This window comes from Sturnira hondurensis, unplaced genomic scaffold, assembly GCF_014824575.4.
Source record: "Sturnira hondurensis isolate 20B ecotype Veracruz unplaced genomic scaffold, ASM1482457v3 Scaffold0001872, whole genome shotgun sequence".
In the NCBI taxonomy this organism is placed as follows: Eukaryota; Metazoa; Chordata; class Mammalia; order Chiroptera; family Phyllostomidae; genus Sturnira; species Sturnira hondurensis.
The window spans coordinates 17,469,333-17,541,421 of NW_028074503.1; the positions used below are offsets into that span (position 1 = coordinate 17,469,333).

General features: G+C 38.3%; 2 pseudogenes; both read left to right on the forward strand.

Moving 5' to 3' along the window:
* Positions 1-32,359: 32,359 nt before the first annotated feature.
* On the forward strand, positions 32,360-33,008 carry LOC118980373 (glutathione S-transferase Mu 1-like; annotated as a pseudogene).
* Positions 33,009-45,120: 12,112 nt separating this feature from the next.
* LOC118980140 (peptidyl-prolyl cis-trans isomerase A-like) lies at positions 45,121-46,179 on the forward strand (annotated as a pseudogene).
* Positions 46,180-72,089: the final 25,910 nt, after the last annotated feature.

The window sequence follows — 72,089 nt, forward strand, 5'->3', positions numbered from 1 at the left end:
GAGGCTGAAATACATGTGCAGGGGATACTTAGGAGATTTTTCTAAAGTGCTGTGACTAAGGTACACGTTGTCAAAGCTCAGTAAAGCCTGCATTTTGAATGGTGTCTTGAAATGAGGAAAGAACTTCAGGATTGATAGGGTCCCCAATTGCCAGGAAGTTGAAACTTTTCCTAACTAAGTTCTCATGTGTTGTGTCCACGCCTAGTACACAGGCAGATTATAAATTTCATGAGTGCAGAAACTCTATCTTATCTGTCAGCATCAGACACATGAAATGTGATAAGTACTTGAATTTTCCTTGACAAATGAAATATTAAGTAAGCCAGTGGTACCCAGAATGATTTAGGTAGTTTTTTTTTTCAATTAACTGTAGCTATTTCTAACATGGTGTATGAGGAGAACTCAGCTCTACTCCACACATACAAAGTTCAAAGGGTTGGTTGGTATTCATGGGAGGCAGGCTAAAAATTTTCTTTTAGAATTTTGAGTGGCCCCAGCTTTTTTTGTCTGCCTACAATTCTGCGATTGCCGTAACTGAGAAAATTTTTTAAAACTTTGAAAAAATATGCATATTTGGAATTTCTGTCTTTATTTCTGTATTTTAAGAAGTTTAAAAATTGTATAGATTTCCATATGTCGAGATAAAGCTTCTACTACACCTAAAATTTTTTCTATTGTAATTAATAATTAAGTTGTCTGGCTGTAGGAGGATTGTACTTCTTTTTGCTGTTGTACTGAGTTAAGTGGGATTATCTCCCAGATGAATCTCTATTGACAGACTCTATGATCAGAATTTTAGAGCTAGAAACAAATTACAGAAAGTGTATTTAAACTACCCGATTTTAGAGATGAGCAAAATGAAGAACATAGATGTTATGTAGTTGACTGAAGTTCACAAAGGTACTTCTAGCTAAGCCACTGCTGGAACTCAGTGCCCCACAATGTCCAGGACGCTGTGGGAAGTTCAGTGAGTCTTAACCAGATGCACTTGGGTCAAAGTCTCCAGTGTGGTCCCCAAGCCCTGAGTCCTCAGGCCTCCACCTCTTCTCACCCTCCTCCTCTCTCTTGTTCCATTTTGTATGCCTGTCATGCTGGTTTTCCACTGTCATTGGAGAAATCTTAATCATTTGTCACCCAGACCAGCAAACATGCGCTGCTTAGAACTTACACTCAATGCATTTCCTGAGCTACTCAATGCTTGGTCACCAATTAGATTTTAATATAAGAATCAGTTTCTCAGTAAGGTTATTCCCTTAACTCTGTTGTTTCCAAACACATTCATATTGTGGTACATCTGGAAAATGATAAGAAGAAACAAACAAAACACTAAAGTAAAATGAGGAGCTACTTAGGGTAGGGACAATTGTTTCTGGATCTCCATCCAACCTGAGTCCTACCCAGTCACACTGAGGGCGAAGGGATCAAACTCCAGGCACAGCTGTAACTAGTGTGTTCCCACCCTGCAGAGGCAGGAGAAGTGCTGTACTCATGCGTGGCTAACCACCCATCCCATTCTAGTAGGTGAAAACCAAATCGCCCTGTTTTAGGACACCTTGTACCTCTTAGTGTGTCATAGAGTCGGAACTTTTCCTTTAGGCCGTTAGTCTCATAGAGGCAGGACCACTGTTCTGTGTACTGTTTTAGATCCAGAAACCTTGGGCTCCGAACACCCAGGCCCCCCCAGTGAGTACATGGAAGAGATGGGCTATAAACCCAGGGATGTCTAGATTTAGAAACAATGTACTTAAAATTGTCCCAGGTTTCCTCTCCAAAAACATTTATCAACATTATTAGGGAAACAATAAAATACAGTTTCAATACAAATTTTTTTAAAGATGGCTATCCTTCAGATACTTTGGATTTTGGCGTAACAAGGAAACCCCATCTGTGAATATCTATGGCCCTCAATTTACACCTGTAGCAGTTAGTTTTGCTTTCTCCTGCCCCAGGTCATGTGCTCTGCCGTGCGTCTTCAAAATGTGTGTCGGGAATAACTCACTGGGCATGTACTTCTGTCCACCGGTAATTGGACTTTATTTAATTACCTATTTTTTAAAGATTTCATTTATTTATTTTTGGAGAGAGGGGAAATGAGGAAGAAAGAGAGGGAGAGAAACATCAATGTGTGGGTGCCTCTCACAGGCCCGCTGCTAGGGACCAGGCCCACAACCTGAGCATGTGTCCTGACTGGGAACCGAACAGGCTACCCTTTGGTGTGCAGGCTGTCACTTAATCCACTGAGCCACACCAGCTAGGGCAGTCACTGGACTTTGTTAATACAAGTGACCACCAGCAGACACTCGCTTTATTGGAGCTTACTCCCTGAGCTATTTCTTAGCCTTATTATAAACTATGGAAAGTTTACTCTTTTTGCACCCCCTCCCTCCCTGCTTTTTTGCACCATTTCTGTTGAGGACAGGTCTTCTCTGGAGCCTAAACCACATTGCTCCCATCCATTCCACCTGTACTCTCTTGCTCTCTAAACCCTGCTGTGAGTACACAAAGAAACCTCTTTGTCAGAGTATAGATGGCTGATTGACATAAAACATACAATATTTTCAAAGGACACATAGAAAAGGTGGTGGTTAATACAAAGATGTAAAATAGACTGAGATCTAGTCTGAGTTGGACTCAGAACGGGCACCAGTTTGGGGATTCATTTTGAGGCTCAGGGTTGCCTCCCTAATGCCTCCCAAATCAAATGGCCCCGGTGGTTGGCCGTCTTGGGCCACATCGGTGCTGTGCATGTCCTGGAGATAATAAAATACCTCACGTGCATTCCCTAGGCTCTCTGACAGTGCTCAGGCTCATTGTTTTCCCTTCTTTGCCTATTGCTTACTTTCGAATTCCCTTTTACAGTTTAATTAAGCTCCGTTTGGACTCTGAGGAGTTAAAGGTCTTTTCTACAGAATAATGACAGAAATGAGAAGAGAAAAAATTCCTTTTGAAGAAAACTTCTTCTGCCTTCTTTTATTCCATAGAATCCCAGCTGTATCCATGCTCTCTGTCTATATATACACATGTAGGAAAAGGGTTGAAGGTGGATATTAGCATGGGCCAAAAAAATGCTCCCTGGGGAAATAAGGTAACTTTAATAAAGGCTGTTATGTTTGGGGATGAGCATACGTGTGAGTGACAGCAAAAGAAAAAAACAAACAAAAACAAAAACAAACAAACAAACAAAAAACCAGAAACAGGAGGGATAAAAAAGATTAAGACAAAGAAAGAAGAAGAGAAGAAAGGGAGATGAAGGAGGAACGAAGGGAGGGAGGGAAGAACAGGGTAGCGGAGACAGAGGGAGAGGTTAGCACCAGCTCCCTGGAGACTCCCCTAATGGTAAATTTATAATAAGAAGATGAGTCTGCTGAATGATTTACTGCTAATCCCATAGAAAGAGCAGGAGGAGGTGAAGGAACAAAGGTTTACAGTCCCTTTGGAGATTTGTTTCATCTGCACATCAGCCCGCAATTAATGGCCATTTAGCTGTTGTTCTCCTGCTGGACACTGGTGGATTGATTCAGTAAATAAAAGTGACAGAGTGGTGTCCCGTGGAGGCAGGCAGCAGAGTCCCTGCACCTGTTATTTGTGAATCGCCGCTTGCCAGGTCATTGACCTTTAGAAGCTGGCGAAAATTAATAAGTGAAAGCGCAAAGCTGCTTGCTTTTAAAAAATGTGGCCGAAGGACCCAGGCGGGGGCAGTTAGGCTGCCCTAAAAAGGGCAGTAGGACCTGGCCAGTAGCCTCTGAAAAGATGTCACCTCTCCGTTTTCAGCCAACAGCATCATGGGAGGCGAGTCTGCTTGCTAGTCAAGCACCTCCCAGGCACTCTCGCCATGTGGTCCAAGAAGGCCCAGCGAAGTGAAAATTGTGGAGATCCTTTGAAGTGGAAAGCCACAGTGCATCCTGCCAGTTGGGCGTTGGCCTGCCCTGTTCTTCCTGAGGCTGTCGGGGGGCAACTGGGGAGGGTGGTGAGTGGTCCATCCAAACTGGGCTGGCGCATCTGAGCAGCTGTGCTTGGCATGGCTATCTGGTGAGCAACAGCTGCAGTGGGTAACTGATCATTTGTAAATAGTTAACGACACATTTGTCCTTTGTGTTCACTGCCATAGAGGGGAGGGAAAAGTGGCTTCTGCTACTGTGATTGCTGCTGTTCTTGAGGTTGTACTGAAAGTGATTGGAAGGTCAAGCCAAGTTAACAGGGTTTGCGCTTCCTTTGGGCAAGCTGCCTTCAGACCATAGGCTGTGGGCAGACCATGGTGGTCGAGGACCATGAGACCTGTGAGGCCTAAATCTGGATGCATCAACCTGGTATATTTGTACTTTCTTCTTTATTTCTCTCTACACCCATTTTTTGTGACTTGGCTTTTTGTTACGTATCTCTCAGTAAATTGCAGTCATTTAGCGAGTACAATTAGCCTTTGTTTGCCATGCAGATATGGAAAAGCCTGGATTTGGTTGAGTTACTGAGCATTAAATAGTGCACTCAATTCACCTATGGATGTTATTTGTGAGATTATAAAAGACACCTGCCCTAACGTGCCCCCAAATAGAATTGCATGATTATCAATGCACTCATTTGAGTTAAGGCATTTCAGGTTTAAAGAGTAGTCCTTTATGTATTTATTTTTATTCTATTACAGTTGTCCCAGTTCCCCCCACCCCCCGTTGCCCTCTTCTGCCCAGCCCACCCCCGCTCCTATAGTCAACCCTCACACTGTTGTCTGTGTCCATGGGTCATTCATCCATGGTCTTTGACCAGTCCTTTCCCCTTCTTTCCACCATTATCTCCCTTTAAGTATTTAATTCCACTGGGACATAACTCACTTGTTTTGTTGCAATGCATCTAATCTATCACCAGGTCCTAGAAACCCTGTCACCAAAATATGTGCTGAATCTGGCCACTCCCATTTCCACTGCTGTGAAAGGAGCTGAGCCATCCTTGAGTCTTGTCTGTGTTTTTCATTGATCCCCAATGGGTCCCACGTTTTCCTTAATTACCCCTTGTCATCTTTCTCCACCAGAAACTGGAGTCATCTTTTGCATCAAATCATGCCACCTGCTAAAAAACTGCTCTCTGGAAGTTTTTCCAAGCACTTAGAATAATATCCAAATTACTTACCTTGACCTGCAGCCAAGAACATACACCCCCTCATCTCCACCCACTCACTATTTTGTAGCTTCTCACAGGCTTTTTGGGTTTTCCTTTAACCTGCGAAGCACGGTCCTACCTCAGCAGCTTTGATTTTGCTGCTTCCTTTTCCCCTGGAACTCTCTTTCCAAGATCTCTACTTGGCTGATACCTTTACACTGTGGTCTCATCTCAAATGCCATTCCAGAGAACAGGCCTTCCCCGACTACCCTGTACAAAGTAGACTTTTTTCTCCCTGCAGTCACTTTTCCAATGCCCTGATTCTCTGAATGTCTTTCTCTGTGAAAAATACCCTCTATAAAGTGGGGTTCAATAAGTCCTATTTGAATAAAGAAACTAAGATAATTAGGAAAATGATTTATTAGTGTTTAAGAAAACTGGCACAGGAGCATGGAGGAAAGAATGAACTCTTCTGTTAGAAGGCAACCATGGGAAGGGGAAGAAGAGAGGTCAAGGGTGTGGAGTTTACGAGGAGCTGGGTGTACAGAGTTGGGTGTATGGAGGGACTGGCCGCTGACTACAGTGAGAGGAGGAAACCGTGGAAGTCCAGGAGCCTTTGGGAAAGATATGTGCGGTGTGAAAGGGGATAAGAAGTGAGAAGTCAGAGGAAACATGTGAGAGAGAAATAGGCACTAACTTTCTTTTAAGAGTTTTAAAGTTTTCTTTAAAGTTTTAAAATGTAAAGAAGTTTTAAAGGACTTCTGCCAAGATGGAGGCATAGGTGGAAACACCGTGCCTTCTCCCACAACCAAGTTTGAATACAACAAAGGTTTAGTAAACAAAAACACAGCCAAAGAACAGAAAATTGAACTATATGGAAGTCCAACAACAACGAACCGTTCAACTGGGGCTGGTAAGAGGAGCAGAGCCAGCAGCAGAGCAGGGTCGGGCAGGAAGGATCCCTCAGCCCCAGGCGACCAGGCAGCCTGGGTAGCGTCGGGTGGACACAGTGAGGACACAGGGTGGCAGGCTGGCTGTGGTCACACATTCGCGCTCAGTGGGACGGACCACACGGGCCCTGGCTGCAGGAAGCAGCAGAGGGGACCGCCATTGCTCCCCTTTGACCCCACCCCCACATACAACGTCACAACCCAGCGACTGAGTTGCCCACCCGGGTGAACACCTAGGGCTCTGCTCCTCATATGGAACAGGCACAAACTGTCCAAAATATGGCTCAAGAAGAACTCAAAGCCTCAGAGCTGATAACTCTAAGTGGCCAGGAAATAGTTAACCTCTCAGATGCGCAGTTCAAAACACTGGTGATCAGGATGCCCACAGAACTGGTTGATTATAGTCACAAATTAGAGGAACGTATGAAGGCTAAACTAATTGAAATGAAGGGAAATGCACAGGAAACCAATAGTGACAGAAAGGAAACTGGGACTCAAATCAAGGGAGTGGACCAGAAGGAAGAGCGAAACATCCAACCAGAAAAGAATGAAGAAATAAGAATTCAAAAAAATGAGGAGAGGCTTAGGAACCTCCAGGACATCTTTAAATGTTCCAACATCCGAATTATAGGGGTACCAGAAGAAGAAGAGAAACAGCCACGAGTGGAAAACTTATTTGAACAAATAATAAAGGAGAACTTCCCCAGTCTGGCAAAGGAAATAGACTTCCAGGAAATCCAGGAAGCTCAGAGAGTCCCAAAGAAGTTGGACCCAAGAAGGAACACACCAAGGCACATCATAATTACATTAGCCAAGACTAAAATGAAGGAGAGAATCCTAGAAGCAGCAAGGGATAAGGGGACAGTCACCTACAAAGGAGTACCCATCAGACTGTCAGCGGATTTCTCAAAAGAGACCTTACAGGCAAGAAGGGGCTGGAAAGAAGTATTCCAAGTCATGAAATCCAAAGACCTACAGCCAAGATTGCTTTATCCAGCAAAACTTTCATTTAGAATGGAAGGACAGATAAAGTGCTTCTCAGATAAGGTCAAGTTCAAGGAGTTCATCATCACCAAGCCCTTATTATATGAAATGTTAAAGGGACTTATATAAGAAAAAGAAGATTAAAAATATGAACAGTGAAAGGACAGCAAACACACAGTTATTAACAACCACACCTAAAACAAAAGCAAACCAAGAGGACAGCTAGATCAGGAGTGGAACTATGGAAATGAAGAACACATGGAAGGTTAGCAACAGGGGAGTGGGAGGAGGAGAAGAGGGGAGAAGGTACAGAAAATAGCATAGACAGTAGGTAGAAAATAGATAGAGGGGAGGGCAAGAATAGTAGGGGAAATGTAGAATCTAAAGAACTTGAGACAAGTGGTCATAAACTAAAGGCGGGAATGGTGGGGGAGGAGGTGTGCAGGGTGGAGGGGAATGAAGGGGGGGAATAGAACAACTGTAATGGTATAATCAAAAAATATATTAAAAAAACAAAAAAATAAAGATAAATTAATCATCTTTTTTAAAAAAAGAAGTTTTAAAGTACTACAGTTTCTTTTTCAGCTAAAGTTATTTAATATATATTGGACACAAGTGTAGAATGGTTAGTCAGTCCTTACTAAGCCAGAATAAGCACTCTCTAAGTTCTTAAAGTTGTGAAAATATCCAAGTTGTTTTCCAGACTTCTTCAATTCCCCAATTCCTGTGTTCATTAATGGCATTAGCAACCAACAGTTTAAAAAGGAACAGGCTGATAAAACTTGCCCCAAGCCCAGAAGGAAGGGACCATTTCATGGCCTGCAAGTAGCTCAACCGCATTGTCCACCCCCAAGTGCCCTTGACGGTAGCCCCTGAGATCTTGGCTTCCTAGTGCAATGATGCCAGATGGGTTATGGGACCCCAGAGAAAGTGCGAAGTATCTCTGTGAGCTGAAGAGCCTAATACCTGGTAATTATCAAGGCTAACTCAAAAATATTTACAGGTAGAAAAGTAGTATCTTAAAAACCCAAATCAGCTGAGGGCTGAACTGGTACAATAACTGAGTAGGCAGTCACCTATGCAATGTAATATCTTCTATGTAACAGATTCTTCAACTTCACCATCACCACAGACACACTGGCATGCTACACACACACCCAGCCACACACTTCCACATCAAATAGCCTTTATGATCATACCATGAGTCCTTAGGGATCCTGGGAATCTGGAGGTTTGTATTTGTTCACAGTCTGTTCACAGGCTTCATCAACCTCAGATCATCCGGAAGCTGTTTTGAAAGTAGCCGAGGTGCAGACACAGTGAACCAACACAGGGGGATGAGATCCAGTAATTTTCCAGTAGGAAATATATTCCAAAATATGTCAGGAAATAAGCAGTTCTCAAGTTTCTGCTTTAATAAATCACGAGGTGGAGGGGGTATCGCTAACAATGAGCATTTCCAACAAGTTTCTCGATGATGTGGATGCTATTGTTTTCTAGTTCTAGCCTTTAAAAATCACTTGGCCCTAGACCCTCTCCCTAATTTGACAAACGAACTAACTAAAGCCTAGACATATTTAAAGGTTCTGAAAAGATTTAAATATTTGCAGAATAAAAGTATTTTTTCTGCAAATATTTATCAACTGCCCGAGGAATGGTCCTCCTACCTGTCCCATTAGCAGCGTGTGTCAGGCACAGTGACAGTGCAGAATTTTGAGGGGATATTGTGCTTTTGCCAAGTGCCCTTATGGTCAACATTCAGAGGACTTTTGCACATCTTTCAGGTTAAGGAGGAGCAATTGGGCACCCAGTGACTGGCCCCAGGGGCGAACCTCCTTCCACCCCACCAACCCACTTGTCAGGAGACCCGGCCCTGCCTACTCTGGCTCCTTTCTTGGATGCCTTCTTCTCAGGCAGGGAATTTGGCTGGCAAAAAAGACTTTGTTTAAGTCTTTGTTTAAGACTTTGTTTTCTCTCCGAAAACACTGGCCTTCCTTTTTATTCCAGAAAATTTGCTCAGAGAACTCTGTTAAAATCTGAGGATGTGACTCAGATCCCCAGAGGCATGACCACCTCCTTCCCTGAAGGTAACTGTGGAATGACTTGCCCAGTAGCTGGACAGTTGGGGTGCTTGAATCGGCCCCTGGTAAGGAGAACACTGAGGCCAGGTTTTGGTCAGGAGAGCTTACGCCCAACTAGAGAAATTGCTTCTAAACTGGCTTCACTGTGCGGTTTCCTATTAGGATGATTCCAGGCAACAGCTCAATTATTTCTCACTTGGATGCCGATACCAGTGGAAAGGAGAGATCAAAGGGTTACAGCAAGAGGTTAATGACTGAAATAAGTTTAACAAATACAGGGGGAAAAATTGTTCTCCTTACACAGCATGGAGTCAACCCCTAAGAGTCACTCGAAGATTAGGTCACAGAGTCAAATACTGCAGAGCTGTGCTGAAGAAGGGCTTGGCAACTTCATATGAATAATGGTGTTTATATAATATGATAGGTTTGAGCTGGAAGCTAAGGGCTATGGAGATCAACAGTAAGTACTGACCCCACCACTGGTGAAAGAGTCTTATTGCTTTTTGACCCGAGTGGGAAGCTCAGTGTCCATGCAGGCTTATTTCCAGATCTGCATTAATCTTCTCTCATTATCCAGGCTTCCTTTCTGATTAGCCAGGGGTCAAAGAATCTGGACTTGTACATGCTGACTATCTGGCCTATGGCGAGGGCAGAGCAGTCTTCAGACCCGAGTTAGGAAAAGCCCCTCTCGATGTCCCCATGGGCTTTAACTCCAGTGACAAAGGCTCACGATCTGCTGACTGGAAGAAGGTGAGGTTCTTTACAAAAGTCTTCCTGGGCAAATGCCTTTGCATGACAATCTGACGTAACTGGTCGCTTCCTTGCCCACAGACATCAGGACTGGGGTGTGTGTGCGGTACTGGGAGTCAACCCCTCTCTTCACTGGAGGGTGAAGAGACAGTCTGGTGAAGGATACTTTCCCAGAGGAAAAAAAAACCACTTTTACAAGGCTCACGGGGATGGCAAAGGTGGTGCAGCTTTTGTTTTCGGAAAGCACAGGAGGCCCATGCGTTTAGAATGTTGTCCTGGGAAAATGTGGACTGCGGAGCACGTGCACTTCTGACGAGCCTACATTGTTGCACTGTAGCATTCAGAGCTGGTAATGTATTCTCTTCAAATGCCACTTATCATAAAAATGTTTCAACATTTTTTATAAAAAAGTATAATTAAATAAAAATGTTTGTTTATCCTGTCTCTGTCTCTTAGGGGGATGAACTTGGACAAGTCACTTAACTTCTGTGTGCCTCGATTTCATGACTTGTAAAATTAGAATGAAATGGTACTTTATCTCCTAGACATCATTGGGAGAAGCAAACAAATCAACAAACAGGCATACCTTGTTTTATCATGCTTTACTTTTTTGCATTTCAAGGGTGTTGTATGTTTTACAAGTTGAAGGCAAAGCTGACCAGCAGCAAAAAGATTGTGAATCGCTTAATTTTGACACATTTTAAGATTTGCTTTGTTGCAATGGTTGGGAACTGAACCCACAATATCTCTGATATGCCTGTACATTAAAGGCTTCAAATAGTGCCTGTGATAGAGTGAAAATAAGTAAATAAAACTCTTTAAAAATTAGCCAGTATTGAAACTTTGAAAATGCAGGGAATTAAATTGAGCGGTACATATTTTGGTGCGATACAGTTAATGAGACATAGGTCACAAGACAAACTTTTGGCGTTTATGTGGCAAGAATCGTTCTCTACCGCTCTCCCCACTGTTTTCATTCAGAGGCTCTTCTGTCAAATTTGTGCATTACAAGGTGAAAAACTCTCCAGGCTGGGGGAAAGTACTTTATAAATTTACACTGATACCCCCTTCAAATTCATTTAGAAAACGGCTTAATGGAGTGTTCAAAATTCATGGCATTTCCCCATACCCCATAGATAAACAATAACCTTAAAATTTGGTAGAAAACAAAAGTTCAGGTTTTTGCGGGGGGAGAGGGAGTCTTCCAGTTTGTTGTTCTTGAAAAGCCACTGCCAGTTAAGCCGATCCAATGTTTTAAAGCTTATCCACCATGGAAAGAGGACCGGAAGTCAGAGTGTCTATTCTGTGTAGGAGAGACAAAAGGATGTCCTCTATCTTTAGAAAAGTATCGCTAAACTAGAGGGCTGAATCAAATTTTTGCCTATTCAGGCTACTAAACACCCTTAGCAAATAAGAGAAATTTAAAACCAATGTAACATCTTATAAACAGTCAGGGATTTTATATACGTGTACATACATGGTGTGAAGACAGAACTAAAAATAAACAACTTAGATGAAATTTGGCTGGCATTGAGGTATACTCTGACCTAATCTCCCGCAGTAATAACTTCAAATCCAAACTAACAGAGTAGCCTGAGTAAGAGCATTTTCTTCCACATTCCCTCCACAAATCACCTCCACAAACTTCTGAGTCCACTCACTGGGAGAAACAATTGCTGAAGTCAGAAATCGATTCACAGTTTCCCTAAACCCTCCTCTTTCCTTTTTAAGGATTTTATTTATTTTTCTTTAGAGGGGAAGGCAAGGAGAGACGAAGAGAAATATCAATGTATGGTGCCTCTCGTGAGCCCCCTGCCGGGAACTGGCCTGCAACCCAGGCATGTGCCCTGACTGGGAATCGAACCCCGATCGTCTGGTTCGCAGGCCCACGCTCAATCCACTGAGCTACACCAGCCAGGGCATTCCTCTTTCCTTTTTGAAGACTAATAAATAAAAATCTGGCAAACAAACCTCTCACAATTCTTTGTCTTCAAAAATGTTTTGTAAGTGAGACTTTATTTGTTGTTTTGTGTACACAGACATTTCAGTTCGTACACAATTCTTAACCTATGTACCAACAATGTAAAGGCATATAGTTGTGATTCTTTTCTGAAGTTATTCCAGTGACCTTCCAGCTAAAAATTTGGAGACTAATTTTCTTAATCAAATACCAATACCTGCTAATGTTGATATGCTGTTACATCGAAGTCTGACTTAGTCACTATTTAGTATGACATATGCTATGCAATCCAATGTTCGATCTTTCACAACACATTAGCAAAGTTACTAGGAAAGCTGGACTACCACAACGAAGATGTGGATAGTGTATAGAAGTCTGACAAGGAGAGCCAAGATCAAGGAGCGGTTCTCCTTAGGAAACAATTCTACCAAAAACATGAGAAGAGGAGTAATTTAAAATGTTCAAGATACGGTGAATGCATGACTGACTCCAAATTGCCATTTAGTACGCTTTGTATTATGGGATATACAAACTATCCCTGCATTTACACTTTAAAAAATGGGATGAGGTGGAATTCCCTCCTTCTTAAAAAATATTTCCAGAGCCATTAAAAACTTGCATTTACAAAATAGTTGATAAAAATCTTCCTCTGGGTTGTGCAGGAAAGGAGACAGGGACCACTGATAAGACATGCTACGTGATATTAATCGGACTTGGCTTCCTTTTCTCCTCTTTCATCCGAGGCTGAACTTTTCCCATTTTTAGTTTCTCTGTTTTCTGCGGGTAGATCTGCTTTAGGTTCCTGGTTCACCAGGTAGACCTGGTTTCCCTTTGCTCCCCTTCTCACTTTTGCTTGCATGCTTTCCTCTGCATATTTACCCTTTCCTGCTGCCTTTTTTGGCTTGGTTTCCTTTTGTAGGAGCAGGTTTAGCTGACAGCCTCCTGGATCTCCTCTTTTCTCCCCCTTCCCATCCCCTTGATGAAGCTGACCTTCCTCTTGGGCTCGGGGACGGGGCAGGTGTGTGCAGATTGCCTGAGGGCCATGACACACCCAGAACCTTTGCACACCTAACCTGCCTGGCTGCTGCCACTATGGACGTTTTAAAAAAAATTATTCGGGCACTGCACTTTTCTGATAAAGATTACTAAATTTTGTGGTTTGTAGTATTCTTCACGATAAAAAAACTTAGAATCCTAGAACCAAGCAAGGAAACAAGCTATGCAAAACATAAAATAAAAAAAACACTAATGATGTTTCCCAATTTAAATAAATGTCAATGGCAAACATAAATAGAATGCAATCATATGAATAATAATAAAGAACTGTCATGGGTACTGAACTTTCCATCAAAGGTTTGTTTTAGTGTTCTGACATATTCTAACATTTAAATATTTCTAAAACTTTCAAAATATGTGTAAACAGAGATGAATTAAAGTGCTTTGGGGGGTGGGTGGGTGTTTAAAAGATGAAAGAATTATACACACATCCTGTGAAGTTTATTCATTGAATTAGTACCTAACCTGCACTAAGTGTTTGAAGGAAGATGAGAGAGAGAAAGAGAGAGAGAGAAAGAGAGAGAGGGAGGAGGGGAGGGAGGGAGGGATCCAGGATGCTATTACAAATACAATGTCTTTCCAAAATCCAACACCAAAAAAACATTTTCAGAGAGTTATCAGAGACCAAAGATGCCCCCAAAAGCTAGCATTTACATATCTAATGTTTACATTTTCTCCTCTGAACCTCTGTTTACTCTTGTTTCAGTGAGCTAGTTTCTTATAAAGCAGATTGGCACAGGGAAATGAGGAAAAGAAACGGAGCACAAAGAACAGGATACTCTCTGATGCCCTCTGTATAAATAAAGCAATGAGATTGAACGTGAAAGAAGTGAACATAAGGAGGCCTGAATCTGATCTTGACTCTGCATTAACAGGTTCTGCAATTCTCAATGAGTAATGTAACTTTTCTGGGTCTTATTTTACTTTTGTTCAATGTGAGGGTTTGGAACCTAACCTAATTTCCTTTTCACATTGTAATTATGAAATATTTTAAAAATATAGAAAAGCGCACCAAATGATATTACAATCATATGTCTACTACACATATTTAACAAATGCTAATTTTTGTTACATAATTTGTACATCATATAATTGGTCAATTGTAACTTTATAACTCAGAGATTTTTAAGTAAATTTAAATAGTTTAGAACATTTTCATTACCCTCCAAAGACCCCTTGCATGCCTTTCACAGTCAGTCCCCCTTCCTAGATTTGCTATATCTGGGCATCTCACATATGAAATCATACAGAAGTGGCTTTTTGTATTTGGCTTTTTCTCTTAACACAGAAAGCAGCAAACTGGCCAACAGGTGAATTCTTTTGAACCCCTATTTTGTAAATAAAATTCTGTTGCTTATTCATTTTCATACTATCTATGACTATTTTCCCACCACAAGGTCAGAGTTGAGTATTTGCAAGAATAATTTCATAGACTGCTAGACCCGAACAATTTATGGATTTCGTCTGGCCCTTCAGAAAGTTTTGCTTACTTAAGATTCGACTTGTCTTTAGTTTCATGACATTGTAGTATGTTTCAGTACTTCCCTTTATTGCTGTTGAATCGTTTTCCAATATACTCACATACCACATTTTATTTACTCATTCATCGCTTCCTGGGATTGTTTTCAGTTCTTGGCTGTTATGAATAATGCTGCTAAAACATTTGAATATGTGTCTTTTTGTAGACCTACGTTTTTATTTTCTGGGATTGATACCTAGGGATGGAATTGATGGTCATATGATAATGACCATTATTATGGTCATTGCAATACGACCAATTGATGGTCATATGAAATATAATTCATAATTAACTTTTTAAGAAAGTCTGAGATTATATTTCAATGTGGCTGTTCAATTTAACATTCCTTCCAGGACCATATGAGGGTTACAGTTTCTCCACATCCTCCTCAATACTTGTTGCCTGTCTTTTTATTTTAGCTATTCTAGGAGACACAAAGTGGCACAATCATTGTAATTTTAATTTGCGTTTCCCAATGACAAGTTATATGGAACATTTATTTCCTGAGCTTATGGGTCTTTTGTCTATCTTCCTCTGTGAAGTGTTTACTCAATTGCCTATTCAAATTCAAATTCTGTACACAGTCCTTTATTGGATTTACAATTTGTAAATATTTTCTCTGAGTCTAACATATGCTTTCAATTTCTTAATAATGTCTTTTGAAATGTAATTTTTATTTCTGATGGAGCTTAATTTTTAATGAATTAGGTGCTTTAGGTGTTGTAGTTAAGAAGTTTTTTCTAACACAAGGTCATGAAGATTTTTACTAAGTATTCTTTTAAAACATTCATTGTGTTAGCTCTTATATTTAATTCTATTATCCACTATAATATATTTTTTGTTCATGATGTGAATTAAGTATTTAAATTCATTTATCATGTGGATATCTAATTGACCTAACGAAACTTGGTAATAACACTATCCTTTCTCCATTGAATTGCCTTGGTATCTATGTCAAAGGTCAATAAACTGTATGACACTTACTTTACACAATCTCAGGTCCTCTACAGGTCTATGTGAATGCCAGTGGCACACGATCATGCTTACTGTACTTTTATAGGAAGTATTCATATTGAAAAATATGTTTTTGAACTTAGTTTTTCTTTAGTATTGTTTTAACCATTTTATGTCCAATTTTAAGATCAACTTGCCAATTTCTGCCAAAATACAAAGGAAACAAAACAAAGGATTGACTGTATCTATAGATTAATTTTGGGAGACGTGCCATTTTATTGACAATGAGTCTTCAAATACACGAATGTAGAGTGTTTCTCCATCCATTTAGACTTTAATTTCATCTAGCAATGTTTTATAGCTTTCCGTGTGCAAATTTTACACACCCCTCATTAAATGTATTTCTTTCTTTTATTCTGTTTGACATTATTGAAAAATGAAATAACTTACCTTAATTTTCTTATAGTAGCTGACTAGATATAGAAATACTATTGTATTACATAATATGCATCCTTGCTGAACTTATTAATTATAATAATGTGGGTCTTTGTTTTCTATTAGGGGGGTTGTGGATTACCTAGAATTTTCAACATTCTGGATAATGTCCTCTACGGCTTCCCGAATCCTTTCTGATCTTAGTATCTCATTCCTTATGTTCTGTTGACTTGGCTGGCTATAACCTCTAGTACAGTATTAAATAGAAGTGGCAAGAGCAAACATCTTTGCCTTGTTTCCTGTATCACAAGGAAAATATTCAGTCTTTCATCATTAATTATGTTAGCCTTAGGTATTTTATAAATGTCCTTTATTGTGTTGAGAAAGTTTCCTGCCATCAATATTTTGTTGAGAGGTTTTATGACTTTGTCAAATGTTTTTCCTGTATCTACTGAGTGATTTTTATTCTCTATACTGTTAATATGCTGCTTTACATTAAGTGACTTCCAGATGTTAAACAAACTTTGCATTACTGAAATAAATCTTTCTTGGCCATGGCATATAATCCTTTTATATTGCTGCACATAGTTTTATAATATCATGTTAAGAATTTTATCTGTATTGAGAAGGGATTTTTATATACAGGTTCTTATTTTAAAACTGTTTTCAACCTTGGTATAAGAATAATATTGACTTCATAGAACAGATGTGAAGTTGTTTTCTACTAATTTTTCTGAGTTTCAGAAAGATGGCTTTTATTTCATTTTTAAATATTTGACAAAATCCATCAGCGCTTGAGTTTTTATTTGTGAAAATATTTTAAATTACTATTTAATTTCATTACTTGTTTAAGTCAGTTTCGATTTCCTGGTTCTTCTTGGTTCCATATTTGTTAATTTGTTTCTTTCCAGAATTTGCTCATCTAAGTTGTCTACATTGTTAACATAAACTGGGTCATAGCATTCCTTTATGGTGCTCTTACTTCTCTAGGGTTTGTACTGGTGTCCTCTTTTTCTTTTCTAATGAGAGCAATTTAATTTTTTTCCCTTGTGCTGTCTCATTAAATGTGTCATAATTATTATCTTCTCAGAGGTATAAATACATATACTTCAGTATATATATCAGGTATATAAGTACTTCCTTATAGCCTTGTCCATACACCTTTTCTTAATCTTTTAGATTTTGGCCATTTGGGGAACATGAAGTATTATCAGTGTGATTTAACATGTTTTTTCTTATACATGAGGTTGAGTGTTTCCCATGTGAAAAATTACTATTTCTTGTCTAGTGAACTATTTTTATGTTTTTTTCCAATTTAAATTATTGAGCAAGTTTTTATTTGCTATTTAGAAGAAGCTTTGGTATACAAAGATATAAGCCCATTGTGGTACAAGTTGCAAACATCTACTTTTTGTCTTTTTTTTTTTTGAACTTGTATATGGTACTTCAGCCCTACAAAGCTTTCTACTACAAAAAGGTAGTCAAATCTCCCTCACTTTTTTATTACCTTCTTGTTTTGTGTGAGTCATAGTATTTTCCTGTGTCCCAGATCATGATAGAATTTTCTCATTTTTTCTAAACTTCCTTTATTTTTAGTTACATTTAGACTTCTGATTTATTGAAAATATATATTAGTGTATGGTGTGATATTTGGATATGATTTTATTTTATTTTAGATGATTATTCAATTGTCCAATTTTAAATTGTTGATCTGAGATGGTTACGATATCATATTCTAAATTATTAAAGGTACTTAAGTCTATTTCTATGTCTAAACTCATTTCATTTACCCGACCCACCAGCTGACAGGTGAACAAATACTGTACTTTTTATTTTACAGAGGCTCTACAATATAATTTAATCTTCATCTGAACATAGTGCTTGATTTTTAAGAGATCATCTGGCTATATATAGAGAGTGCATATATATGTACATGTACATATATATCCCTGTGTATATATATATACTCTATCTCTCTAAATATATATAAAATCTATGTATAAAATCTATAAATCTAATATAGATCTAATATAAATTCTGTAAATCTAAAAAATATATAATCTAATATGTAGATATAAAATCAACTTCTCTATAGAGATCAAGTTGACCCCCACAAAAACTAACTCAAAAATAATTAAGCCTTTTTTGGTATAGTTGAAAATATACAAAGACAAGCTTTCATTTCATTTTTTTAAATATAGTTTGGTTTGTTTCAATAGTGTTTAAGTTTTCTTTATGAGTTTTGCACATTTACTGTTAACTTTTCTCCCTCATAGTTCACTAAAATGTTTTGGAGCTCAGATCTGTAAGTGTGCTGAATTTTGTCAAGTACTTCATAAGAATGTATCATGATCATTATATTATTTTCTCCAGAAACCTATTATATTAAATTATATTATATATTTTGTAACATTGAAAAAAGTATTATGTTCCTGGAATTAATCTGTTTGTTAACATATATTTTAATGGTTATCACCTCTGCTTATATTTTCTTTAATATTTTTGCAGCAATATTGATATTTCAAATTTGATACATTTTATTTTGTGTTCATTATCAATCATGCTTTTGCATCCATAGCATGTTGGGTTGATATAATAATTTAGAATTTTTCATTTATTTTTTCTCTTCTTTGAACTATCTGGTATTTATAGAATTGATAGAATTGCCCTATGAAAGTTTCTGTAACTTATCTGTGAGCAGTGTTTATTGTAGTCTAATTCCTTAAATTGTTTTCTGAGTAGGTTTGTAGGTTCAGATAACTTGTACTATTACTTTCCCTTAACTATATTTTTCTAGAAAGTTATCCACATCATCTATATTTTCAAATGTATAGAGTTGTGCAAAAAGTTACTGATCATTTTTTATTTCTACTTTTGTATGTTACTTGATGTTTTCTTATTTTTAATTATTATATTGTCTTATTTTTTATTATTAAATTAGTTTTATATTTGACTGATTTTTAAATGTCATATTTTTATGTATTTATCAAATCTAAACTTTGTATTTTTTGCTCTCATAATTTCTCTGCATTTTTATTACTATATTCCTTGTGCTTTCTCTTGTTTTATTATTTTGTGCTGTCTTAAATATCTTAAATGATTTTAAGATGACTTCAAGCAATAGAGAAAACCATAGGAAGTGGAGAAGCTAAAGATCTCATATGTATGACTCATGGACATGAGCTAAGGTGGGGGGAATGTTGATGGGAGGGGGGTACATGGCAGAGAGGGATAAAAGGGAGAAAAAATGGGACAATTGTAATAGCATAATCAATAAAATACACTAAAAAAGGAATATAGAAAACCATATGATAAAATCCAAATGCTTTCATGTAAAACAACACGTCCCTCAATACAGCAAGAAATGAGTTCTTAATATATATAAGAATATTTGCTGTTGTCAACTATTTCAGATACAACTTGTTTAGTCACTTCCAAATGTGACATAATTCTGTATTTGCGCGTACATTTGGTAAAATAGTGTCTTGCTTAGTCTCACTACTTCACTCTCACTTTTCTCTGCTGATTATTTAGGTATAGGAATCAAAGTGAGAAGGTCACTCAGAAATTGGAAGCTTGATTCTAACACCAAGTGTTGTTACATGTAACTGCTGTCTCTTCACCTATGATCTCTATTATACATGATATGTTTTCACGATTTTTATTTTGCTTTCTGTTTTGAATTTTTAGTCTGTAATGCCACTATGATGCATGAGACAAAAACACGTGGTATCCACCAAAATCTATTCTTTTCTGCTTTTATAGCAATACTATTATGGCTGGGAACCTGAATAGGTATCCCTATTTCCCAGCTTCCCTTGCAGTTAAATGTGACCAAGGGACAAATTTCTCTACAGTAAAACAGCTTTTAAGAAAGTGTGTATGTCTTCCTCATGACCTTTCCCATTCCACTGGCTTACAGTAATGGATGGCAATAAGTCTCCCCAAAGGTAGAGCTACGAAATGGTAGGAATAGGGTTCTATAAACATAGAAGAGGGCCACTCATAAACCAAGAGCAACTGTCTTGGATGGTTTGGGGAGGGAGAAATAAGATCCAAAAGAATTTAAGCCACAACATTTTAGAATCTATTTATAGAATAATTTAATCTATTCTAACTAATAAAATTATTTAATAACTGAATTATTTTTACTTATTCTACTCAGAATTCAATGTGATCTTTATCCTGAAAAGCCATATTGTTACTCAGTTTTTTTTAATTGTAAACCACTATATTTCAAACATCTCTCCTAGTCTGTTCTATGAGATATTTTAGAACATCTTCAACTTCCTCTTTTTCTTCTCCAGATCTTTTAACTATTTGCTTTAGTTAGAGAATTCTAAAAAGCAGAGTCTGAGACAAAGAGGGAATTACGACTGGTTTCTCATAGAATGATCCCAGTAGGAGTGAGGACTTTGGACAAGGAAGTATTATGGCCCGAAATACACCACCCCCACTACCCTGCCAAATTTCTATGTTGCAGTGCTAACTCTATTGCTTCAAAATGTGACTGTTTTTGGAGATATGGTCTTTAAAGAGGTTATTAGGGCAAAATGAGGTAATATGGCTAGACCCTAACCTAGTATGACTGGTATTCCTGTAAAAAAAGAGGATTAAGACAGAGATACTACTATTATCTTCCCTCCTTCCTTCTTTCCTTCCCTCCCTTCCTCCCTTCCTTTTTCTTCTTTCTAAGACTGCCATAACAAAACGCCACAGACTGGTTGACTTAAACAATTTGGGAGGCTAAAAGTTCAAGATCAAGATGTCGGTACATTTGGCTTTTCTGGAAACCTGTCTTCTTGGCCTGCAGATGGCTTCCTTGCTCTGTCCTCACATAGCCTTTGATCTGTGCGCACAAGTTCTGGTGTTTTTTGTGTCCCAGTTTTCTCTGTTTCCATGGCCAAGGAGAAGGGCCTTTGAAGAAACCGACTCCACTGACACTTCAGCTTTAAACTTTCTGCCTCACTGTCCGTAGTCCAGAATGGCCTATAAACCTCAACTGCCAGATCTGTCACAGGGCCTCATATTTTGACGGAACCCCCATACAGATATGCATATACATTGGTTATTTTCTCTTTTTAAACTGTCTCATATCAATTTGTCTCATGTAATTTTTTCATGTCAACTACATAGAAGGGTAGGGGAAAGTTATTTTTCTTCCCCCATCCCCTTAAAGGCATTGACAAATATCTAAGAACTTCCCACACAGTACACAATTTATGAACTATGGATAGTATACCACTTCACCCATACAAACTTAATGTAGTGAGGCCTCAGTATGTCTTTTGATTTCACAACTCCTCTCCTATATTTCATGGGTTGTAATATATCAGATCAAACTAATTATTTCTAGCACCTGTATATTTAAAAGATTAAAAAAAATATTTGTTATGAGTTTCCAAGAACCCTCTGAAATATTTAAAGGACAATTTTTGATGAAATAGATATAATTTAGGATTTTACCTGGGAAAGCAAAATATGACAAGTTGCCAGGTGATTTCAATAAAACTGACATAGAGTCATGGGTTGCTGTGTAATCATATTTCACCACCCATTTATTTAAAGTGACAATTAGTTATTAGAAAATGAGATCATGTGATTTTTAAATAATTTTAGTCTTTCCTGAGTGGCAAATCTCTGTTCAATTAAATTATCAAGGATATAATATATAAACCATGGGAAGTTTTCCTCATAAAACACAGAATTTTTGTTATCTAGTCAGGTAACCTAAAGTATCCTTTACAGACTCTTTTAAAGACAGACCAAGTCCAAAATTATTCATTTTAACAGGGAAAAAATTCTAGTTTTACATTAGTGTAATATCTGAGATAAAACTATTTTGACTTTCTATGTCTATATATATATATATGTATATATATATACACACATATATATATATTCCTTATAACACAGCTTTCAAAGTGTCACAGTAAAAGTATTCATTATAAGACCTAAATAAATATATAAACATATATGCAGCCACTGTTCAACAAATAAAAATGAGGCAAAACATATAGAACTTAAAATTATGCTTTAAAATTAACGTTTTAGTATTCTATCTTCTATTATTTTAGGTGTAAACTGAAGCTCCATTAATCACCTAAATTTAGCAACAGTTCAAGTGTTTTAATTGCCTAAAAGTCTTTAACCTTATCATCAAGCTATATTTTACAAAACATAATTGCTATTGAAAAGAAATTTATTAGAATGATGATGAGTTTTGTTCCAAAATTTACATTTTTCATAATCTTAAACATTTGACAGAAGTAACGCTAGTCTATTCGATTTGCAAACCTATATAAATTTAGAGAGGTTACCCACAGTAAAAACATAAGGTTTCTTGCCCTGGCTGGGTAGCTCAGTTGGTTAGAGCATTGTCCCAGTACAGATACACCAAGTGTGTGGGTTTTGGTCCCTGGTCACAGCATGTGCAAGAATCAACCAAAGAATGCACGAGTAAGTGGAACGACAAATCTCTCTCTTCTCTCTCTCTTTTTCCTTTCCTCCCTCATTCTAAAATCAATAAATAAAACGTATTTTAAAAAGCCTTTTTGTATATTATACTTAATTTAACATTGAAAATCAGAGCAGATACAACTGCTATTAAGCCAAACATATTAAACTAGTCTGATTTGCCAAAAATGTGGCAAGCTTGTTACCTGAACCCTTAAAACTTTTGTTAATTATAAGAATAACTTTTACTTCACACATTTAAGAGTATTAGAGGTTTAATTTATTTTCTGGAATGTTTAGGAATATTTAACTAGCATTAGTGCTATTTGCTTCTACACTAATTAGAATAGGATTACTTTGAAAGAGTATATAAAATTTTGAGAATACCTTTAGAAATAGTAAAATATCATCCACTCACACCATGAGAGGTAAAGTTGCTGAGTTATAAGACATATAAACATACAGAGACCCACAGAGAGAAAAGGGCTATAAATTCCATTCTAAAATTTAGCCATGGGTCAAGCACAGATATGCCAATACTAAGTTATTAATCCAAATATACACTTTGTGGTGGGCATAACATTTTCCATGTATTTGAGCTCAAAATAAACAAACAGAAAATTGGAAAAGGCTAACAAACAAGATCCTCTTTTCCCCAATAGATATAAGATCTTTAAAACCGTCCATCTACTTTCAGAAATTGCCACATGATCAGACAATGAGGACAAAAGATGCTGGTACCATAAATCCAGTGAGTAATCACAAGAAATCAAAATCAATTCCTTATCATGAAGCAGATGAAGAAAAGTCAGGAAGATGGGATAAAGAGCTGGGTTCCCAGTGAAGTCCCCAGATCACCAGTCAGGGACAGAGAAGAGGGGCACCACCATACCTCACGACCTGGGCTCAGTAAACAGTGATCTGCAGCCCAGGACCAAGCCTACCAGAGTCATGACACCAAATCAATAAAAGGCACACTGTAACAGACAAATAAGGAGATCATTTTATTCAGCCTATTACAATAGAGAGAATATTCTTTAATGAGAAACTCTTCGAAGGAAAGAAAGGGTGTCCTTATGGGAATCAGGAAAAAAAATAGAGATAGGTCTTATCTCTGACTGTGTAAGAATGGTGCAGTCCTTTACAGTTAGCCAATTCTTGGAAGAAAAGGAAAAGTGCACATTCTCCTTGACTGCTGGTCTTCTCTGAAAATAGGAGTAAGTTGAAATTCAACACTGTCAGAGTTTTCTTTATCTCTTCATGTAATATTAAATTTTTGAGTGTGTGCCTTTCTTTGGTGAGGTTATTTTTTAAAAGCACGGACACCATGGCATATTAAAGTTGCGTGACACGGAAGTTTCCTACCTGTAATCAACTCGGGTTCAGGGGTTTCATTCACCAAAGGTATTGGCTTCTGTTTCTTCACTGAACGTTTAGTATGAATTCAAACCCAAAGTAATGCAGTGCAATGTCCTGGGGGCTTAATTTCTTGTCTTAATTTTTTTCTCCTTTTCCTTCCTCTTTCTCCTCCTTCACCTCTTCCTTTAACATCAATGCCTAAGATAAGAAATAAAATGCAAATTCGCACGTGCCTTTTTAAATCATTTTGTGTAGAGTTCTCTAATAGAAATATTCTGCAGATGGCATTCCCTGGGAAAGGTTTAATAAGGGGTGCTTTTGGAATTGGCACCAATTGAAAGGGGAAAAAAACGCAGGATTGGGAGAAGGAGGATGCAAGCTGTGCACCCCCAAGCCAACTTGACTCCTCCTGTGAGGGGTTCTGGAGGTGGCGTGGCCTGTGGGATTTGTCCAGAGTTGGGTCACAAAGCCAGGCCTTCATGCCCATATGCCCAGCCACTAGCCATGCATCAGCCTAGAAAGGGAGCTCAAATTTGGGAAAAGTCTCTCTCTTCAGCTGAGATAATCCCCAAAGCAGGAGCGTATCTGCTATAGCGGAGGAAATAAATCTTATTTGTCAGAGGGTCTTAGTAACCCCATGCAGAGTCCACAAAGTATTTTCCTAAAATGATGGGGAGAATTTGGAGCCCCAGGATTTATGCAAGGGATTCAGTTCCAAGTTAATCACTCTATTCAGCCAAAGCTCCCATCTTTTTGCCCTGGTCTCAGAGTGTTACAATCCCTGCCTGTAACTGTTAGATTCCGTAGTTTATTATAAATCTTAGGAGTGCCGGCCTCTTCGTGATGCTTTTGGCTTGATTTCTCTCTTCGATTTTAACATCTCGGAATTTCTCTTTCTTGGGAGCTTAGCTCTAAGTTTGTTCTTTCATCCTTATTTTGTAGTGTCTTTCAGATCATTTCATTACTTGGTGTTTAGAGTTCTAAAGCTCCAATGCGCTCTACAGAATCTGTATCACCGACTGTTTTGGATATGGATTGTATTTGTTGCCTATGACTCAATTGCTGTATTTGCAGCCAGAGAGGGTCCCCTTTTCATCAGTTCAGTCCACCCAAAGGATCAGTGTTTCCTTAACCTGCTAATGTTTACCGCTGATATGTTTTGACTTGAATTGTGAAATGCTCTTCACATTTCATTTTTTTTTCCAAAAGATTCCCTCAGAAGTAATACGCCTCATGATGCTTAGGAGACACCTTTTTTTAAAACCGGAATTAGACCATTGTAGTTTGACCTTGAGACATACCATTATGTTAAAATGTAAATCTCCACAACGTCAACTTTTGAAGTTTAAAAAAGGTCACTATCTCAAAACCAAGTTAGTCTCAAGCCCCAGTCAGATTTATTACCAGTTACTCTTTGCATATACTGCTATATGTGACACCTGTCTTAGCCAATGAAATCCGTAATCCTGGAGAGCAGATAATGTATTTTCGATTTTCTTTGGTCTCACCCCCCATTATTTGGGACAAAGCCGAAAATATATAGGTATTTAGTCCTTATGAAGTCACAGAAGGCTGTGGAGAGGAGAGAGGGAGGACGCCAGAGCGGGCGGTTGCCAGGTTCATTGGCAAGCACCTTGGCAACATCTCACCTGGGGACGCAGCATGACGCAGTAGCTTTTGAATCAGACGAACATGAGTTTTCATCCCAGCGCTGTTGTGCACTCACTGTGTAACCTTGGGCAAGTACTTAAAGTTCCTTAACCTTACTTTTCTTTTTTTTTTCACCTGATAAATGCAATTAATAATAACACCTAACCCACAGGGGCTTTGTGATCAGAGTTTAAGTGATCTTTTATTATCCTGACAAAACAAGGGATTGCAAAATAACATACAAAAAACACGTTTCCTTCCCTTGTAGCAGAGTTGCTCCAAATGTGTTCCTAATTGCTGAATCACATCGAATGATGCTAAAAATGCACATTCTTTGACAGCCCACTTTGCATCAAAGTATCTATGGATTGGGCCTGGGGAATCTGCCACACTCAAGCAAAATGAAACCCCAGCCGCATCAAAAACAAAGAGAGCTAGAATAAAAGATTTTCTGTCTTGGTTTTTAAAAAATGGAAGAGAACGTGGGGGGCTTGAGATGTGCAGAAAAACAGCAGCAGAGGCCAACAGGAGGCCCATGACCAGCGATCATCTCTGCAGGACCTGAGAAAAGAACCAAATGGCTGAGTCCCTACTGTTGCTTGGCTCATTTGCTAAACACCCTTGTCCAAAGATCTCCAGCAAGCCCAGCAACATTTAGGAATTAATATGATTGGTGTTCCAATAAACTTTAGACAATTGTGTTCCATTGTGTTATTTGGGCTTTTTGAAAAATTTATTTAGTGGAAAAATTCTTTATGGATGAAAGACTGGGACAAATGATAAACACTGCTGCGGACAGAAAACCAAATTCTCTCCTGGACTATGAGAGAGAAAACAAGTTTGTATTTCTCCTTTGTAAATAATGTGAAACTATCTAAATCATTCTCTCTGGGAGCGATGCTGCTTTTGTCTCACCTTTAAATATTCAAGGCGACATTTTTCATTGTGGAATGTCATCCCTGCTGAGCTTACCTCTTCCACAACTACTTTTTAACTGTAGGCTACAATATGCATAACATCACAGCTTTCCTTCAAACTAGAGTAGGCTATAACAAAGGCAATGCACATGTTAGGGTACTAGACCCAAGCTGAGCCCTAACCCCGGCCTTTAAAACAAAGAATAATGATTCCTGAACACCAGGAAGGGGAGAAACAGGTTCCCCATTTCTAATGTGTTCATAGCAGACTCACAGATTCTAATAATTCAGTAGCAAGAAATCTGATAACTTTGTCAACACAAAGTTGTATCTGATGTTATTAAAAGCTAGCTGACATTCTTACTCTGCACACAGCTCAAGACAGGTGCAAATGAAGACTCAAAAACAAAGAACCAGCCCCTGTTCCTTGGGGCTCTGTTCCTTGCCTGATTAATCAGTGGAGATCTGGCCCTCACTGACGACTGCCAAGAACCCAGTCACAGCACAAATCAGCCCATTGAAACGTAGAAAAAGCAATAATCAGATTTAGGAGGCTGGTTTCGTCTAAGCCTGTGGGCAGTGACAATAAGGATGGCTTTACCATGCTGAGAGGCAAATAACTGGTTGCCCACCCCCTACCATACTCTCCAAATGTGTTCAGATCACTAATGAAAATGAGTCCAGAGGCTTCCCATGGGTCAACATTTTGCACATCAGAGAAATACTATACAATTCAGCTTGAGCGACAAGTCTCAGACACCACAAAGGGTGCTGGAATAGGAGTAGAAGCTTGCGGGTCAAGAGAGGCATGAATTCTTAATGCCCCAAGAGTCCAAGAATGGAATAGCAGGGGCAGTCTCATATTCAATTATTTATCAAGTTCTTATGAAAATAAACCCAATATCTAGACTAGTTGGTGCATCTGAGAGAGCAGTAGCATGTATATCAATAAATAATATGGACAGTTCAGCTCCCCACAAAACTTTTCTTTTCTTATATTTGAAAGATAAAACCTGACTTATCTGGCAGCATACAATATACGGTGCCATATATTTCTGTTCTATAAATAATGCCCTGAGCCACAGATATACAGGGGATATAAAATCACCTCCTAGATAGGAAGAAACTTTATATATTCTTCTAGATTAATTTTAAAATAACAATAATAACTGCAATTTAATGAATGCATATACAGTAGTAGTGTCCCATTATCTGCACTTTTGATTTCTTCAGTGTCAGTTACCTGTGGTCAACAAAAGTCTGAAGACATCACATGGAAAATTCGCATTGTGTACTGAGTGACCCACCATCCGTAAAGTCTCTCACAAACCCACCTCCCCCACTATGGAAAAGTTATGATTGTCTCCACTCAGCAACCAAGCAGTTAGATTCAGAGCTGACAAAACTCCCAGCTATGAAGAAAAATTCTCAAAAGTAGTTACTGTTATTAATCACATTAATAATACTATTTGATTCTCCTTATATGCTCATTTTTCTCTATTTTCATAAATGAATTATTAAAATACAGTCTGATTTTCTCAAAACAACACATTATTTTGCAGAGTTAATGAAGAGTAGCACTTCCAACACATGAATGGGGCAAGTGCAACAAATGGGAATGGACAAGCTGGTTTAAACCAAAAATAGGAATTGTCCCAATCTCATTTTTATCCTGGCGAATCTTAATTAGACTTATGGTAAGCTGCATTAGTGTTAATAAGGATTAATGTCAGAGTGATAAGCAGAGCATACAAATCAATAAATGCTGCCGTATCAATATATGAACAGAAACACAAATAGCTATTCCAGTTCTTAGCAGTGAACTCATTATAGAGTTAAATATTTGCTCTGTGGATTTGAAATACCTTGATAAGCAGGAGGCGTTGTACTTGCACAGAGAGCAGTGCAGTGAAACTTGGCAGAGAGACGTAAACCTTAAGTGATTTACAGACTTGCCAGTAAGGGTCATTTCACAATTCTGCCACAGTTTGGAGACTTGCCCTTAGGTATCTGGGAGTAAAATAATGATCAATGAATCAGTTTAATGAGTTTTTACTGATTATTACTATGGAACTGGGTACTGGCTTTTGTCCCTCTGTAAAGGGGTACAACAGTCCCTTGAGGAGCTCTCAGTAATGTTAAAAGAACATATGAAACAATTATAAAGTAACATGCATCAATTAGAATTCATTTTGGATTCAAGGTAAAAACCCAATGGCTTATATAAGAGATGTTTCTCTTCAAAAGAAGGCAGTTTGGGGACGATGACTTCAGGTGGTGGAAGGATCCCAGATGTAGCTTGCGTCTGCACGGTCCAGAACCGGTCTGGTTGCAGGTAATAGATGGTGGGAGGAAACGGAAGGGTGTGTGTTCCTCCTCACCTGGAGGCGGCTCTGAAGTCATGTACACCACTTCTACTCAAACATTTCTTTTATTCCTATAAATTTCAATTTATGGTTCCTTTCTTTAATCCATCCTGCTTTTGATACTATATCTTAAAGTTCATCCACAAATCCAAGGTAACTACTTATTTTCGAATGCTTTATATTTTACTTTTAGAACTATGAACAATTTTCAGTGAATCCTGTCTAAGTGGAGACACATCTACTGACTTTTTGTTTGTTTGTTTTTCCCTATGGACATCTCATTGCATGGCTAACACTTTCATTAGAATATTTAACTGAGTTGTGACGGAAGTTCTTGTTCTGTTACTGATACTAGCAAGTTAGATGTAGAACTTTTGTTTCATTTATTTTCCCTTAATAATCTTTATTAGGTTCAGGAAGCCCCATTTTATACCCAGTTTTCTGAGAGTTTTTTCATCATAAATGTATATTGAATTAATTTATAGGGATAAATATCCTTCTGGTTATAAGGATATCAGATGTTCATTTGGTTTTCCTTATTTAGCCTATTACTATGGTGAATTTTATTAATTTTTTAGTATTTATGCAGTCTTAACTTCTGGAAAGAGCCTTGCTTAGTCATGATTTTCACGTATTGCTAGACTCAATTTTTAAATTTGTTGAGGATCTTTGGGAATGTTTCAGTGAAGGGCACTGTTCCTTGTTTTCTTTTCTGCATTTTGTATCAGGAATGCTGGGCTCAAATAATGAGTACTGAGAGGTTCTCTCTTTAATTTTCTGGAAGAGATCACTTAGAATCAGCACTGTTTCTTAAATAGTTGCAAGAACTCATCAGTTAAACCATCTGGGTTTTATAGTTTAGTTTGGAATATTTTTATTATTATAAATTTAGTTTCTCTAATAGAGATAATAATCAGGCTAATTTCCTTCTTTCTGATTCATTTGTTTATTTTACTTTGCTTACTCTAGTCTCTTAAAGTGAAAGCACAGGCTCCTGATTTTAGATCTTCTTTTCCAATATGAGCATTTAATTTTAACACCAGTTTAAATTTTTATTACTGTATCTTTAATGTTAACATACGCGTGACTGATTTTAATATTCTATCCTTCTGTTTTCTTTCTTTCATTGTTTCTTTCAATAAGTTAGCTTTAAATCTTACTGCTGTAACTTTGATTGCCCTGTCTTTCATTCTGTTTGTTTTATTTTGTTGTTATTTTGTTTTGTTTTAGGATTTTGTCAGTTTTATTATATACATTTATTCTCTTAGGTTTTGTAATACCTCAATTTATGGTTTGAAGCTGTTTAATTTTTTTTAATTCTCAGCTGTTTTCAATTATTGCTATGCTCTGTCTCCTTTCCTCCTTGTATTGAAATCGAATGCACATTAAAGCTCTACACTGTGTATTTTATGCTTTATTGCAGTGGTGCTGTTGTTTTTTCATCTCTGCACTGTATGTTGGATAGTTATAGCTGACCTCGCTTCCACTTCACTAATTCTCTCTTCTGTTGTATCTAATACCCCACTAGTCCTATCATCGTTAGAGTTTCTACATTTAGTTTTAGTTGTTTTTTTTTTTTTTTTCAGTTCTAGACTATCCATTTTGATCTTTTCTATCGTCTCAATTTCTGTGACAAAATTCTTGGTGTAGGCTTTTTTTTTTTGCTCATATTAAGCATAGTCATCTTAAAAATCATGTCTAATAACTCCACTATTTAGATAACTGTTAATTTCTGTCTATTGCTTTTTTCTCTCTCTCCTGGATTATGATAACATTGTTCATCTTCTCTAACACTGATCATTTTTGACTCAGAGCCAGGGATTACTGACGAAAACTCCTGGAGATAATTTCAGGTGTAAGATACCTTTATATCTCCAGAGCATTTACATTTACATATTTTTTTCATCTTGCAGATGGCTGAGAAATTTTGTAATGCTGGTTGACCTGAGTAGACTCAGATATTTTTCTAACCTGGATTTCAGTTCTCACGAGGGATTATTTCTGCTCCACATTCATTCTTCCCACACAGGCCCACAACCTCTCAGTCCACAGTGGAGGCCCTGGACTCTAGCTTGGGGTCTCCAGACCCTCTAACTCAACAAAGGCCCTCAACCTTTAATTTTCCTTCCTTAGGTATTGGCTATTACCATCAAAAGCAGTGACTTCAAACATTTCTGTTTTCTTGCCACATTTCTTTTGTCTCCTAGTCCATGGCCCTTCATTCTTCACTCTTTTGACAGTTCTCTTACACCTTTAAATGCATGTTCTGAAAATATTTGATCAAGTTTTATAGTCCCTAGTGAAAACATTGGCCCAAATTACCTATGTCACTATGACTGGAAGCAGAATTTGACATGTAAAATACTAATATATAAAGTTATTTTCCTAAATTGTTAGTTGAATTTTTTTAAAGATTTTATTTATTTATCTTTAGAGGGGAAGGGAAGGAGAGAGGGAGAGAAATATCATTGTATGGTTGCTTCTTGTGCGTCCCCTGCTGGAAACTGACCTGCAACCCAGGCATGTGCCCTGACTGGGAATCGAACTGCGATCTTCTGGTTCCCAGGCCCACGCTCCATCCACTGAGCTACACCAGCCAGGGCTGAATATTTTGTTTATAGCTTTTTATCATACAATGCAACAGCCCGAGCACCTCTCTGTTTTTCCATTCTCTTCTCCCACTCTAATCTCATGTTAATGTCATTTGAACATTCAGTTGCAGATTTTATTGAAAATAATCAACACTCAAATGGCTAGATTTATTTAAATATAAGTCATAATAATATTTCTGTTGTTTGCTTTTCCCTTATAGTTTTATTTTTCTACAGTAAGATATTAGTTATACTTAGAGTATGAAGGATGGGGATCAGTGCCAACATTTCAGGGTTTTTTCCTTTTAAATAATTTTATAGTATTCATATGTTGAACAAATAACTTAGGGGATGTGAGTGTCTAGGTTTAGATATTTATTTAAACTCAGAATTTTTCTCTAGCTTCTTACTTAGGTGTTACTGAGGGAAGGGAAAGGGTCATCAATGAGTGAGTATAAAGGATCCTTGGACAAAGCCAGAGGTAGGTGGGATTAAGGGTAAAAGGCAGGGGTGAGTGGAGTAGGGAAGGTTGGGGGGAGCAAAGTGGAGACAACTGTGCTTGAACAACAATAAAAAACAAATGAATGAACAAACAAATAAATAAACAAATGTAGGTGAAATCTTGTGACTTTATGAATACATATATGTATGACCGATCCATTTTTCTTTTTTCTTGACCTTACATTTCCAAAATGGCTGAATGTGTTTTTCATTTATCACAGGCCATTTGAAAGTCTCTGTCAGTGAACTCATAATTTATTTTTTGGTAGTTTTCAATTGTTGTTTTTTCTTTTTTTATGAATCAACTAGATTAATATTGGCATTAAATCATATATCCTTAATTCTTTTCTTCATATTTTCTTCTTCTCTATTTCTACTTAATTCATTTTGGTTGTATCCTTTGATCTTGTCTATGAGTTACATAATTTGGGTTTTTCTTGTTTTTCTTGTACTATACCTATTCCATTGTGCTCTTCAACCCATCTTTTTAGAGTGGTTTTATTATACATCAATAATAGTATTTATTATAATTAAAATGTGTTTAACTCTATTTGAAATTACTTTTTCTTAATTTACATATGTTCTTATTTGAATTACCATGCTGTATATCTGCCACATCTCATGACAAATTTTATTCATTTTAAAACCTTGCCAGGGCCGGACCCCCTCCTCTGGGACAAACCATCATTTTCAAGCCTAGCCTGGAAAAAGTCCCACTGCTCAAAGCACTAAAGACAGCACCATGGCCATGACTTTGGGTTACAGGGACATCTGCAGGCTGGATCAGGGCATTGGTGTGCTCTTGAAGTACACAGATTAAAACTCTGAGAAGTACACAGTGAGAGATGCTTGGATTGTGACAGAAGCCAGTGGTTGAGTGAAAAATTCAGTCTGGGTCTGGTCTCCCCCAGCCTTCCCTTCTTAATTGACGGGGCTCACAAGCTCACCCAGAGCAATGCCATCCTTCCTTCCACTGCTCACAAGCACAACTTATGTGGGGAGAAGGAAGAGAAGATTCTCATGGACATTTTGGAGGATGAGGTTATGGATATCCAAATGTATAACATCAGGATCTGCTAGAACCCTGACTTTAATAAACTGAAGCTGAAGTTTTTTGAAGGTCTTCCCTGAAGAGATGAAGTTTTTCTCACTGTTCCTGGGGGAGAGGTTTTTGTTTAAAGGGGACAAACTCATCTCTGTGGATTTCCAATGACATCCTAGATGTACTACCTATGTTCAAGCCCTATTGTTTGGATGTGTTCCCAAACCTGGGAAACACAGACTTCTCATTCCACTTTGAGGGCCTGAAGAAGACCTCTGCCTACGTGAAGTCTAGCCACTGCTTCCCAACACACGTGTACTCAAAGGCTGCCATGTGGGACTACAAGTAGGGCCTGTAAGTCCAGGAGATGGGGAGCCCCAGAGCTGCTGGACATTTCTGCGTTCTTAGAAACATCTGCTTTTCTTCTTCTTCCTTCTCTTAACAACCGTCTCTCCCTACCTCCTCACCAGATGGCTTATTTGCCCCTTATCTGCCTCATAACCCCCTTTTCATCCAGACCCTCTAGAGTTGCCATTCCCCAAATTTCTTCAGCAATGTTCCTACCCTTCTCACATTAATCCTCTTGCACTAAAGCCAACAAGACCAACACTCCCCTCGCTGGTTGCTCTGCTTTGAGGAGTCCAACCAGAATCCTGACCTATAGAGCTCAGCCCTGAGCTCCCACCACTGCCCTGAAGACCAGTATTGCCCTGTGTTCAGGCCCTATTCCCCCAGCATGGTCCCTGCCCAGCTCTGACTGATCCCAAGTAAAGCCTAATCACACCTGCTTATCTTATTACTCTCACTTGGCCACTGGACTGAGAACTGAGTGTGCTGGGGGTCTGGGAGGTGTTCATTTTCCTTCTGTTCCCCGCACTGGCTGGGTTGTAGGGATGTATGTGTGGGGTGGTGGCAGGGAGAGGAACAAATGGGATTATAAGGTTTCTTGCTCATTTCTGTCTCTCTTCATGTACTTTTTGCCTCAGTCTGGGGTTTCTACAGAAAAGGGTGCCTCCTGTAGCTTGGTCCTCTTTAATTTCAGCATTCATGGAACTCCTGTGAGATTGTACTACTCTGTGTTATGGTTGAGGGGCTTTCCAGGGTGGGGAAGGGGGTTGAACCATTCACTGCTGGGGAAGGGATCCTGGTGGCCTGCCTTCTTCACCCTTTCCCAGAAGTGTTCCCTGCTGTAGATGCCTTTCCTCTGTGCTCTTACAACATATCTCAATAAAACACATTCTACTATAAAAAAAATCCATGCATGGTTGTTCATCTGGCTCCTTTACTTGGGTGTGGGATTTTCTCTTAATTTTCTGTTTCAATGCATCTGTTGCTTTTGGCCATCTTTTGGTTCCTCTGTGTGGGCTCATGCATGCATTTAAGCAATCTTTGTAGAATGTCAGCCTCCTCTTTGTGCAGTTTACATGGCACATGGAACAAAACCCACTGGCAAGGCAAGTGGTCCTATTTGAGTGGTAGAATATTAGGGAAAGAATTGAAGATGTTACTCTATTGGTGGTCCTTTAAGGTCCAGGGCTTCTCAGTCATTTCAGGGAATCTTATCACACAGGATGTGAGCCCACTGCTCTATCCTGAGGCCCTTGGAGATGTCATGAAATCTTGTTGAAACTGCATTTCTCTCAGCTGTCTACTATACTTTGGACCTGGTCAGCCTGACTGCGACCCCTATGAGACCCCCACCTCTGACAGTTGATTGTTAGGCCCCTCGTATTCATGATCTCTACTGCATATAGGCATGAAGTCTATTGGCTTTGATCTTGTCTTTTCTATTCTTATTGTCCTGAAAATGCCTTCAAGACCTAGGGTACTTTCTTTAACCAAATCCTGTCTTCTCTGCTTCTGACCCCTCAATACTTAGCCATTTTGTCCTGTATGTACACATGATCCTTTCTCGGCCAAAATGCTTTTGCCTTTTCCTGCATATTGGGTGAGCTTCTATATTTAGCTAACTTGCAACCAGACTCATGAATCTAGGTTGTTCTCTAATGCATAGCTTTACTCATTCCCACAGAGTTTTAAGCATATGACTTGTAAAGTCCTGTAGCTTCCTGTTTATCATAAAATTGTGCCGTTGGGCATTTCATATTTTTGATGTAGTAAACATTTGTAAAATGTCTGGCTGGTATTCAATTTAGGGACTATACCCTAATTAATCTCACAAGATCTTAATTCTCTAGTCGACAGTTTCATCTTTCAGAAAGGCAAGGGAATGATGGGGGAACTACAGCTCTAGCCGTCATTATGCATAATGTGGAGAAATAAGTTGGTGAAGTGGAAATGCTGGTAACCTTGGGAAAAGGTGATCATGACGTATTTCAGAGTCTGATGGCTAGGGAGGAAATACAGAGTTAACCTTAGACATACAAAGGCAAAATGCAAATCATTAAATAAAAGCAGTGTTACGTGTCTTTAATTAAAAACAAAACCTCACAATAGGAACACATTTCTCATGAACAGATTTATGATTGTTCCATGAAATACTCCAGAAGACCCCTTTTTGAAGTCACACAGGGTAGAAGAAGGAATTGGAAGAAGCCTATGAGGACAATGATGTTCCATTGGCAAAAAGAGTTAAGATTTTAAAAGAATATATGCTCTACATGGTAAAGAAAAAGCCAGGATAATTTATAAGAGGGTAGCTTGTATCTGTCTGACATGTGCTGATATATGAGGCTAAATGGTTTCGAAATGTACACCAAATACTGTTGAAAAGATTAAACTAAAAATGAGATTAAAGTTTGAGATGCAAATTACTGAATCTTCAAAATTTGATTTTAAAAACATATTCAGAATAAGAACAGTTTAAAAAAAATAATCAGCCATCAAAAAAGACACATGAAAAGATAAAACAGATCAGATAAATATAAATTTAATCACATAAAGGTGAGATAATCATTGATCTTTTTTTAACCATAACTTTAAAATCACTTTTTTAAAACACATCTTTCTAAATTTTCTTATTTTAATCTCTATCCTTGGTTATTTTTGCCTTCTGTTTTTCATTTCAATTAGATTTTTTTTTGATCCAGTGTATTTATTGAGAGGTAACCAATTCTTTCCCAGATAGATATTAATTTATATTTGACCATTTACAATTCATGTGTTTTAACTTCAGTTATTCTTTTGAAAATTCCTTTTAAGGGAAGGCTCAGTGCTGGAGTCAGTGCGCAATGTATAGGATAGGTGTGCTCTATAGTTTTAATCTCATAAAGCTTTGCTATTCACCTATGGGTTTTTTTTTTTAGTACTGCCCCTTCCTTTCCATTTTCACCTCCTTCCAACACAATCAATGTTGAGATTTTTAAAGGGCCATGTCTGTTTTTTTTTCTATAATAGTGTTATTGTGGTATCCCAAAATTCTATTTGGTCACATATTTGAGGAGTTCTCTTAATATGTCAAAATAGATGGATTTGGTTGTTTAATGTTTAGAGAGAGAAAAATGTCAGGAAACTGTTTTATAACTTTGGTTGACTGGGCTGTCATTATTTAGGATTTCTCCAAGAAGATGCTCTGCCATTTGTGAGGCGATCTGGCCAGAGCTCTGTTAGCAGAATCTTTATTCACCCGTCCACAATATTTTGGACATCCCGGGAAAGTTAAACTGAAGAGGTTTATTTGATCAATGGTTTCTACTCAAAACTGTGTAATAATATATAGTTTGATGTCATCTTTTACCAAATTTTTCTCTGAAAACTTCCATAATAACAAATTTTAAGAAAGGCAAGTTAGGCATCTTGCATGACAAGATTCTTTCTCTCTTGCCTGATTAAAATGAAAGAAGGAGAGAACCCGGAGGAGTATTTTTAATACATTTTCCCCTGACACTGCATAAATCTAAGAACATTTATATGCTAATCAAATCAAAATAGGAATTATTAGTGACTGGAGAGCCCCAACATGGCTGTTATTTTCCCATCAACATATGATAACAGCTCTGACGCTGAATTAAAGAGATGAATATTATATAAACTACAACAGGTTATAGTACACGGCAGGTTTAAGCAATATTAAAATCTAGAAACCCTGCCCCACCTATTACATATTTATTTGGTATTACAAATTGTAAATATTTAAAAATACACAAAGATACAGTGTGGGTAAATTCTTGATGTTTAATGAAATTATTCATGATATACAAGGAGTCAAATAACTCAACAAACACCATGAAGGTTAATGCATGCAAATGAACTGAAAGAGTCCAGCAATGAGAAGAAGATAGTGTGTCCTTTCCTAGGAAGATCATGAAATGGAATTAAAGTAACTTGATTTTCATGGTCAAGTGATATCTCTGGGGATAAGAGAAAGCAACTCTCACAGTAGACCTACTAGTAGCTAATCAAGATCCAAGGTCAGGTCTCTATCTCATAGACTGGAACCCACTGATTCTTGTATGGTTCTTTTTAAATACTGCTTACGATAGAAACCTGTGCCCTATTCAAAATCTATATATTTAGTTTGTCTTTTAGCAGTTTGTCTTATTACTTATTAAGAGTCCCCTAACAAATGGGAAGTACTATGAACTATAATCTCAGATAATGGGAAATTCAAGAAAAAGCCTACAAAAAACTGAGATTATGGGTCTGGTGGGGAGATTTTTATTTGATTTTTAGGGTTTCTAGTGTTCTAATTTATCACAGATCATAGTACTGCAGGTCTAAGTTTGCAGGTAAAGATGTACTTCCCATTTTTTAATACCACAATGCCCACGCAAGGGAAACCGTGTCTGCGGTGAATGGGTAAGCAGACTTTCCCTGGCAGATTCTATTTGCATCTACAATTAAAATGCCATTTTCAAGTTCCTATCATCAGCAGCAATAGCAGAATTGCTCTGATGTTTGCAAAGCCTCAGGAACTGAGACAGACAAAACAATTGTGAGTAAAGTTCCAGCTACTGCCCTAGACAAAGCCCAATATTTATAACAAATATGAAGATTATTAGAAAAATCTCTGTTGATAATAGAATAATAGAACCATCCCTGGATACTTTAATTGAGAGGCTTTCATCTTTTCAATATCTATTTACCTACTATCTATCCATCAATCTGTGCATCCTAATAGCCAGAACTCTTATTTTTTAATTAAAAGACAAAACTTTTAGATGTTTATGTGAAACTTTGCTTTTTTTCTAGAATCAAACAGTATGTTGGATTTGCAGTTATAGTCCATATATTGAACTATAGCTTGCCATAATGGAAAGATCTATCCTCACCCCTCGAGGACTTCTTCAGTTCCCTAAGTAATATATGAACAAATAAACAAATGTACAAAGTCCTGGGATCCAGAAAAATGTGAATTGGATTTACTTGCATGAATTAAATACTATACTACAAAGTAGACAATTTACCAAATCCCTTAGAACCTGGGGCTCCTAATGTACAAAGTAGAGGTAACCATACTACTGAGCTTATAAGGTTGTATCAACTAAATTACAGACAAGTACAGGGACTGGTTTCTAACAGTCATACAACAAACAGTGGGCACCTATGTGCCCTAATATTTTGGCTATAGCACAGCTACAGCCATTGGGTTTTGAAAATGAATCATACTTCTCGGTGACTCAGCAACAAGCAGTTAGTTCCACAAACTCCAAGTAGAACAAGGGAGGCAATCAGGACGGTCATTTTTTAAAATCCCAGAACTTTTCCTAATCTAGAATATTTAAGCTGGAATTATCCTGTACAGTCAGGTGAGTACTCAGAATAAAGTGTTTAAAATGTGGCCTGGCTGGTGTAGCTCGGTGGTTTGAATGCAGGCTGGGAACCAAAAGGTCACTAGTTTGATTCCCAGTCAGGGCACATGCCTAGGTTGCGGGCCAGGTCCCCAGTGGGGCCCACATGAGAGGCAACCGCACATTGATGCTTCTCTCCCTCTCTTTCTCCCTCCCTTCCCCTCTCTGTAGAAGCAAGTCAATAAAATCTTCTTTAAAAAAGTTTTTAAAATGTTGCAAAGCATAACCCTGGCCTGTCACAGACTGTCTAAACTGTTCCCCGCTATACCTCACTTCCTAGCAGAATCTGAGGTACTCAGAAAGTACTGGAAAATATTTTTAGTATAAATTAATTGGACTGAGAATTTTTATTCAAGAACTACTCAACCAAGGATATGTTCTGTTTCTAGTTAATATTCAGAGTATGAATCAGAATGAGATTAAAGTGCAATCTTTTGCGGGGCTCATACATAAACACGGGGAATGATTAAAAACTTCCACTGGGGCTGGCAACACCTATGAGATAAATTTTTGAGAAGTTAACCCAGCATTCAAAGTTCTTTACAATTTATCTTTGACTAAATTTTTAATCCTGATCTCCAACCATTGTACCAAAACCAGCGCATACGATTTTATCAGACCCTCTGTGAGTTTTTGCCGTATTTTACTTAGTACCCAGAGCACTCTTCTTAATTCACATATATAAAAAATTACTCTCATATTTCAAAGTCCAGATAAAATATCTCATATACTGTGAATACTTCCCAAGTTCCTGCCAAAACTCCCTCCTTTTTTATCCTGTTATCATTTTTGTTCCTATCTCTAATGTATTTGTTATCACATTGTATTATAAATAGCTTTATTTATAATTTTCTTGGAACATGGTCGTAAAGTCCTTAAGGGTAGGACCTCTATTGATATGTTCACGTTTGTACGGCCTGTACTTAACGTATTAGCTGGTATTTAAGTTTGATTAATAAAGTTTGCTGATTTTTTAATTAGATTTAGAAAGAGGGGGCAAGTAGAGACCAAAAAATGACGTCATTAACATTTCACACTTCTAAGTGCCTAAATAATATTCTGGTTGCTTGCAGGATGATTCAAGTTCAATTTTCTTCAATTAAATTGTGAGTGTTATAGTGAGTAAATAACCACTCTATCATAATTTTCAGCAACAATCTGAAGGGATTAAAATGTAAATCAAGGCATCCATCACACTCTAGGCTGCTGATGGTAAAATATTCCACACCTCCAGATTTCTTACAGTAATAGATATGCCCTTGTCTTTCTCTTCACTGAAGAATTTTGTGTAGTTTTGCCCTGAAGAGTATTCTTAGCGGTAGAATGTCATTAAAATTAAAAATAGTGATGAAAGAAATGAGCAGAAACAAACAATGAGCATTTCACAGATTAAAAACAGTGACATAAGGTGGAAAATAATGGGAAAATGAAAAATACACATAATGGTGACTGGTTGACAGATTGCCATCATTTTACTCTCTGGGGTTTTGTCACAACCTTCAGGAAGGAGAGAACGTTGAACAGCTGGTGGACAACCAGTGTGGAACCTCAATGAAGCTGAGCATGTGCAATAGACGAGGGATGAGCCTGGGGCTGTGGCTCATCTCCTCACACATACCTAAGAAAATAAAATGAGCCAAGAATGGTATTAAGTAGTAACAGTTGCCTTCCAGGAAAACACCTGAGTCATGATATACAGGTCTTTCTCTGGCACCAAATAGCACGAAAATCAATGGAAAGAATACCACTCTTGCTTTTGTCATCCAGAAGACATACAAGCTTGAGAATTGAACCTCACTGAGCCTTACTTTCCTTACCTGTAAAATATGAAAAACAATTACTCAAAATAGTAGGTTCTGCTATTATAGCCACTAAGATGATATTGTTGACCTGTGTTCTGCAAACTGTTACATAAGGATATATAATGCAATCTAATAGCAAGCATTGTTTTTTTTCTTGTAAGTAAATCAGTAAATCTATCTATGTTTGAAGATAGTCTCCTTCATTAAAAATTCTTCTCATAAATTATTGGCCTTTACTGTCTTTCCATTAGTAGCCTCCATTTTACCCCAGTCTTTACTGATGGATAGATCTGATGTTTTCTAGACGTCATCAGCGTGTGCTACTAAACCTTTAATTACTGGCTTTCTACCTCCTGGGGTGAAGCAGTGATGTGTAGTATTTCCCAATCTTAGGTGTAAACATTCCTAGCATAGCTGATTTCAAGCTACTAATACGACTACACACTCAGAGTTGAGAAAATTGTGCACAGTCATTTCTTACCAGCTGGTAAGAATGTGTTCTAGCTCACAGCTGCCTTATATTCAGTATAGGTTAATTTTTTCAAGTGTCCATAAAAAATGGTGAATTTTTCTTAACTTGCTGTCTCTGACACAAACACACTCATTTAGGCTCTTACTAGTAAATACTGAAAATAAAAATGGAAATTAGTGAGAATAATAATTCAAATGTGTGCCAAGTTCCAAAAAATGTGAAGGCAGTTGTGTCTGAATTGCATTCAAATATAAGTTAAGGCTAAATTTTGCTGAAATACCTGGAGCCAGATGTCCTGCGGAGCTACCCAATGGATGAAGACTCTGGCTTCATTTTTGCTTCCTTGACTACTGTGTATCTCCAGCACTCCTACTTAGAACAACCTGCACAGTATTGTCAGTGAGGGGTCTAAAAAGGAGAGTTCTGTCTGACAGCTCAGCAGTTTTCACTTCAAAAGCCTCAGGAGACCGGGAAGCCTTCTCGGAGCCCAGCAGCCCTCTTTTGCCTGAGCAGCGATGAGCCTCACCTTCAGGCTGCTTTTCCTTATCTGGGCCATGCTGTTTTCCACGGGTAACTCCCCAACACCACAAACCTTGTCTTCCAGATGAAGCAGAGAGTTTCCTTTACAGAATCCACATACTTCTGCTCCAGAATTGAAGAAATCCTGCCTTCCGATAGCATCTTTGACTTTCATCACAGACTGTTTACTTTAAACCTGGAAATCTCTCCCTCATTCCTATTCGATGTCCTTTTGCTTTGTTTTCTTTTGAAATGCAAAGAATCATTTTCTTGTGAAACACATTCAAAAGCTAATTATATATTTAGGTGTGCTCCTGGTATGTTCTCTGCAGCACCTTCTTTGGCAGGCACCGTCATTGCTGTTGTCTCTTTGCATAATGTCATTTTCCCCGGGGCATAAGCAGCGGATGCCAGCACCTTAAATTCTTAAAGATATCAATTCTTTGGGGAAGCCCCCACTACGATGGTCTTTCTCTTTTTTTTCAGGGCAGATATGACTGATATAACATGCATTTGTGAGTACCCAGAGCTGTCCCAATCTGACTTTTGAGTTCCTTTCCTTTTCAAGCTGAGCAATTCCACCTCTTCCCACCATGTGTTCCTCTAAGAGGCAGCTAAGCATCGTCATATTAGACCAAAAAGAAAACAACACTAGACTACATTTCCCCCCGCAGGAGCAATTGAAAATTTGCTTTACGCAAATAGCATTTTTGTGTTCAGGGCTAATTAGCAAATATATTCCCCAAATAATACTGTTAGTTCAGGCTCTAGAGAGTGGAGCAGAGGAATGGCACACACCTTCTCCAGAAACCCAAAGACTAAATGGCAATAGGCTTGACTAAGATAATTCTGCCCCATGGAAGGCCTTCAGGCTCACTTCCCAGAGAACAGCAATTGGAGATGAGTCACGGCCCAGCTCTGCCAAGAAAACAGCACACCGCCTCCTCTTTTCCAGTTCAGAGATGAAACTAGCAACCTTGGTGGAGGAGGCTAAAAATCACCACGGATGTAGCTTTCATAGAAAAGTGTTAAGTGTACCATTGAGTTTTCCTGTCTCTAACTGAAAAATGTGAAAGAAGATAGTGTTTCTTTAGACCAGCCCAGAATAAGTGTGACTGTTAAACCTGACTGCTTGTTTTTTTAACTTTTGGTGTCTGTTTCTTAACTTGGATATCATTAAAAAGTTAAGGTAACATTTTTATATCAATTTTATTGCCAACTTATATTTCCATAATTTTTCTATAATCATTTAATACAAACATTTATTATGTCCAGTATATTTTTAAATTCTGGGACTGCAGATTTATGTTCAAGTATGTTTTCTCACTGAATCCTTGTAGTCAACCCTGCGAGGTGACTCGGGCAAGCATTAATACGCACAACTCTTTACACAAAGTTAGCCTAGAAACAAAATCTCCAATTCAAGGTCTAAGCATCTCTCTAAATGTTCAAACTATAACATGTTTTTAGGTCTTTTATTCTCTATTTAACATTTTGATTTTGTTGCCCTCCCCAATATTGAAGATTGCTTTTTAAACTGTCTAGTACTTACTTGATTATCTAGAGAAAATTTCTGTACATTCATTTGACTTTAAATTTGAAGTGATCTTTTTCTCCTAGACCTGGTAAAATGCACAATATAGGTATCAAATGCAAAGGGCCCGGGGACAGTTACCTTTTAGAGAAATGGGAAGAACTAGCAGTCACAGGAGTTGTGAGTCTTCGGGGAGCATATTTGTCAACCAGATCTAGTGAAAACCTACAGTGTGGGGAAAAACAAGAAAAGGAAAAGGGTGGATTTTCTCATTCTCTCCCCACTACAGTCAAAAACCAGAAAGGCTGTTCCCTCTACAGAGTGAAATGGTAAATATTGGTAAATACAGTAAAATTTTTATCCTGTCAATCATTAAAGGGGGGAATTTAAACACCAATACATACCTTTCAAACAGATGTTCTTTAGAAGAAAGGACTATGTTCAGTATCCTTCAGGCCTTGAAGAAAATTTACACTACTAAGGAATCATCTATTTTATTAATATAGAAGAGAATCTGGCAAGAAAGAAGTTCTAACTAGTAATTACACATAGATTTTCAATAAATATTTTGAGTGATCAATTATCATAGTGCATTTCTATTCATTGGCCATTTGGTCATCTCAAAAAAAATGTGTTGCTTACTATATATATGTGGGAACATGATGCATAACATATATGCAAAACAATAGAATGAATGCACAAAACCATAAGTAACAATGACATCTAAATAATTAGGAAATAATGTTCAAAGTTTTTAGAAGAGAAAAAGAATCCCAAAAGGACAAGTGGCCAGAACAGGTCTCTCAGAGTCTGAGTGACACTCGCTATGTCTTGTGTGTGGATAAAACTTAGGGATACAAAGGGCAGTCATAAGGGAATCGCAGCTATAACACAGCTACTGGGAAAGAAGCATTTGAGACAGAGTGCACAGGTAACTTGAATGAATAGAGAGTACGAGAATGGATAGCAGATAAAGAACGTTTTTCTTCTAACTTACTTATGCCCCCTCATATGCTACCTCTAATGTATTTTTGCTGACATTTTTAAAATTCATAAAAACATGAGCATCTAGATTTTTCTAGTTTACATGATATAAATCAGGACCTTGAGTCATTTTATAAGTAACTTATAAAAGGTAACTTATTTTATCTTCAGTCATTGAATCTTCTGTTGCAGTTTAACTGTGTGCCTTTTCATCTATTCTTAAATTAAAAATACACATGGTAAGAATTGTGCTTAGAGCATATTGGAATGGCCTTTTATTCCTAAAAGAGCCCAATGAGTTCTAAGTGACTAATGCCACAGCACAACATTTGTGTTTAAATTTACTTTTCACATGACCCTTTATTGTGCTTACACACTTTTCTTACCAAAAGTATGTTCCTCACTACTTCCTTCAGATATACCACAGGTTATGTAATAAAATTAAAGACAGCTGCCCAACAGGATGTACAGGAGAGAGTAGAGGGCATTTCTGTTCCCCAGAAAGCTGTGGGTATCAAGAGCAAGGCATTCTTCCCTGAAATTCTACTGTTATAATTATCAACATGAAGATTTTTATTTCAGCCCTGGCTGGTGTAGCTTAGTGGACTGAGCACGGGCCTGTGAACCAAACGATCGTGGTTCGATTCCCAGTCAGGGCACATGCCTGGGTTGCAGGCCAGTTCCCAGCAGGAGACACAACAGAGGCAACCATACATTGATATTTCTCTTCTTCTCTCCTTCCTTTCCCCTCTAAAGATAAATAAATTTTAAAAATAAAAAAAAGACACTTAAAAAAAGATTTTTATTTCAAAGATTTCACATCTTCAAATTAATATACTTAAATTTGTAGTTTGCTTTGTTTTCTTATATTTTCTGAATCCTCCAAATGACATACCCATAAAAAAATGGCAGAAGCTATACTGTATAGAAAATGAGTCTATTCTTTAAACTCATAGGTACAATTTTAAATTGTCCTGAGGTACAGACCCAATCCGCTGTCATTTTTCATGAATTTCAAAAGCCTCTAGCTTGTTTACCAGCAGCTTCTATATAATCTCTACTCCTAGACCATTTTTATTATCTGTCTAAAGAAATGGTATTCTTCAAGATAAGAGTGATCTCCTCCACCTACAACCAAAGGCTTTTTGATGGCAGAATTGCTTATAATACGTTTTCTTTTGGAAATTCATTTTTCCTTTATTTTGGTAAGAACTATGTGTTCTCAGTGATTTTTGTATTCAGCTGCATCCAATATTGAAAGAATCTATTGCCTATAGGTACTCAGATATTCAGAAATATATGAGAACAACTTCATGTCGTAGTTCAATTTTGTCATAGTAATGGCTTTTATCTATAATTAATATTATGAAATTCTGAATCATCTTATACCTACTGTATCCATGGGTAAGTATCACGTGATCTGCATGGATATCAATGCCTGCTTTTTTCTCTTCCAGAATTGCATTTTTGTATCATGTATAGAAAATCAGTCCATTTTTATGATTTTTCTCGTTCTGTCTGCTTATAATCCAAGAGATGGTGGAATAGGTATCCTCTACCTCGTAAAACTGTGTCGGTTACTTATTGTTATATGACAAACTAAATGGCTAAATATGATGCCAATACATTGTTTTGTTTTTGAATCTGCAATTTGGGCAGAATTCAGTGGGATGGGTCATCTGTGCTCTGCATGGCATCAGGTGGGCTGTTTGAAAGAGGCTGATGTATTCATTTCCAAATGGTTCACCTGCTTGCCTGGAAAGTTGGTGTTGGCTGTCAGCTAAGAGCTAGGCTGGAGGCCTTGGTTCTTTTAAAAATGAGCTTCTCCATTGGGCTGCTGGAGCTTCCTTGCAACACTGTGTGGTCAACTCCACCATGTTCTTCGACATCGCTGCTGATGGTGAGCCCTTGGGCTATGTCTCCTTCCAGCTCTTTGCAGACAAAGTTCCAAAGACAGCAGAAAACTTTCATGCTCTGAGCACTGAGGGGAAAGGATTTGCTCATAAAGATTCCGGCTTTCACAGAATTATTCCAGGATTTATGTGCCAGGGTGGTGACTTCACATGCCACAATGGCACAGGCAGCATGTCCATCTACAGGGAGAAATTTCATGAGAATTTCATCCTGGAGCACACAGGTCCTGGCATCTTGTCCATGGCAAATGCTGGACCCAACACAATGGTTCCCAGTTTTTCCCTTGCACTGCCAAGACTCAGTGGCTGGATGGCAAGCCTGTGGTCTTGGGCCAGGTGAAAGATGGCATGGATGTTGTAACAGCCATGGAATGCCATGGGTCCGGGAACGGCAAGACCAGCGAGAAGAACACCATTCTGACGGGGGGCAACTCTCACAAATGGGACTTGTGCTTTATCTTAGTCACCAGAGCATTCCTTCTGCAGCTCAGAAAGGCGCCCCTTCATCTTCATCTGCTTTCCCTAGACTTTGTACTCTCTCTGTAGTTCATTGGGTTCCATATTTTCCTACACTCTTTCACGTCCAGCTGGATTACAGAGTGAAGTTTATAATTATAAAATAAAAACTAAACACAAAAATCTGTCCTTTCATTGTACTTTTTAGTCCATTCTAGCCATTTACTTAGACTATTGGCAGAACTTCTCTGGACCAAATCATAATTCACTCCATCAAATACAACCCATTCAATGCTACTCTCTTGAAGATTGCTGCTTCTCTACTTTGGACCCCAGTGAGGCTACTGTGGGATAATTCGAATATTCTTAGAAACCCTATTGCTTAAGTACAAGGAATACTCTGAAGAATATTACAAGCCCTCTTAAGGCAAATCTTTAAATCTTCCTGAGTTCTAAAATATTAGATCATAGAGTCATGTCACAGAAACAGTTAGCACTGGGCCATCCTATTCTGGTAGCCCACAAGGATTTGGTGTTTTCCCTAAAGGCTTTTCTTACTTTAAAAATCTATTTTTTTGATAGCGCTCAGAAATAACAAACATCCCTATTTCAAACTCTTAAAGTCCTGGTTCCTTTAGATTTCCTCTAAATTCTCCTAAATAATTTAACAGGTCTTTCGATTCTCTTCTCATATTTTATCATATACTGCTAGAAAAAGTCAGTCAGCAATTTCTACACTCTGTCTTGAAAGTCTATCCAGTGAAATCCATGAGTTCATTAGTTCTTCTCTCTATTTCCCGTATTGTCACAGGCAATAGTGTTGACAAACGTTTGACCACTTCATAAAGGCAAACCTCTTTTCTCTGGTCTACATGTTTTAGATTTTTGTTACATTGGCACTCCATTTCAGGAACCAATTCTGCTCCAGTTTTCTAGTGCTAAGTAAGAAACAATCCCAAAAGTTAATGACTTCAAACTGCAGTGATTTCATTTTATCTTGTCATTCTGCAGCTCAGGAGCTAGCACAGGGCTCAGCTGACATTTAGCTGACAGCCAGGCTGGTCTGGTGGGGACTAATAGTGTCGTTCCCATGCTCAGCACAAGAGTGAGGACAGCTAGGAGAATGGGCTGACCTGAGCCTCTCTCCCAAGACATGGCTACCCAGTGGTATGTAGTCTCAGGGTATCCCTAAGCATTTTTTCCCTCGAGGCAGTTGGGCTTCTCACATGGCGGTTCTGGACTCTAAGATGGAGTGTTCTCAGAAACAGGAAGCTACCTGCTGTTTAAGGACCAGACTCAGAAACTGTCACAATGTCACTTGTGCTGCATTCTTTTGGTGAAGCAGCCATGGAAATGGCCCAGATCCAAAGGCAGATTCAATAAGCGCAGTGTCCAAGTCCATGGCAATCTTCGTTCTACCACAGGGAACATACCAATACCAACATAATTTCAAGCATGGGTTTTTCAACTTTGGTTGATTTAGCTTGTACAATCAGCCATAAGCCTAAAAATAAAGGTTGTGATCTAGATTATACAGATGCATATCTTTTTATCAGAAATAATTTAGAATATATTTTGATCCTTTTTTCCTTTTTCTTTTCTTTTTTCTTTTTTCAAAAAATTGTTGCAGTTTGGAGGGGGAAGAAAAAGCATAACTCCTAGGTAGTGACACTTGGAAATTTCTATTTTATTCAGTTCTTGGACATCCACCAAAAATTTATCCCTAATAAGCCTTTTGTTCTTTGTCTCTTTCTCCTTGTGGCTCTCCTTTAACTATAGGAAAACTTTACCAATCTTCCTGGTCTGAAGGTCGATATTCATTTTCTCTGATCATTTCATTTTTCACGCTTTCACCTCCTATTAGTTTCTGCTAAGGCTGACAAACTTCATTCTTTGCTGCAAGCTAAGACATCTTTCTGTCTCTCCCAGAAACTTTTAATCTGCCATGTCTTGCCTTGAAACCATAAAGACTGTTGTTTTTATATCTTAATTGGTTTTCTTAATCCACTGATATTTATTCCTGAAAAGATGGCAGAATAAGTTTTTCAATTTCTTCCAACTCTTTCATATTTCATAGCATTTGCATTCATAGTATAGTAAACAACCCATATTTCTTTTTATTTCTAATATCTTCTAATAAGGCTCCATTAACTTTTACTTTCAACTTGAGCATGATAACTCTATAGATTAAAAAAAACACTGCAAAGCACAAAATTATATTTTTCCTTGTTAAAAAAAATAGTTTGCCTGACCAAAGCTTTATTTTCTGATGTTATTGGTTTCTTTCCTGTCTTGAACCTTAGTTTATCAAATGTAGGAATTGTGTGGAATTCTTGACCCACTGTAATCCAGAAATATATTTAGACTGGGCAAAATGCTTCAGAAGGAAATAAGACTATGACCTCCTCTGAACTCTGTTCTATTTGTAGAATAAAAGTAAAGAGCAAACACAGAAATGCTAAAACACTAACAGAAAGACTATGAACTAAATTCCTTACAGATATGGAGAGTCCACTTTTTATCATCTATAGGTTACTCCTTTACAATGCAGTGTAATGTTATCAAGGACTAGAATAAACTGTTTACGATTATTTTATCCAGGCTGTGAGAGTGCAATGAGAGAGAGAGGGTTGGGGGCGGAGAGAGACTGGCTCATCTATTTTTTGAAAAAAATCATTGTCAACATCGCTTTTAAAAATTGTCATTAAACAATAATGGGAATGGAAAGGAAAAGTCACTGTTCACCAGACTATTTTATGTCAACTCTTTTCTCTAGTGTAATCACACACACACACGCACACACACACACACACACTTGAAGTGGTTAAGTTAAAAAATGGGTAATGTTTTCATCCCAGTCATCATCATTAGAAATTCATTAAAGCATGGGAAATCACATTTTTGAATGCCGTTGTCAGGATAGAAACTAAGAGACACTTGTTCAGCATTTGCTCAGTGCCCAACCTTGTGTAGGCATGCTGCTTTGTGTCATTGCCATTACAGTGTGGCACTAGAGGCAGACTTTGCTGAATAAATAGCATAGATTACAAATGACAAAAAAAATTATGAGAAGGAAACCAAGCAATAGGTTTATTTTACAAAATACCTAACTAAAAGAAATGGTATTAGTTTGGACTGCAAACAAGAACCCTGCAAAAAATGAAAGGGTCTATCTTATTTTTTTTGAAGCAAGACCAAGGCCAAGAGAAGTGCTCTTTTCATTACGCCACAAAGATTCTCCTTCTTCTGGAACCTGAGAATTACTGTCTTCTCTCTCTGAGGAGCTATTAAAACAACGAATGGCCTTTAGAGGAAGTCAGTGCAATCCCCAGACAGCTGCATTTGTGTGGCGGTGGGAGCCTGGTTGAGGGAATTACTTCAGGCCTTTGTTAGTTTCAGCACAGTATTCTAAACCTTAGCTTTGTTTCTACTTAAAAAGTTACTTTTGTGCATAGGCATACTTCTCTTTCATTGTCCAAAGGGCTCAAGTTGACTCTTATTTTTACAGCTGTCATAGAAGCTACAGCTAGAAATTTTAATGCCCTGCTTTAGAAGGAAACTTTGGCAAACTCTGTACAGCCCACAAACCAAACCTGCTGACTGTTTCCATGAAGCCTACACACTAAGAATGTTCCTTCTTAATATTGTTATATGGTTGACAAAACATCAAAGGAAGAATAACAGTTCACAAAACTGGGGAATTGCATGAAATTCAAATTTCAGTGCCACTCCTAAATGAACGTATTTTGGAACAAGGCCATGCTCATTTATTCACCTATGGTCTATGGCTGCCTCTGGTTGGTACAGAGAAGTGTGTAGTGGGGACTGATCCATGCTGTCCACAAAGCCACATTTGCATGTTTACTACCTGGCCCTTTGCAGAGAAGTTTGTGGACCCTTGGAATACATGTTCAAGTTATTTTTTTTGTTGTTGAAAATTGTCTGAAAGTAATTCACACTGTTGACTTAGACAATGGGAGGACTTGATAAATTCCCCACTGGACTTGGGTTGAGTGTACTCTCAGACACAGAACTAATTCGTGCGCTTATTTTGTGAACAGCTTCTACTGACAGTAACTTTGGAATAGCTATATTTGCCAATCAGATGGAGAAAACCAGTTGAAATACAGAGCAGACTGCTATAAAGTTTCCATTTGAATCTGTATACGTTGACTAGACAGAAGGGGTCAATGAGGTTTGCAAATTCAGGGAGAGGAGACGTTGTCAGTAGTTCTGCCACAAATTTCCCAGAAACATTAATGTTGGTGGAAAACAATAATATTCACTTTTAAAAAGTTCTCCAGAATCTGCCGACTTCAAGATGTTGTTCTACCAAGTTACAAAACTCTCCTGTTTGTATAGAATGCTTTTACCCAAGGTCAGAAACAAAATGTTTTCTCTTTGTTTGAAAGTAACTTTTTTCTATTTCCAGGAAAGTTGCCTCCTCAAACTGTTCTTATTCATCAGTGTTTGATCCTTCGAATTCTCTTATTTCCTACAGGACTGAGGTTATTCCCCTAGCTTTCTGAGATAATTTTCCTATTGTCAAAGATGTCCATAGGATGCCCAGGTGGCCAATAGGCACTGAAATCACATTGGCATTTTCAGCTGACATCATATCGAACAATTTTGAAGGGGAAGCCTGCCAAAATATCTTGGAAAATAGCACTGCCAGGAACCCAGATAAAATCAAGGTGATATTTGTTAAGTAGAAAAAAAGTGGAGTAATAAGTTGGTACATTAACTACTTAAAAAATGTTGTAATGTTAAGTTCAGTCTCATACAAATTGAAGAAGAGTAAATTAGTCCTACTATTGTAAGATAAATCAAATTTTGACCATAGAGTATTATTATATGGAAACAAGACTCTGGGAACATTTTACCCTGGCTGCTTTAGCGTATACCTTATATTCCACCTGGAATATTCTCTACCCTCTTCTTGTTCAAAAATACTGTATAGCCTTGATGATCTAGCTGTATAATTCCCCTTCTAGTGAGTTTCACAAACTATTCTACTCCTGAGGTTACATCATCTAATATTTCTGTTACTCTTTTGTTCAATTCACATTGTTGACTAAAGATTTGAAAATATTTTATGGTATTATTTAATTTAAAATACATAAAAATTCAATTCTTTTCTCAATTATACTTTGATTGGGGTCAGGACACTGCCTTAAACTTTCCTGTAGCATTTAATTCTGTTTTTTTTTTTTTTTTTTTTTTTTGCCAGTGAATACCTTAGAATAACTTGCTACTTTAATTTAATATATGGAATACATGAGTTCAGAATTTCTACATAGGGCAAGAAAAATCCATAGTTTCAAATTTACATTTGTTCGAAAGTAAATACAACAGTGCCTTTGCTTAATTTTAGCAATAAATAAACTTTAGAAAAGAAAAGTATAATATTATGATTGTGATTATATCATTGTAAAATTTGTAGCACGCAGCTTTTGACATGACTTCAAATGATCTCTGACTCTGAGTATTTATGTCCTGTGTGATTCTTGAATGTGGGCTAGACATGGGGACTTGCTTCTAATGACCAGAGAATAATAAAAGTGATGTGATGTTTCTTCTGTGATTCAGTTAGATAAGACTGTGATTTCCATTTTGCTGGTAGATTGCTCTCTTGCTGGCTTTAATAAAATAAGCTGTCATGCTGTAGAAGCCTACCTGGAAAGGAACTGACAGCAGCCTCTAGCCAATAGCCAGCAATGAACTGAGGCCCTCAGTCCAACAGACTGTAAATAACTGAGTCTTCCCAGCAGGCAGTTCAGTGAGCTTGGAAGCAGATCCTTCTGCGGGTGGTCTGTAGGTAAGACCCCAGCTCTTGACTGTGGGATCATGAGGAACCCCACAGCAGAGTATTCAGCTAGTCTCTTCCTGACCCATAGAAACAGGACGGATGCATGCATATTCTTTGAAGCCATTAAGTTCTGAGATATTTTATTCATTAAATATTTTTACTTTTTTCATATACATGTACATGGTTTCATTTCTATAAAATCAATAACTGAGACTTTAAGATCTTGATTTGTTATCATCTAGATTCTCTGCCTGGGCAAGAGTAGTCAGTGACATGTCCTGATTCTAAAAGTAAAACTAAAAAGGGCATATACCTATTATCTCATCAGTACAACAATGCTGTAAGGAAGATTGATAAGGGAGGGGAGATGATGTCTATATTATTTCCACATTTAGAAGATGTCAACAATAATAAAGGGTTAAGGTATTTATCACAGAATGAATCATGTGTCTATTACCTTGAAGGTGAAGATGAAATTATATTTTAAGGTCTTTACAACAAAGAGCAGTCACCTCCTTCACAGATGTTTGTAGTTTCTCCTGCTTTTAAATTGTTTATATTTCATCTTTATTGTATTTTTTACATTACTTTTTAGTCCCCTTATGCCCTCCTCTTCCCAGCAATCACCACACTGTTGTCCATGTCCATGAGTCCTTTTTACTTTTTGCTTAATCCCTCCATCCTCTAACCTCCCTCTGCCCTGGTCTTTAATGGAAAAATCTACAAAAAGAAAATGACCATAAGTATGGTCATGTGCATGACTCTGCGTGTGTGTGTGTGTGTGTCTGTGTGTGTGTGTATGACTCTGTGTGTGTGTGTGTGTGTGTGTGTGTGTGTGTGTGTGTCTGGATAGCTGAAAGTATATCACCATCATTTTATTTGAGATTATTGCATTCCCCCTAGGTGAAAGCATCCAATCTTCCACTTTGCAGGGAACTAAAAAAATCATACCATCTGTGGGATGCCTGGCTGGGGGAAGTTGAGACACATACAAATGATTTCTTCTCCTGAGACTAACCCAGTACCGTGGCAGATAGGCTAAAATGTCTGCCCCTTCACCGGGTAACTGTATGAAGTCACAGAGAACTTCCTGGGAACTCTCTGTAGTTTTCCCAGAATTTGTTTTCACACATTTTTGTGTCACTGAGCAAATATTTATCACAAAGAAAAGTAACAGCAATTTGTTCTAATTAGTAACAGATTGAACACGTGATGCCAAATTAGAGTAGCTTCCTAGAGACTAAATATGTTCAGTTAATAATATGTGTGTGTGTGTGTGTGTGTGTGTGTGCTCAAACACAGCGAAAACAAAAGAGCATAATTTCAGTTTAGGCATTTACAAGAAATGTCAGAGAAAGTTTTAAAACTGAAAAAACAGGTAGTGTATATGTATAGGTATGAATATGTGCATATATGTGTATAACTAGTTTGTTTTTTAATCAATAGTTTATTAATCCAGATATTATTCCCGTGGCTAATCCTGATCAAGAAATAAGAAAGCTTTCTGGAATAATCAAGAGCTCCTTAAGTGCTAAATAAAGAGGGTCAGGACAAGCGTGGAGCTGATTGTATGAGATACGATTGACAGGAAGTGCTTTTCTTGGGTCCTACACTAAATGGGGTCCAGCCCACCCTTACTTCCTTTCAGCATTACTCCTCACCGAATGGAGAAGCCGTGCTCTTTGACTTGGGAATATCGTTTCTAAAACAACATCCCCTGAAAATTATACAGTGCTCCACTCAAAAGTTGTGCGCTTTTTTTTGTTGTTGTCTTTTTTGCATTCCTTGAGGGCAGGACCTATATCACCTGTTTTTCTACACTCACTCGTACCCTAGAACTATTCATTCAGCAACTCTCCCACACCTTTCTCCAGGACTCAGAGAACCTTTGAAAAAGATACTGGAGTCAATTGCAGGGGGAAGGTTTTCTAGGGCTTAGAACAGGAGCCATCATGCTCACTGAGAATTTTTCTGCGTTATACTCTATTCTGAAAGTTGTTAAAATGATTCAGCTCTGGATTGCAGATCAGTTAGTTACTGTCTGAATCATGGTGATCCCTGCAGCTACACCTTCATTTTATGGAAGTTGTAGTTCCCTCAAACAATCAATTTTTGTCAACTGGCTCCTAATATGTTGTTCTGTGAAACTTAATTGGAATAATTGACTTTGGAAATTCTATTTAATAAACACTTATTTCCAATTTACTTTGTGTTTAACTACAAATGCTTTAGTTAGGGGAGCCTGCCTACTATATAAACAACCCCCTAAGTTTGCTACTTTAACACAATAAAAGATTACCTCTTATTTAGGTAAAAGATTGGTGAAGGTGTTCCTTGTCCACAGGCAGCTTTTTTATGGGCTGAGATCTAGAGACCCAGGATTCTTATACCCCTTGACTCCACCTCCCCTATGGATTTGTAAGTCCTCTGCTAAATGCCCTTTGGTTGGTGTGAGAGGCTGGAAAGAAGACAAGACTCCATTCTGCTCTTAGTCACATTGTCATCCCTGGATGCAAGGGGTCTGGGAAATATCCCCAGCTGGGTGCCTGGCTCCTGCCACAAGTTGCTATGAAAGGAAAAACAGGAGTGAGAAATATAAATATTTGGAGGTCAGCTAGCTAGCTTTATCTGCTACTCTCTATCACAAATAATTAAAGCTCATAATTTCTTCATCTCTTAAAATTTGTCTTACAAAAACTAGGACTCAACTGTATGCTTTCTTTTATGGAACACTAATTGTTTTATGGTGGTTGGTTGTTCCTGCAGGAAATAGCCACAGGGCAGAGACCAGGATCGCTATTTTACAGTCACTGAAGGCACCTAACACAGTCTGGACTCGGTGAAGGCACGCTTTCCCTTCGTGATGGAGGAGCCCAAGCCTATCAAATCCCCAGTATTCAAACCATGCACCAGGGCTTTAACATTGCTCCGACATGGCAGCACTGACTATATTATGGCTGTTATTCTATTCATTCTAGCTACAAAGTCACTTGTGCTCTCCTCCTAAGCCTGGACTTCACCTAGAGTGTGTTTCAGTATCCTGGCTGAGGACTCCACAGTTCCTAGAATTCCAAGACCACATTTGCCATGAGCATCTGCTCAAGTTGTCCAAAGGACAGGAATGACACAAAAAGTCTTTGCACTTGCTGTACTCACGGCTTGGTTTGTCTCATCTCTTAATAAAATGCCTGCATATGTAAAGCAAAGGGAAACTTTCTGAATTATGACAACGTTACTAAATATACTTTGCATGTGTATGGGTTTGTAGAGTGTCTTTACAAAGTATGTTCATGATGTTTACTGTATTTACTCTTTAAATTATTTGTTGATAAAGACACTTTAGCCCAGTGTGGACAAATTAGTTTCTCATGTTGATATAAATTAGTGCTAATGCTAAAACTAGAAGGGATGTTTTGGGGCTTACAAACCACATGTTTTTTACCAACTGCTATGAAAGGTAAACTCTTTTACAAAGGAAAGTGTATGTTATAATTTTCATTACCTATTTATAGTTTGAAATTTTTTCTTTAATGAACTTGTGAGTGTGAAGACAATGGTTCCTGTTTAGCATAACTACCACCTGTTTTGTTTTTTCACCTTTTCCCTTCGTGGGCACACAGCAAAGATATTGCTATAGTATTGCTTCAGCATTATCTCTCATCAGACCATTTCTGCAGTTGCAAGGAACACATGAATAATACCACCATGAATGTATCCAGTGTTATTTATAACCCCAAATTTTATTCCTGCACTATAGGATGATCCATAGGTTTTTCTGCCTGCCCTGAATGCTAAATTCAGGGGTGGCCTGAAATATTTTAGTACCCTTTAGAATCATATTATGAAAGCATGCTCCACATTAGGAAAATTTCTTTCTCTTCAAATTGCAAAATTTTTTTTTGCCTAATGAGTGCCAGGTGTTTACTCTTCCTGTGTGGAGTAGGACCTATCTTTAATGTCTTAAATGTAAACTGTTTGAGTTTCAAGAGAGCCTCTGCTTGTTAATTAGTCTTCCAGGATTCAGTGGTCAAGGCTGTGTTCCCTCAAGCCCCATCCTTTCACCCTTTCAGAGGCATCAGTCTTTTCCCCTCTCGGCCTTCGTTTTCCAGACTGAGAGTCCCCAATGCTTTAGCCTATTCCTCTGCGGCTTTGCTAGACACATAAATCAGGCTTCCAAGGAAGCTACAAGAGGTAATTATTATTTGCATTTTGGGCATTTAAAAACTCAAAGCTCAGAGGTGAGGATACTTAATTCTAGCTACTTCACCAGATTATAAATTTCTCCTGGGAACACAGCTCCATCTGTTTGTTTTATCTATATCTCTACTCCTTAGGATGCTGGTGATACAACTGTAAAATAACCCCGACTCTAGGGCTCTGAATAAGAAATCAATAGGACCCACCTATTTACTAACCCCCCTTCTAGGTTTTAGGGCTCTGTCAGCTAAGGAAAGTAGACTGTGCAACTTGCACACCTTACACTACTATTTTACAAAAACAAGGAGTCTGTTTAGATCACTGAGATGAGAAATGCACTTACAATTCCTTTATTACAAAAGTGTTTCCATCTGAATTGTACAGACTCACGCCTAACTCCCTCCGGTGACGCTGGTGCACTTCGGGTGTATTGAAGAGAAATCACCTCCCTCTACCTGAACCGTTTCCTATGGTTTAGTTGCTACCAAAGGACAAAGCAGAAGTTTTTTACAAGGTCTTTTTAAAGTTTAAGCCAAATTTAAACCTTTTTTTTTCTTATTTGGCCTCAAAGTTACATTTTAATTACAGTGCAATAATTTGAGGAACATTGGTAATAGGGAAAACTTTTAGACCTTTTGTACTTTAGTGCAGTCAAGGGAAACCTCATTAGAGAGGATTTTCTTAGTTAGCAGGGCTTCGAGGTTAATGAGCTGTGAGTGATAATATATAGTAGTAATCCCTCCTGGCAGTAACAGGTTGTATTTTATACATTCCTTAATCTCAATAGGAAAAGAGGTGATGGGAGAGGGTGAAAAGGAAACCAATTTAAGGGGCTTGGGGATTTTCCAAAAATCCCACTCCTGGTATGAATCATAATTGAAAATTTCACATGTTCAAATCTTAGAAGCTGAAAGATGAGTAAAAACATTTCTCCATAAACCGGTTTCAATGCCCAGAACAGTGACCTGCTGTGAATCCCGAGCTGGATTGAACGATGTTTTCCAGTATCTGGCATCACTAAGGGCTAAATTTATTTTACTGTCACAGGAAGGAACCAGCTAAGTTATACAACACAAATGTGGAATCAGTCTGATAGATGTAAGGGCGGGGGAAGATGAAAGTAGATGAGGGTGGTATTAATAAGGAGACATCCTGAGCCGAATGAGATTTTGGGGTACAATTTACATGATTTAATGTCAGAGTGTGTTATCTCTGAAATGGACAAGACTCCATCAGACGGCTTTTCATTGGCATTATTGTGATCCTTAAGGAACATTTTGGATCATTTCATTTAGTACTTTGTTGTTGGGGAACTTCTACAAATCAACTCAGTTCGCGTTGTACATTTAAAACAACAGATTTGCTTTCCAAGCCAGGTTCAGAGCTCAGTTGGCTGAGCCACAGTGTCATCTTATCTGTGCGACATTGCACACCTTCATGCAAAGAAAGAAAAGAAAGGATGAATGAAGATTCCCATTTCTCCTTTGCCAGTTCTGCTTTTATAATTGGCATCCCTGAATTGCCATGAATACTTTCTACTGTTTCCAAAATAAAGCTCAGAATCCTTTTCCTGACATTCAAGGTCATCCATGGTTTGGCATTACCTTATTCTAACATTTTGTTTCCCATTTATTCCCCACACAAACTCTCTGCTAGAAACGAATGGGAATGCTCATTTCTCCTAAACATGCAAAGCCCTTTGCCACAGTCACTTACCAGGACACCGCTCCCTAGAATGTTCTACCGCATTTCTGGTTATCTTCTTCTTATTTTTCAGGCTCTAGCTCAAAAAACACACAAACATATGCACATTCTTTGTAAATATTTTCCTTATAACTCTATTTAGAAAAAAAGAGAAAAGCAGTTCCCCCTTCTTTCATACTTTTGTGAGTAAGTATGAAAATATTTTTAAAACAAATTGAAAGTGCTTTATAATTCAAAGCTACTTCTTAACTTATAGGCACTGCAGTGCCCTTTTCATAAAACAAATGGTATCTTAAGACTGAAAACAGAAAAAAAATCTCAGAACGTAAAAGCAAACTCATTTTCCTGTGTTTAAAAGAACTACATAAATGCATGGAGATTTAATTACTCATCAGTCCCTTGGACCACGCAGAAAGCCACTCTTAAAGAGGAAGATTTATGAAGCCGAGATAGGTTTCCACCAGGTCACTAAACAAAGAAGCCTTCTCTCTAGGCTGGGCACTGAGAGTATTTGTCAGTGTTTCCTTCCCTTGGCATTAGAAGCCACTGTTTTGTCTCCACTGACAAAAAAAAATGCCCTTTTTGTTTATATGTATAAATATGATTAAGAATCACTCTAACTTATTCCTTTTCCAGCTCATGGCCAGGCACCAGAGACACCGGGAACTATTTCTATACTAAAATCCATGCCTCCTTTGTTTTACTGAGGAGACAGGTGAGTGAGTGTCAGGGCACATTGGAGTCCTTCAGCCCTGCACACCAAATACTGTCACTCGAGTCTCTGGGATGCAGGGTCTGGCCCCAGTGTGTGGGGCTCCATTATCTTTATAAGGTCTATGGCTTGGAATCAATGACTTGTTTTCCAACATCCACTCAAAGTACCACTTCCCTTTCAACCCACACATACTGTTCTTTTTTCCCCTGTTTTATTGAGGTGACATTGGTTTCTTACAATACTCAACAGTTTATATTAACTCTGATTTCTTATCTCTGTTTGTCATGTTGATCTGGGATTTCTGGTGATTTCTTAGATGGTAAGAGCACCTAGAGTGACTACTTCAGCTTAGGTTAATTACTTATTTCTTTAATTTTACAACCTCTTATTTTCATTCTTAGTATTTTCTGAGCTAAGAATTATTTAGAGAATATACTTTAATGATTCTTTTGGAAGGGAAATTATATGTCAATAAAAAATATGTATAAACCATTTTCTATGGTTATTAATGGGATACAATTTTAGAGATGAAAATTTTGGTCAGTGGGGCAACTTCTGTATTTTTCCTCACAATCATGATTTTGAGCCTTTTGTTGCTAAAGAATGAAATTTCAGTTTTTAGTATGCTTAAAATAAATAACATAATGCACCTCAATCTTACACCCTCAGTTTAGAAGTTGAAGTCCTTAAGAGAAGGGCATACTGGCAATGGGATAGAATCTTGTCACCATGGTAGAGGTGTCCTTAAAGAGTTGTGTTATTTCCTCAAACTGTCTAGGTAAAGGAATTACCTAGAATTTTGTAAGCAAATTTTAAAAAAAAGTTCCGGAACTTTTCCTAGTGGTTAATGTGCATATGGTCTTGTTTCTTAACTAGATCAGCACTAGAATATGTTACTAAGAAGCCTGAATTGCCGAGCACAGTGAGGGCGATCATGCCACACTCCACCAGCCCACGAGGCTGGCACTCATGAAACGAGAGAGAAGGGGAAAGATGTCTAAAGCTGCCACATGACCCTAAATTCTGCGCATACTCTACTGAGCATATTCTTTTTTTTCAGATTCCTCTGTCTGCTTCTTACCTCTCATCAAAAATAAAAACGTTCATATAGTCTTTATACAATTTTAGTTTTTCTTTTTATTTATTAAGTTCTAACATGGATCCTAATGCCCACGTTAACCTAAAGTATGAGAACAAAAACAGTTGGAAAAGGGAAGAATGAAAAGGGTGAGCCTACTGTACTATTTGCTCTAGGCAAAATGCTTTAAGGCCTTTTCCCTCCTGTAGTGGGAATAAAATTGTTACCAGAGTAGTCCCCTTGGAGAGAGAGAAAATGAAACTCTTACATTTCCCCAAATTAGTCCATTCCCAAACTCCATTGCATTTACTTTATCCACATTACTGATATCAATGATTAATCTCAAATTCCTTGATTTACTTTGCCAATTTTGGATTTAGTTCACTAAGTTTTCTAAATTTATTCAAGATATTTAAAAATACTGCAAACACTGTGTATAATGAATTGCTAATGTAGAAATGACTTGAGTCTTCTGTGATCCGACACTCTTACATACCGAGTATCTACTATGTTCTAAACCATCGGCCGGGCACTGCAGGGGAGTAAAGGAAGTGTTAAAGGGGCCGATTACTCTTAAAGAAATAGGATGTAGTCAACACTGTAGGTTTTAGAGATGATTCCTCCTTCCCATGCTCTACTCACATGCATCCATAATCAATTCTTGTCATCTCCAGAATATATTTCCATTCCTGCTATTGGTCTACAACTTCATCATTGCCATGCACATTCAAACCACTATAATTTGAACCACTATGTTTCAGAAGAAATAGCCTCCTGAATATCCTATCTCCTCCCATACCTGCCTGCCTTCCCTATAGTATATTAGTTCAGAAACAGCAGGAGTCATTTTTAGAAATTTCAAGTAAGACATGGCCTCCTACTGACTTACATTTTCCAATGATATAACATAAAATCCAAAATCCCTTTTCCAGCCCCATTCCTGTTGCTCTGATCTCACGTCCTATAGCACTGCGCTCCACAAGCAGCGTCACCTGGGAGCAGAGTCACTCCAGGTCAGGATCTCTGAGATGAGGCCCCGGGTTTAGCGCATTAACAAGCCTTCCGGCTGATTCTGATACATGCTGGGAGTTGGGATAACTGCCCCACATCCTTTTTTCCCTTGCTGGGTTTCCCCCAGCCCACCGGACTTCTTCCCGCTCTTTGAACCAGTGAATCCAACTCGGTCATCGGGATCTTTAACTCTCTACCTGCCTGGAACGTACCTGCTCCTAATCTTTGCGGAGCTTTCTCCTAGTCAGTCAGGTTCCTGCCAGATACTATTCCTTCAATGATGTTCCTCTGACCACAACAGCTAATGCTAGCCTCCTTCCTTATCTCTTTCTTCCACATAGTTTCCTATTTTCTTAATAGTAATGATTACTATTTGAACTTGTTTCTTTATGTATGTATCATGAAAATATATGGGACCTCATTCTGAGACCATAAATGCCATACCTTCAAGTGGGACGCAAGGCTATCCACAGGAATTAGAGAAGGAGGTTAGCAAAAACTACTTGATACCTTTGTGAAATTATTCAAGTGTATAAAATAAGTTTGGGAGGTCTAGAAAAGGGCCGTGAAATAGAAAGTTTGAGTGTATAGGTGGCTGGTGTGCTCTGAGTCTCATCATCTTCATCAGATGAGAACAGACATGTTTCTTTATAATGTCAAATTATAGCAGAGGGCCCCACAGAATCACCTTCAAGAGTTACTATGTATCCATTGTCCCGTGAGGAACACTGGATTTTTGTGGGGGCAACTTTCCTCGCAAGTCCCCCCATGTGCCACAGATGAAAATAAACACTACCAAGAAATGATCTGCTTGGGAAGGAAAGGTGGTCGATCCCTCAAAGGAGCAGAGCCAAGAGCCCTCTGCTCAAGGGGCTTTTATTGGGTTCGTTCGCACAAGAATACAGGTAGGGATCAAACAATAGATATCATTCAAAGAGCTATGAGGCCTTTTTCTCAGTCAGGGTCAGATTGCTAAGGAGCCATAAAACTTTGAGGAACAAACTTCTTGCTTGGACCCTTGTCATTCAAATGAAAGCATTCTAAACAAAGCAGGTTTCACAGGATTTTTACATATTCTTTCTTGGGCCTGATTTACCCCGATACCCACCCTTTCCAGCAAAGGGCTGCACCACCTTCCCCATCATAGGCTTTTAGGCTTAAGTGGATTAGAGCCAGGCAGCACTTCTCTCAGACAAAAATGTGGACTCGGGCTATATCACAATAGCTGGGGGGGTGGAGGGGGAGGCAAGGGTCCATCATTCCCTCTTTGTTGCAGCCCCCCCCCCCCCGAGTTCTTCCATCATGGCCTCCAAGTGATCGTGTCTGGCCTAGGTTGCCCCTCGCCCCTCTCTGAGAGGTTGTACCCCCCATGGACATAGACTATGCTTTTGGGGCAGAAGAAGAGCAGAAGCAGCCCTTGCTGCCAGAGACAAGCTTTGTCTCCTGTGGCCCACATTCTAGAGGTCAAGCACTTAGACATGGGAGGCAGTTACAATTCCTGAAACCAGGCAGGGCAGTTCCCAACAGATTTTGTCTGAGAGAATCTCCAGTATGAGAGACAGACTGGTTACCTGTTCTGACAGTGAAGTAATAAGAAAAAAAAAAGTAGCTTGTTGCCTTGGGCATTCTATGCTCCTAGACTTTGAAGAGAACAAGAATTCATGATAAGTACCTTCCTTAGGCCACATGTTGTCCCTTTAAATGACACCCACAAATTCTACCAGAAAGGGCAAAAAGAACTTCCCAGAAAGGGGTTGGGGATCCTTACGGGGTAAAGAAGATGCTCTCAACAACAAGCTGTAGGACAGCGAATCAACATCAAGGAAGTCAGTTTCACCAACCCAGCCAGCCCAGCCCAGACCTAGCTCACATTATGAGTCATGCAAGGACTTTTCACATATTTCTACTCCTTCCTTGCCAGCTCTGACACTGCAAGGATCAGCATAAGTCAAAGATAGCCAACTGAAAAAGGAATGAGCTATTTGCAAGCCAGGGTCCTGCGGATGTCAGCTATGCCATTCTTGTCTGATTGCAAAGAGCTTCCCCTTAGCCTGCTGGGTTAGGAAAGAGAAGTAGTCATAACATTGAACAAAATGTAAGACTTTGATTCTTATTGTATCTAAACTTACTAATTATTTTTTAAAATGTTTCTATGTATGATTATATTATCTGCAAACAAAAAATTTTAATTCTTTCTTCCCAATTTAGGTAGCTTTTATTTCTTTTTCTTATCTAATTGCTCTGCCTAGGACTTCCAGTTCTATGTAATAAAATAGAAGTGGTGAGAGTGGGTGTTCTGTTCTTGCTCTTGATATTAAGGAAAAAGCCTTTAATTTTTCATCATTGAATATGATGCTAGCTGTGGGTTTGTCATATGATGTCTGTCTGGAGAAAGTCCAGCCATCATTAATATAATGAGAATGGTTTCTGTGACATCAGTGTAACCTGGCAGTCAGGGAGAGTGGACTGGAATGCGCATGCAGAACAATGGCAATTTCACTGTACTAGTCAGTGGGGCAGTTAGATGCCCTTGAGTGAGCATGAATACTGTGTGGCTGTTGCATTCAAAATGACAAAGTGAGTACAGCAATGGATCTGCATCAAATTTTGCGTTAAGCTTGAACCTTCCTCCATGGAAACTATTTGGATGATTCAGAAAGCTGCAGCTGTAGGCAACAGGTAATTGGCAGCTTCATCAGGACAATGCACTTGCTCATGCATCACATCTTGTACAGAGTTTTTTGGTGAAACACCAAATCACCAAGGGGACTCAGCTCCCCTACAGATTTGGTGCCTTGTGACTTCTGGCTTTTCCCTAAACTAAATTATTTTATGGAAGGGAAGAGATTTCAGATTGTCAAAGAGATTCAGGAAAATATGTCAGGGTAGCTAAAGGCAATTGGGGGAACTATGTAAAGTCCCAAGGACCTTACTTTGAAGAGGGTTGAGGTGTCACTGTCCTACGTACAATGTTTCTTGTGTCTTGTATCTCCTTTAATAAATGTCTCTATTTTTCACATTACATGGCTGGATAACTATTGGACAGACCTTGTGTGTAGATTACTATTATTAATTTTTACATAGTTTCTTTATTTCCACTATCCAGAAAAAATATAAATGCTTTGATCATAGACACTATCTTACTTCTGTGCACCTCTCTCAGTAACTAATAGACTATTGTCCTTGTGATCTGTTTCATAGAATTCTGCTGAGTTGTGGATGTTGTATACACAGGGGCTTAGGGTAGTGTTTGTGTCACAGCTGTCACTCGAGGAGACAGATACAACCCTACCCCCCGCGGAACTTTAGATCGCCTTGAAGAAAACCAAAGGAGCTGTATGCTCTACAGAAACACTAACCACAGTCAGCAGTACCACAGTAAACTGTTAGAACTTATTACGCTCAGTCAATATTGAGAATATCTACTTCTGGCTAATTGTAAAGGAGTCGGGTACTATCTGAAAGTTTCTTTTCATGTACTTGACTTGTTGGCATAGGGAAATAAGAGTTGGAATGAAAAAGAAATATTGTGTTGGTCACATAACCTCAACTAGGCTCTAAGATACACAAGGGCAGGTAAGGAGGGGTTCAGGTCATTTGTGTTATTTAGAGTGAATTATTTCAATGTCTCTGATGGAACCAGTTGAAGTAAATTTGGAAATAAAATATAATATTACCATAGAGTCATATTGTTGATGGCAAGAGTGCTAAAAAATAGGAAAAAAATAACTGCTGGTAATATTTTAAAGGGTAACCAATGCTTGCTAGCAGCTGCAGTAAGACATTAGGTAATAGAGCACAGTAATGTTAACTGCTCTCCTGGTAAGAGTGGTAAATGAAATAAACCCCGGCACCCAGGGTATCATTAATCTATAGTGAATAATGGCAGTGGTGGTGTAAGGAGATTAAAAAGGGCATTGTAAACATTTGTCGCTGTATAATATACAAATTAAAAATGTGAGAACGCATGCAGCTGCATAATCTACAAATTAAAAAGTGTAATAGCATGGCATTAATTACTGGCTGATCAATTCCCCCATAATTGCTGGCATGTAGATGAACAATTATAGGTCCAGAATGTTATTTGAGAAAGAGACATTGACCTTGGAACTGTAAGGAGTGATACTCTGTTATACGGTAATACAGGATCCTATCAAATTCGGTTCCAGTATTTGTATCAGCCGCCAGCTCAATGCAGGGCTGTAATCACCACACTATTTCTTTCCATTATAGTGCCAGAGGGGTTACACATTGTTTTCTCTTTTTGAACAGAAACACCCAGTGACCTTCAGCCTTCTGAAAATGGGACCATCAGGCCTCATTTCCAAGTTCAAACGGTTTTAATAAAAATGAAATAGCAGGAGATAATGCACTTTACCCTTCTAGGCCAGCAAAACAGTTTGGAAAGTTGGAAAGACAAACTTCATTCAGATGTGAACATTCCAACTGGGATTGTGGCTACAGGTTTCCAGACCAACCATTTCCACGTTGACAGCTGATAGTTAAGTAACCAGAGACTCGAACAGTTGATTGATGCTGGTGGTCAGAACACTTGCCTCCATTCTCTGGTCCCCTTACTAACAGACGATGCAGCAAAGCTGAGCTCTTGTTGACAGTTTGCTGTTATGATGACCAATAAGATAAGTGAGCTGAGACTCAGCACAGCAGTTGCTGCACCAGACAGGTTGCTTCGGCCAAAGTTAGCTCTGTTAGGGCCATTCCTGATACTGAAGTGTAGCTTCATGTCCAGGAGTTACCAACGTTCTCAGTCCTCTTCACTCACTCACTAATGAATCAGTCTGGATTTAGCTCACTGCCTTTCTATAGAAACGGTCTTTATCAAGGTCACACGAACTACCAGACAGATGGACATTTTTCACACTGTAACCTCATCTGACCTGATTGTGGAATTTGACTCTCCCTTCACCTAGAAACTCCTTATTTAGCCTTTGTTGACCCTCTTGTATGCGGCCTCAGTTTTCTTTCCATTACTGACTTCAGTGGTTTAAAAAAAAAAAAAAACAGTTTCAATTGCATTCCTTTTCTTCTCTTTCTCTCCCTTCTGTCCCAGTGCAGTTCTGGGGTGCCTCAGAGCTGATCTCTACTCCAGACCTTTTCTCAGGGCCTCCGAGTGTACAGCCGAAGGCCTACTGAGCACGGAAAATGGAGGGGCTTAGCCGCTCAGATCCTGCCTGTGCACCCTCACCTCTCCTCCTGTTCCCCTGCTGGCGACTGACAGCCTAAGTGTCCGCTCCATATTTTAAGCTCTCAAACCCCTAATGCCACGTCAGTTCTTATGGCCTATTTATAGTATCCTTTAATTTTTTTCTTTCCATTCTTTCTCTATCATTCCACTGTTATTCTCTTCTTCGTATTTTCCAGGATTTTTTTCATAGTCTCATACGTTTTTGTGCCCCTCCACTTAAAGAGCTGCCCCCTGCCCCAACACACACCTTTCAGCCCATTTTCTATTGGGCCATCCACGGTCATCACTGGCCCACTTGTAGCTTTGCAATAGCTTTAATTTTTTACCGAGTGAAGCTAAGACTTTCATCATAACCTATGATTCCTTTGATAACCTGGTCCCATCTTAACTCTCCAAATGCATGCTTTATAAGTTTGCGTGTCTTGTTCCACAATAATTAACAACAAGAATAAATGCTTTAAACAAGGCCAGCTTTAGGAAACCTCCTGGACTTTGCACATACATTGCCCTGCCTTAACTATTGCTGCCCCCCAAATACTTCCATTAACATATTTGTCAAAATGTGTTCTTTGTCTGAATGGTTGTACCCACTCTCATGGGCCTTCATAAATGTGGTTTCTATCAGAAAGCATGACAGACGGTAGGCATTTGGCAATTATTGGTTAATGAATTGTACTGAAGTTGGTAAAACTGGAAGAGAGTGCTTGAATATGAGAAATAAAAAAAATAGAATACCGCTCCACCGGCATTATTTTGCTTATATTAAAGCAGTGACAGCAAAGATAAGGATAATAATATTAAATGTTAACATTAGTAAGACTACAACTAGTAATGGTAACACAAATGCTAAACACTTCCTGTATACCAGATGTTGTGTGAATTGGGGGTGGGAGACCCAAAGCATTCCATTTGATCTTGACCACAGGCAAGGTAACTGCAACTTTGGGATTTAAAGAAAAATAAAGCCTGTCCACAACCACATGGATAGAAAGTGGTGAAGCTGGGATTCAGGCCGTGCCTGTCAAATACCAGCTACTTTATAAAGCATTAATAATCCCAACTCCCTGCAGCCCCCTTCCCAGTACTACTTAAATTATATTTTCATCAAATGGTTCATTTTCTATTGAAAATACACAATTAACAAGTTATTTTGGATTTGCTTAGAGCTAGAACGTTTATCTCTGTATAGATATACACTTAGCCTGCAGATTTTTTTTTAAACCCTACTTTCAAAAGAGGCTGACCTCCATGAAGCTTTGATTTTAAGTGTTTTAAACAATCACATATCACACATACACATCAAACAAATTTTCAGATAATGTCAGGTCCCTCTCCCGAAGTAATATTCATCAATCGCTTCATCTAACTGTTCTATCTATTCAATATAGCTATGGAGATTTAAAGTACAAAATAGGTATTGATTCATTCTCTCACATAGAGACAATTTTAAAATAAGATCTCAGGAGGAAATTTTGAGTAAAACCATTTACATAACAAATAAAATCCTGGCATACAGCTTGAGTTTGTTCTGAAAAGAAGCCATAAAACATATAAAATTAAAGAAGCAACTATTTTTGGAAACTTTTAATAGAATCTCCTCTTTGTGTTAATCAAAATAATTAGCATTTCTATTATTTCTTTGGAATCTCACTATAGAACTCTTGGCTAAATAAAGGGATTCACTGGGTTTAAAAAGTGATTAGCATTTATATTATTATAGGGGCAACACACTAGAACATTATTTCCTATGAATTAGAATTCAGAGTTACAAAGGCTAGCATTTCTACCGTGATGCTAGAAATTTATGTAAGCTTACTCACCATGAAAAGGAATTCGCTATGAAGTTCTTAAGACTGGACCTACAGAAAAAGAGAAGACAAAAAACAGAAACAAAATGAAATGAGAGTGTTGTTGGGTTTTTTTTTTAATGCCCAACAATAAGATTTCCTGGGTGATATTGGTTAATAACATTACATAGGTTTCGAGTGTAGATTTCTATGGTACCTGATTAGTATATTACATTCTGTGCTTTTCGAGTATCAAAATGAACTGGCTCTACAGTGGTGATACTAGGTAGTCAACGACCCCTCAAAATGAGCTCAGTCTAGTTCAATGGGACCAGTCTCACCTTCTTCTTTCTGTTCTGGATGAACTCAGACAGCCGGCAAACCTTAAAGAATAGGAGGAACAGTGTTAGTTTTCCAGTTTTTAATTGACTTGTATATGAGAAGTATTTTAAAGAGGAAAAAAAGCCCTCCAATGTAAAAAAATAATGGGCTGTTTAAAAAGCAGTAACATAATTTGGCTCTTATTGTAATGAACTGTTTTTTCACAAAAATCTGTTTCTTTGAGTACACGAACTCGGTTTTGTGTGGGGCAGTGCGCACAGACAACTTCTATCAGGAAACAGGCGGGGCTTCTTTTCCACTGCGTCATTCTATTCCTGGACCGGCACAGCCTGCCGCAGGTTTGCCACAGCTTGGCCTGTCGTGTGTGGGTGCTTGACTTCACATAGGAAAGACTTCAGAACACGAGCTCAGGTAATTTTGATAATGGTTTGCTAAGGCTGGGGCAGTGAAACACAGGAAGGACTTAAGATAGAAGAAGCAAGGAGAGAGCCTTGGTGGTACCCGGCTTTGGGTCCCTAAAAAAGTTATAAGAAAGGAATGAGTTGAGATGGGGCGGCTTTTAGCTCACTAGGAAACCAGAGAAAAAGAGGGGCGGTGGCCACTGGACACAAAATCAGGGGTTCAACCCAGATTGAGTTGTCCCTGCCCATTGCTCCCCTGGTTGTAAGCCTCCTTGGGACCCTTAGAGTTGAGGAGGAAATAAAAAGTTCGTGTCCAAGAAGGGGCATGGGCATGGTCCAGAGTGAGCCTGCGCTGAGTCTGTGTCCTGAGAGCTTTTTATCTTTTTTCCTTCTCTGGGTGAGAACCTTAGGGGAGGGTTTCGGCAGAATATTCATCAGTTTTCCAGGTGCATTTTAATGTGGTGATGCATCAAAATGAGCACATGGGGAGCTTTGGGAATATTTTTTGGTCTGCTACACTTTTACTTTTATCTTGAGTCTGTCTGGCGTTTAATAGGTTTTTATTATTTGTTCCTGGCTTCATCTGTCCTTGGGTTTAGCTGGCAAAAGGACATTAATTGAGTCTCTGTTCTCTAGCTCCCAGACCAGGGAGACTTACGCTAAGTATTCTGTGGTCAGGGAGGAGAGATACAAACCATTCACTCTGGAGTGCCCTTGGTTAGGGGAGATGGCAAGTTCCTGTGATTCACCAGCCGGTTGCTAAGTTGCTCAAACTCTTCCGCCTTGTTTAATTTTCTGGTCTCAGTGTCCCCATTCTACTTGCCCAGGAGTTTTCCTAGCTTCTTACTATCCAGCCTCAATTCTTTTGTTTTGTCTTCTAATGTATGAGAAACATTTACAAACCTGTCTATAAAGTTCCTCAGTAGCTTTCTATGTCTCCTTCCATTATTTAGGCCACTCGGGAAAATTCCAATCTGTTTCTCTTCCTCTGCCCTTAAACAACTCATACGCGTAAATAGGAAGTGCATGGACGAAAATGGACCAGGGTCAAGGTTATTAATTGAAACCTGGTGTCAGAGACCTGGCATACACTCTGGGTCCTCCTTTCAACTCCCCATCAGCAGAGCACTGTTCAGTGAGCCTTGACCTTCGGCGAAATGGGTTAGTGCCACCAGCCAAAGATCTGGGAGAAGCAACTTAAAGCTGCCTATGGTAAGCTAACAAACCATGCTCTTCCACACGTAAAAAAAAAAATCACTTTTCACTTTGAAATGATTTTAGACTCACAAGATGCTGCAAAAATACGAGTGAGAGTTCCCACACATTCTTTACCTAGCTTCCCCCAATGACAGCATCTCAAATAACCAGAGTACATTATTGAAATCAGGTTATTGACATTGGTGCAACACTATTAACTAAACCGCAGATCTCAGTTGGAATTCACCAGGACTTACATGCACATGTTTTTTGGGGGTGGGATGCACAATGCCGTGAAATTTTATCACTTTTTAACTGATTTGTATAATCATTGCTGCTATCAGAATACTTCAGTGTGCCATTTCCATTATGGCAAAGAAACATCCTCTGGGTACCTCTTACTAGTCAAATCATCCCTCAACCCTCACTTTAGTAACCACTGATGTAACTTAGTTTATCCTTCCTTCCTCCCTTCAGTTTTCCTTTATTCCTTAAAGTATGTCCTATTAAGGAAGAATATGCTCACTAAACCCTAGCTTCTCTATTGCAGATGAAATGGCACCAGAGGTGCCAGGTTGGAACAACATGAAACTCACCGGCCCCTAAATTCATAGAGCCAGTCCCCACCCTCAGAGTGAGGGAAAAAAGTCAGAAAGCATTTCGGAACACAAACTAGCCCACTGCACATTCCGCGTTCCATATTTCTAGGCTCACTTATTAGGGATGCACATACCATACATGGGTGTGACACTAGCAAATGCTTTTAAATCTTCAACATGGTTTTCTTTTTCTTAATGTGTGAAATGTGTTTTTTTTCAAAGACACGAAAGTGAACTGAGGGCAAGGGGCAGTGGGCATGTTGGCTATAAATATACTCAATACATAAATATATGCATATGGAATTTTTCTTCACTAGGCTGACTACAAAATACCCACCTTGTTGGATGTGGTCTCTGTTCTGTGCAAAGTTCACAGTGCTGAAAGAACCGTAAGTTTTGCACTCACGTGTTGTACCCTGACAGGCAAAAGTGAGTTCATTTTTTCTAAAATACAAAACTACCACTTTGTGAATATGATACTGGATCAGATGAAAAGCTAAATATATAAATTATTTTGACTGTTAAAGAATACATTTCGGCATATTGTTTGATTCTAATTGTAAAGATGTTTTTGTTTTTCAACATGCTTATTTTATGCCAAGTTTTATTGTTCCTTTAATATTCTGAAAGAATATAAGGGATATTGCCATTTTTCAAAATTTTAATGCAAAAATTATCTATTTGCATGTGTAATACATTATGTATACACTGTCAGTTATACACATATGTATAGAATGTTAAATTTGTAATATTCAGACATTTAGTAAATAAACTGGCCTACCATGGTTATTTGACACTTGTCTCCTCATAAAAAGAAGGAAATAAGGCTCTTATTTCAGTAAAGCAGGTCTCAAAGAAGCTGTCTCCTCTTAAATAAGTAAAAGAATCAGTGAGGACAGCACTGTCCTTTGGAGAATGGACCTTGCCTTTAGGTTTTTGTAATCTACAACTGATTTAATAAGATTTATTCTTTTTTATGATTTATGAAACACTGCTTGTAGTTGAAAAATAATTCAGCATTATTCTGGACAGGATATGAAGAACAAATCTTTTCAGCCTTTAAAAGGAGCTTATTCTGCTATTTTTTTAGGCAAAGAAATAAGACTGCTAATCTTAGGCACTCTTTCCCTGCAGATGGTGCTGGCCAGATCTAGTTCTTTGAGATGAAAATGTGAATTTTATACCTTTATTACAGTAAAAGGGTTGAACTGCCACTTAAAAAAAAAGAGTCTCTGTTCCTACGTAAATGGCAAACTGTTTGACTTCACTCTGGACTGCAGTACTTGGTGAGAGCATTTTCTTCATTGTTGGCTATGAAAACTAAAGACTCAAAATGCATAAATTGTAGCAGATGCTTCCTTAACTTACCCTAGTGAAATAATTTTGATGGGTGGTTATGAATTTGTAAGTAATGTTTACTTCTGAAGTGCCGTAATGGCTTTAGGAACTATTTGAGGCATTTTGAATTGTATCTGTTTTTATTGTAATATGAAATTGTATTGCCACTCTATGAAGTAGCATCTTTTTGATGCATGGAAGTTCTGGATACATTTGTTATCTATCATGAGGAAACCAGAAAAGTAAATATTACAACTATAACTGAAATGCTTCCTTTTTTTCACATGAATAAATGAAAACCATTTTGAATCTGAAGGCAGAAACACTCTGTCTGCAGACTGACAAATTGCATATCTGTTTGGTTCCAAAAAACTGGTATATGGCTTCTACTCGGTGCCTGTGGGAAATGTCTAACTCCTGCATGACAGACCCTCTGAGATGGAGGTGCTCTCTCCTTGGTGGAGGGGGAAGAAGCCACCTGAATAAACGTTGAAGAAAAAAAGCCTTTGTCTATGTATTTACTATTGAGTAGAATAAGGCCACATGGTCTCTCCATCTGAAATGCTGTGACTTAGCTACACTGTTAAATCCCCACACCTCCCTCAGATTTCTGATT